Source organism: Pholcus phalangioides, unplaced genomic scaffold, assembly GCF_987345545.1.
Source record: "Pholcus phalangioides strain wild (caught in Gottingen) unplaced genomic scaffold, Ppha-v1.0 ptg000022l_1, whole genome shotgun sequence".
NCBI classification, from domain to species: Eukaryota; Metazoa; Arthropoda; class Arachnida; order Araneae; family Pholcidae; genus Pholcus; species Pholcus phalangioides.
This window is the reverse complement of record NW_028301615.1, coordinates 14,830,795-14,902,883: the sequence shown is the minus strand read 5'-3', so window position 1 is coordinate 14,902,883 and position 72,089 is coordinate 14,830,795. Positions and strand designations below refer to the sequence as shown.

Here is a 72,089-nt window from a genome sequence, read left to right as displayed (position 1 = left end):
AAAATTCAATTTTTGAAATGAAAAAAAAATAAATATATATATAAATATATATGTATATACAGTCAAAAAAACCTCGTTAATGAGTCACTCTTGGGAGAGCAAAAATATGACTTAATAAGGGGAGTGACTCGTTAAACGGAGTAAGCCATAGCTGTGCCAATTCCTGCCTGAGGACAATTGGGACTTACAAAAAGTGACTCGGTAAGCGGAGTGACGTGTTTACCGGGTGACGCACTAACGAGGTTTGACTGTATATATATATATGAAAAAAAAGATTAAAAATTTTTTTTTTTCGGGGGGGAGGCAACTTTTTTCACCCTCCTGGTTGGGCATTTTGTCTGTTGCGGCCTTTGTATTTAAAGAAAACGTTAAGCAAACGCCACGTCCGTCAAAAAATGAGAAATGCGCTACTGATAAACGTTAGGCGTCAGATTATCATTGAAATAAGCCTTGCATTGTAAATGATTCAAAAATGATGAATACGATAATGTACAACTCCCCTTTCTGATTTTATTCGAAGGCTGATCCTCAAATAACTCTTATTAGCAATAAACTTTTAATAACTCTCTTAATTAAAAAGTGAATGATGAAAATTGGATTGTTCCGAAAAAATTAAACTGCCTCTTCCTTCGATATTACATGGTACATTTTGAATTTTTCAAGTCATCACTCAAAGATAACCTCAAGTCGAACCCTTAATAAAATAAGATGATTAAAAGAAATATGTTGTAGTTTAAAAGAAAAGAAAGGTATATTTTTTCTCTTGTTTTTTTTCTTCAAATTCAAAAAATGTTCTTGAAACTTCCACCATCAATTTCCATTAGAAGTTAGATGTAAAAATTGTAAATTAAGAATTGCTTTAGAGCCATTCTTCAATCAAACGGGGAATATAATTTTTCTTAAGTTTATAAAAATATATGTAGGCTATATATGGAATTGATAGTGATATAATGTGGGGGGGGGGGGAGTCTCAAATAAGATCATTTATCAAATACAGCTTTGGAAAATCTGTTAATCGCACAAAAGCTAATGTCTAATCGATTGTGCGAATGATTAATGTTATATACCGGTAGTACAGAAGCATGTGCAATAATGAAGAGTAAAAAAGTCGTTCCTTTTTTCTTAATATAGATAACGCTCACGAACTTAACAATCCTTCAAGCGAAAAAATAAAACACATTTTTTGTCTTTCAGTATTCGTGTAAGCATGGTATTGATTGATTCCCATCAGTAATAGTACTCTCCTAAAAAAATTATTTGTTTCGATGACACACGTAGAAGTTAATATGTGAATCAGTTCTGCATACATGTCATCTACCACTACTAAACCAGACATGCACCTCGTCCATATTCCTCTGCGGAACCTCTAACGAATTGGTACATGTTGAAATGCGCGTGTACGTGTAGTGAAACCTGGCGTGAAGTTTGTTTCTGTGTAATGCTTATTATGTGTAGTGCTGCCGTCTTCCAACAGTTTTTCTAACTATGAGTGAAGTGTAATGATTGAATGATTTATCGTTGTAAGCCTGCTGCACTCTGTGGCGAGACTTTTAAATAGGAAGACCGGTATATACATTTCTGCAGGTTGTTTCTGGCTCAAAACATAAAACTTTGTTTTAATTTTGCTTTAACGAGTTGATGCAAACAGTGTCAGTTGCGATAGTAGCGAGAATGCGAACAGGTACCCAGTTTAGGTAAAATTATCTTTGCGGAGAGTAGACAGACCCTTTAACACGATAGTTACATATCATAAAAATCAGGTATGTGTCAATTTCACTTCAAAATATGCAAGACAGATTGCAGCACAACCAGAACACGAAGCAAGCATAGGTTCAGATATTGCAGCATGGACTATCAAGTAGAGCATGACCTTTAATGTTGATTAGTGTAGATTAGTGCTGATAAGCGCATGGTCGCTGATTGTTGTTCGAACAACCCACGTTTCATTTACGAGTTGATTGGTACAAGGGTTTACCTAAGGCATTTAACGCCGTTTTTTCTTAACTTTCTTCCATTTTTCGAATTCAAATATCTCAGTCAATATTGCACTTAGAAACGTGGAATTATTTTTGTTGGCATCAGGAGAGACCAGACAACAACAACTTCCAAATTATATTTCACATCCATATTTTTTATGGACATAACTTTTTCAGTCACCGCGGGGCAATTTGCTTATTGTGGCGTTTGTACCTTCAAACGGCAATTAGAAATCAATGAACTCCCTTTCAAAAAAGCCGTATGTTTTTTCAATTAAGTGAATTTTCCTCCGATTTTCAGCAGGTTGAAAGTAAGGGGTATAGGGAAAAGTTTTCCCATTGAGAAATAATTTTTACAAATGTCTGTGAGATCGTCAATACTAAAATAAGAGGCTTTTATAGAGGCGAGATATCTCGCCATTGCCGAGATATCTCTCTAAACGGGCTAAACAACAGTGGAGATAAATGCATTTATTACCAAACCAACGAAAATGTTGGGTTAACCCTTATTTTTCTATATTAAAATGATTTAAAAAATTTTCTCCTTCCCGTGTGAGGTTTGAAATTGCACAAGCTACTAGAACCTAAGTGTCCCCGTATCTTCAGGTTCGGGTTCAGTATCACGTGTAGAAAATACCAACCACTTTGCAAGCATGCAAATATCCCTCCGAACTATCACAAACATCAGTCATTCATCAATTTTTGACATAACATTGTCAATAGATGTGCATGTGCAAGAAAATTCTGAAACCGGATTAAGGTTAGATTTAGTACTGGTGTCTAATCTCTGTCTGGTCAGCGTATAGTTCTGTGGAAAGCTCTGCTATATCTGAATGAACTTTAACTTCAATCGCCTACTAAGAGTAATTTGAATGCAAACGTTTCTTTATAACGAGAATACAGAGCCGCCCTTGGGGTAGATGACGCCCTGGTCCCATCGTTTTGGGGGGGGGGGGAGGGGATCGCACTAACGGTAACATTATTTTCATAAATTCTGAATTTTATCAATTATCATATCTGGAGTTCTGCATTTTCATCTATAGAGAAATAATTCTAAAATTATTTCTTTATAGACTTATTAATTTAATATTTTAGAATTATTTCATTCATCCGGAGCTTCCATCAATTCTGGAGTTGCTTTTATAAATAAATTCCGAATTTTCATTAATATTGGAATTATGAATTTTCATTAATATTGAAATTATTAATCCCCCATTAATATTGACATTATGAAACCCCATTAATATTGGAATTATGAATCCTCATTAATATTGTAATTATGAATGTTCAGCATTTTCTGGAAAATTCCGAATTATTTAAATAACTTAAATTAATTAATACTGAAATTATTTCTTCAATTAATACTGAAATTATTTCTTTCATTTATTTTGAAATTATTTCTTTCATTTATTTTGAAATTATTTCTTTCATTTATTTTGAAATTATTTCTTTCATTTATTTTGAAATTATTATTTTTTTCATTTTCTGAATTTTTGATTCTCCTCTGATTGAGAATAAAAAAATCTGCGCTAACACCCCGAAATTATTGAGACGCCTCCAGTCCCTGCTATTACTTTCGCACCGGGCCCCCGAGTCCCATAAGGGTGGCCCTGCAATAGTATGAACCCCATCGGATCCTCTCATCCATATCAAAAATTTCAGAATTTATGTCACCTCTAGACAGACACTTTCAGACAGCAAGTTCTTCCATTAATCAACGCTTCAATCACAGTGCCTCGACATATAATTATACATAATTTACGTTCAATAAATATTTAAAACTAGTTAGAGAAGGGGGAGGAAAAAAACCTTGCTTTCAATCAATGACTCATTCTTTCGAAATTATGTTCTGTATACTTCCGTATCAAAGTATGAAGGCGACAAGGAGAGAAAAAAAAACCGTTCACATACATAAATATTCAGAGCAGAAAATAATTATTAAAGTCATTAGTGTTTGCGAAAAACTTCTTTCTTTTTTCAGTGTCTGAATATTAGTTTTTGAAGAAATTCGTATAAGAGAGAGAGAGAGAGAGAGAGAAAGAGTGAGAAGAGGAAAATGTCTTCACTTTTGTGAGCATTATTTGATTAGCCACTACTCGAAGGCACCCCCACAGTCTCTCACTCTCGTTCTTAATTAGTCTCAGCGCTCATCTTAAATGAGGCGATGGTTCAAAATTAATGGGTATTTCCTGTCACTTTATGGGGAAAGGACTCAGTTAAAGATAAAAGTAATTGAGTTAGAATAAAAGCCAAGGGGTTTTGAAGAGCAAACTCGAAACAAATTGGTGCAAGGAGATGTAAATTTCCACGCAAACCACGATTTGAAACAAATGCTTTCGCTGTTAATTTCGCGAGTACCAAAACGTAGAATTTCTATCAATCTCTCTCTCTCTCTTTTCCCCGCTTCTTTTTAAACTGTTTGTTAATAGCTGTTCGCCAAAAGCGCAATACCATTGAACACAGCAAATTGGAACGACTTTTGAAACTGAAGTAAAATTCTGAAGTATTTCATGCTCAGATATATGTGTATTGCTGTTTTGAAATCAAAGTTTGGATATTTATGAGAAGTGGCTCCTTAATATATATAAAAGATGAGCTGTTTCGTCTGTAATTTAATTCCTTTTCTGGATATGGATAACGTTAATTATGTATAAGATAACCAGAAAAGTTCATGTCTGCACAAGCTCTGAAAGAAATACAGAGTGGATGGGACGTCCTGGACACATTTTAAAAATTAATAACAAATCAACCAATTTCCGTAAAAATGTTCGAATTACACTAAAATACTTATCATGAGATGAAGTTTTTTTTAGTAAATTAAAAAATAAAGTTCAAATTTCACTCTAAGGTGGCACTTTACAACGGAAAACTCGGTATAACACATTAATTTTAGCTCGGGTGACATCTAGACGGGTGGAAGAGTGCTCATGATAGATTTATGTAACGCAAATTGTGCCATAAATGATGTTAATTATGAAATGTTTGTGCTGCATTTTATGAGTCATGTCGAGTTTTTCGCTTTACAACGCCACCTGTGACTGGAATTTGATTTTTTTTTGAATTTTTCAAGAAGAAGAACAAAACTTTAGGCGCTTGATAACTATTTTACAGGAAATAACACACCTATTTAAATCAAGAATTTCAAATTAATGTCTAATCTAGACCTCTTGGAAGGATTCTGTAAATTCCCTACGGGGGGGGGGGGTTATATAGTGTGAGTGCTTGTTTCTGTTTTCTCTTTTAATTTTTCTGTATAGTCTATATTGTTGGCTTTTATATGTATTACGTCACTCACTCATTCACTGTCCTGTTGGCTTGTTATGTGTGTATATCTTTGAAAAAACTAGAAAAATGATTGATTTGTGTTATGAAACTTTTTTTAAGCGACACAGCAGAAATCCCATATAATGCCATACTTTTTTAATTAACAAAACTTTCTTCCGATTTTCATCACGTGTCAAATAATAGGAAAAAGTGTTCCAGTGGAAAATGGATGGATTTTACTAATAGACAACTTTACAAAATATCTGGGCTTGTTAATGCTAAAATAAGTGACCTATAAGGAGGCCTGAAAAAAAAGTTCTATTAAAAAGAAAGTTTTCAATTTAAATTCAAGAACTTCAATTTTTCATGCAGTTAAACATTAAAATTTGGTTCATTTTCAATATAGAGCTTTATTTCCCGAGATATCTCGTATTCATTTTATGCTCTTGTATATCTATTGGAAACATCAGTGCTATAACCTAAAGATTGGAAAAGAATTTGGAGTTCCTCATATATCATTATTATATTGGTGGGGGTGGGCGTGTTTATTATAAAAGTATCATCGTAGATTTTCTTATTATAGAGCGCTAATAAGTACAATTCGTTCGTTATAGTACTGGGAAATTTTTATGATGGAGAGAATGGTGACCTGAAGCAAGCCGTATAGGTCGAAAAGACTTCCACTTTTTATAAATAAATCTAGACTATGTTATATTTTGTTTTGAGGATTGCCAAATCCTGTATTTAATTTTTTCCAGCAAGAATTAAATTAAATTGACCTTGCCTAAACGGCTCAAGATAAATGTTAGAAAGCCTACGTATTCGCAGTATATTATTGGGTTGGGTTACTTCCAAACCATTTTGCTGTGCGACTCATAACATAGCTCTGGGGAATTTCCTAACGAACTGGTGGATGGTGGAACTTTTTTTTTGGCCCTTATATTCTATGAGATGTCAGAGTTATGCGTGTTCCATATTAGAGAAGTGATGTCACCTGTCTTCCATATTGAAAGAAAAGGTATCTAATCCCTGTAGTTTCAAGTATCGTGTCGAAGATCCACCTGCTCTATGCAGACTTTCTTTCAAATGTGAGCCCGACTCGTATTTACCCTCAAAGATAGAAGTTGTGTGACTACACGAGATCGTTTTTTCCATTTCGTCATTAACTGGGGATTACATTAATGTGATTCGACTGTGTATTATTTTGATACAGTAGGATTTAAAAATCATTTCGAATGATATTTTCGTTATTGCAACTTTATGAATACAAAATTTAGAAGTTCATCATATACTTTATTTTGCCCAATTTATAATTTCAGTAAAATTTGTATCATAATTTCCTTAGTTTAGTCCACGACGGCGTATAATTCACACACATGTTCTTTTTATTTCATTTATCAATAATGAAAACTTTAAATGGAAAGGATTGGTTGTCACATTTTTTTAGATAAAAAATGTCGATCGTAAATATGCATCTGTAGGTCATCTATAAATCTTTAAATAAATTACTTTTTTACACACACACAAATTAATTTTCAAAACTCTCATCTCTGTTTCAGCCACTCAGAAAAAAAAAGAAGCCGCCAATAAAACGCAGTGGATGTAATCGGCAGCAAGAAATAACTCTTTTTTTTTAGTGCCACTAAAACATTTGCGGAATATTTAAAATTGAAGTATCGACTAAAATTGTTCCAATTATTATATTTCTTTATTTTATGAAGTTTTCAAGATTCGATTTCTGACTTCTTTTTTCTTTTTGCTGTTGCGTTCTACTTTATTATATAGGGTACATATAGCAAACAGGGTGGGTATTACATTTTATGGGTGAACCGTTGATCCTAGAGATATACTTCCAATTAGAAAAAAGTTCCACATAACGTGTAGAACTCACATTTGTAATTCGTGTTTCAAGGGGTTGTATAATTATTAAAATAAAAAATCAACTTTTCAATCCAGTCCCCCCTTGTGCTCTAACTTCTAATTAAGAAGTTGTTGCCCTGTCTCTTCTGATGCAAACAAACAAAAAAAAAATCCCACGTTTTTAAGCGCAGTATTCACTGAGATATTCAAATTGAAAAAAAAAACGGAGCAAAGTTCTGAAAAATAGCGTTAAAAATGCGGATAAAACTGTTTTTCCGCATTTAGACTTGTTTTTTTCCCGAACTTCCTTCGTTTTTAAAATTCGAATATCTCAGTGAATATTGCACTTAGAAACATGAAGTATTTTTTGGTGGCATACGGAAAGACAAGGCAACAACTTTCTAATTGGATTCTGGGGCACACGGGGAATGTATAAAAAGTTTTTTATTTTTATTTTAACAACTATTCAACCCCTTGAAACATAGGTAACATATCTCTACACGTTATTTGGGAACTTTTACTAATTAGAAGTATTCCTTTAGGATCAACGGTTCGACAGTAAAATGCCATACTCCATGCTTGCTATGCACCCTGTACACACAACTATTTTCATTTTTGAAGTGCAATAAAATATTATTATTTATCAAGGAACTGCAGTAATAAATATTTCCACGATGAAAGAATTTGCACACGAATCGAGGACTCTCAGTAAAATTTGACTTCATTACATTTCCGAATGCTTCAATTGGGTTTGAAACAGAATCTTAAGTTCAAGGTTTTTGAAAATATTTTTTCGCCATATCAAAAAAAATGAACAAAGAACCTGCACCCGAGATGCAGGAGTAAGTAACAAAATATTTCTAATTACGAAATTTGTTTTGATTCAATGCATTTCGGAGATGTCAATTACACTCTTGATACAGTCGAATCCCGTTTTAACGAATACCGTTATAGCGAAAATCTTGTTTTAACGAACACTTTGCTAATTCTCCAGAAAAGTTTACGTAGGAACAATGCAATAAGCTGGAATTCCTTTATAACGAAATTTTTCTATAGTGAAGCGATTTCGCCGGTCTGTTCGTTATAACGGGATTCGATTGTATATGAACACTTATTATATTGAACATAGGAACACTGAAATAAGCTGGAATTCCTTTATAACGAAATATCTTTATAGCGAAGTGATTTCTCCGGTCTGTTCGTTATAACGGGATTCGACTGTATATGAGCACTTATTATATTGAACGTAGGAACAACGCAATAAGCTCGAGTTCCTTTATAACGAAATTTCTTTATAGCGAAGTGATTTCTCCGGTCTATTCGTTATAACGGGATTTGACTGTATATGAGCACTTATTATACTTAACTAAATAGTTATGCGATAAATTAATCGAGTCTTTTTTTATGTTTGAAACTTTGATATTTCTATATTGAAAACAATTTAACTTTTTTTACATAACTTACCACTTCACCTTTGTAAATATGCTACGATATTATATAAGAAAGACCCTTTCATATACAGCGCATGTAAAACATATTTGCCTCTGAGTGTGTTACTCCCCACGAACAACATTAGCGACTCTCGTAAGTTTACTGAGAAAGAAGTACGACTTGATACTCGGGAAAATAATTTCGTAATAAAAATATATAACATTACGCCACCAAACGTATGAGGATAACTCTCCGGGGCATTAAAAAGAATTTCACGAACATCTACTCGAGATGCCATTCAACTGACTGCAAGAGCTGCTTTAATGTTTCAGAAGAATCCGATCCAAAAGCCATAAAATTCTCATTATGCGTCGGGGAATAGGTTTCTATCATTCGCCTATTCGAAACTGATTTCATGCAAGAAATGAAAAATAAAACTAATAATAATAACATGACTTCGCTCCTGATGTATTCACTTATTCTTCATTCATGGAAATTGCTTACGTTTCTATTTTAGTTCCGTACCAATCAAACGCAGAAGCCTGCCATTATAGAATGGTAGAAAAAAGCGGTTTGAATAAATAATGACTGGTCGCAATTAATTAATAATAATAATAAACAGAGGTCGGTGTATTGAAACTCTGACTATCACGAACATTATGATCTCGTTTTATGTGGTTCGTTATAGATACTGAATATTACGTGGTTTTTCGCAGACATGTCTAATTGGAAAAATATAATCATCAGATATTGTGAGATAATTCTTTTCTCGCTCAATCGATATTTCGTATCATTGAAAGAATGATGAAATTTTAAATTTAATTAGTACATAAAGACAAATGCAGAACAGAAATACACAAAAAAAACAACACATATTACATTCCAATATTAACCCAAGGGATCATATGATCCGTCCAGGGTTCATTAATTCATATTACTTGGCAACAGACCAACCAGGTAATAAACAGCACTAATATCTTGACTTGAGTACATAAGAAGATTGATGTTAATTATTGATATATAACTTTTCATGCTCATTGAAATTTAAAATTGATCGGATTAGAAAAAAAACCAAGATACCTAAAAAATAAGAATAAGAAAGACAGATTGTATTCTATTTGTTACTCAAGAGATTTGATTGATATCGTTAATTAGTAATTGTTTAAATTTTTCAATAAATTTTGCGGATTATATATCATGATTTAGATTATTATATTCTTAAGATGCGGTACATAAAAACTGTTTCTGTATTATGGTTTTATTTGGTTTTATCATTTCGTATTGATTCCTGTTCGTTTTGTTTGTCTCACTGTTTTATTTTGAATCATGCAGGGTTTTTCTGGGTAAATAATATTGTTTTATAAAGATGAAGTTTCTGAGTATTAAATCTCTCTATAGTCATTATTGCAGTCCTGGATCATGAATTTTTTTTGGGATACAGTGTTGATTACTTTTTGCAAAGAGTTTCTAACCATATTAACATTTGTCTCGTAGTCACGACCTCAAACTGTGATAGTATATTGTATAACTGGCTTTCCTAGCGAAATGAATTGATTGAAGAAAGGCTGGGGAGACAATATTTTTTAATGTATGAATTCTACTGTTGATAAATTTTAATTTATTACTTATCGCTACAGCTTAGGATTTCCATTTAAGGTTTTTATTGAAGATATATCCAGATATTTAAATTCATCCGCTCTTGAAATTTGTACCCGTGGGCAGTCATTTGCAATTACACCGGATTATGATAGATTTTCTGTTTTTAGTTGAAAATAATAAACAAAAAAATGAATTTTCGTTTTTTTTTTTTTAAATAAGAGTTAATTTATTGCATTTTAACCTGTTTTAAATCATTGAAATATCAGATTCCGCTTTAATTTTGAGAGTTGTTTGATCAGAGATAACTATTGCAGTATGATCCGTGAAACGTATAATATTGTCATTTAATTGCAAATGTTGAATATCATTAACATAAATAAAATCGATGATGACAAACAACGCAGTTCACAAAATTATATTATGTTATTCATATATTTTTTATTCTATAGTAAAGTGTGCATGAAAGTGGATTTACGCATGATTATACAGCCTGAAAAGTGTTTTTTTTTGTCAACAAGGAAAAATACATTTAGAATTTGAAAGAAAAGTGACATTTTTCTATCATTCATATTTTTAACCTTATTTAAAAGAAAATCTAAGGGTTGAATTTATGTCTGAAAGTAAATTTTTTGGCGTCTTTGTCGTGATAGCCTACGTAATGTTTTTTTCTTCTTTTTCAGAGATTAAAAAAAAATCTGTTTTTCACATTACACAGTGTTTTATCAAATTGTTTGTCGTGCTTACCAGTAAACAGTAGTGCTATAATGATTTCAGTTTTATCAATGAGATTAATAATTCTGTGGCGTTTGGTCAGAACATGATATCTCCAAAAAATGGCTTTTTGATCTGAAAGTAAGTCTTGCCAATTATAACTAATTAGAAGTGAGATAAACGCACAAATATGTGCGTACGGCTAAAAAACATGCTTAGATGTATGATATTTCCATTTTTATCTGTGTGTATGCTTTATTTTTTATTTTTGAATGGCAATGAAAATGCTTATATCTCAAAAATGTGATTTTGGAGTTGTCATCTTCTGACCAAACACCACAGAATTACGACACTTATATGCCAGCTCGAGTTGTCTTTTTGTTAATTGAATAACAGTTTTATTTTGGGCACAGGCGCGAAATCATCTTGTAGCAAAAAAAGAATAAAACGATTTGACCACATTGGCTAGTGTAAGTGGAAAAGGGCGCACAAACCACGTTGCAGTTTAAAAATGCAGAAAATTAGATTGGTGGATTGTGCCTCTACACACATTGCAAAACACTAATATCTCTCAACTGTGCTTATACGCTTTTTTACTGCAATTTAATCCGAATCTCATTGACTATACAGTGAATCTAAGTGCAGATATTTTTAAACACAGAATTTTTTAGTTGCCGTTTTGAAATGGCCGTCGAAATACAGTGAAACCTCGGTACAACGACACTCGATATAACGATAAATTCCACTACAACGATGCCTTGTTTTGAAATGTCTACACACTAAGAGAATAATGCCTCTTCAACGATATTTTTTCATGGTCAGCAGAGTATCGTTGTATCGGAATTCCACTGTACATACTTGAATACATGTATGATGCTATTACATTTCTAAAGATGTATTTTATTTGCTATTTAATTGCATTTGAAATGCGCTTTTAATGAGTCGCAAAAATGAAACGTTTGCTTTATACGGAAGGATTTTTCTGAACTAGTGAGTATAGATTTGTCATTTCCAATGTCAAGAAAATACGAGTACATTGGAATCGCCCATAACGGGCCCTCCTAGTAAGAGAACACCTCCCGTTAAAGGACATTTTTTAAAATTTATATAGACGAGCCTGAATGTATTTTACTATTATTTAACGAACTCTCCTCGTAGCGGAAACAATTTTCGATCTCGTTATCGAGAGATCCCACGATTCGTTGGGGGGTTCCGCGGGGGGGGGGGGGGTGCATGTGTGGTGTAGCAGTAGTAGGTAGGGGCTCGGGGATCCATGATGTTCTTAAGTCAGCCACCTCGTTGGGCAATTTGCCTGTTGTGGCGTTGTATTTGTATTTGTATAGTTGAATGCCTCAAATTGATCACTTCCAAGTCATGTTAAAATAATCATTCAACACGTATCAGACAATAAACAATGGGGTGTTCAGGTTGTAATGCCATTAATTTCGGCCTTTCTTTTTCTTGACATCTCATTTCACGACATATTATCCTTCTAGCCGTTAATTACAATTTATTGTTTATCCGGTAAGAAAGAACGAATACGGATTCGTATTCATGTTTCCCACGTCTTACACATTTGGTAATACACTACATATTCAGCAATTCGTATAGAAAAATTTTCAAATATTATACAAAGGTATTAGAATTGTCGCAGGTTACTATATAGCATTTTTAAAATACAGTGGAATCCCCTTTTTAACAAATATCGTTATAACGAAAATCTCGTTTTAACGAACACTTCTCCAATTCCCCCCAGATAATTTTACATAGGAACAATGCGAAATCCTGGAATTCCTATTCAACGAAATTTTGCTATAACGAAGTGATTTCTTCGGTCTCTTGGAGTTCGTTATAATGGAATTCCACTGCATGCCTGTCTGTTGCTACTCATCGTCAGCCGTAAATGAAACAGCAACGCTAACCAATCACAAAAAGGCTCTGCCACATTATACAGGGTGGGTAAAAAGTCCTGGACATATTTTAAAAACCAAAAAACAATAAACGAACCAATTGACATAAGAAGGTACCGTTTGCAATATCGGTAGTATTGTCGCTCGTCGTAATGACCCCACGTTCTATCACAGAGACCGGTACGATAAGTCCTAATGCTTTTCATAGAACGACTATCATATACGTTTTGCTTTCGATATAACGACCCTCCCAATGTAACGACCTTTTTCGAAGGGACGAAGGGGGTCGTCCGACTGCACTGTTTAAAAAAATTACCTCCTGGAAAATTAAATTGTGCGAATTCGAACAAAAATAATTATTCAAATTGCTTACCACTGACACAACCACTGATAAAAGTGATAGAAAAAAGTTGAATTACACGTTTCTTTTTAATTTCATTAACAAAACATATTTCAAGCTATTATTATTATTATTTTTACTCAGCATGGTATGATGATTTTTTTAATTGATGTCTGATATGTGTATACATAAAAGACGGCTCAACTGAAATTCCTCGTCCATCAAATAATAGTCTTTTCGTCCCACAAAAAAGAAAGCAGAACAAGAGGAGATTAAACAAAGTTTCTTATTTGAAGGGTAATATTTGTGAGAAAATTACCGTCTTTCGTAAACATAGGGTATTGTATGAAGAAGATGACGAAGCTTTACGGTACATTGTTTTCTTATGAGTTTAGTTCGCTTACGTTTAATTTAACTGCAGTCTAACGCTGATTAAAATCCTTATATTTTTTTTTCTTTTAATCATTATAATATATTTTTCTGTTTTTCCGTCCTTCTCACCGTTACGCGCTTCTTCTTCCACGAGTTTTAATTTTGAGCGTTTCAAAAGCATCTTCATCGATTTTTATAGGCGTTCGTTTTATTCATTTTACTCTCTTTTTTCGGATTTTATATCTGTGAAGTACTCAGTATAGGAAAAAAAAAGAGGTGTAAAGAATAAAAAATTTAAAAATATCAGACAAAAAAAAAAGAAATTCTGAAATTAACTTTGTGAAAAATAAAATGGAAGAGAGTTTTAATTACGTCTTCTCAATTTGAGACCATAAAAAGATTTAGGAGAGTTTATTGTATTTTTTTTTTGTGTCCGGGGGAAAAAAATGAGAATGAAAAAGTACATTCGCATTAGGTTCAGAAATTCCTTACGTTGTCGTTTAATATTTCATTTCTTTTATTTTCATGTTTCATGCGTTTTTTGTAATTATTTTTATACTTTTATGACCATTTTTTGTCGCTCAAGCTTACAGGAATGAACTAAAGTTTATAGTAGCTTCAGAATGGGTTTTCCTCTGTTATACTCCTCGAGAGAGATTGATGCTCTAACTAATTCGTACGGATCTTTTTTACCTCGGTAGCCTTATGGATGTGCCGTCGTTACTGGTGTCATCTCTGTTTCATAAGTGAGACTATAGTAGCACTGGTCAGGAGATATTCTGGGGGAAAATTCACGTCGTTTGGTATTTCGTAACGTCTTCTTGATGCTATAATGGGATGTGATGATTACTGACAAAAGCTACTACACACATTTTTTGGAGAGTTTTCAGAACTATATAACAACGATAAAGAAGAATTTACGGTTTTTTTTTTTTTAATATTTTTGAAATTCACGCAAGCCTACGAAATTTAAGTTTTAGCCTGGGTTTTACATAAATTTAGATAATTTAGATGAAATATGATATTACGATTTAAAATATAATATTTATTTTTCTGTATCTCATAACGATTTTTTTCACAACTGTGAAACTGAAAAAATCGAATTAGACATTTCCATAAATACGTACTCGTATATAAAATTACAAAACATGCATTTTTTACTTAAACAAATACTTTGAAAAAGTCAAATGAATAATAATGAAATCAGATATATATGCAAAAAGAAATTATATTAAATATATTTTACACAAAAAATCAATTATTAATTCTCTTTTCTCTCAAAGAAACTCTTGTGTCTTTTATTTGGAACTGGTGCCAATATATACCAAATGATATAGAGGACACTGGAATGTCAATCATTTTGATCAAATGATCAAAATGATTGACATTTCAGTGCCCTCTATATCATTTTTGTATGCGTTAGAAATCTCTCAACTTGTTCCTCGCTAAACCCACCAAGAGTTTCAAGAAAATATCTAAGATGGGTTCTGTGAAAAGTAAATATTTTCTTTAATAATAGATCTATTTCATCAGGTTATAATTATCTCGTAACATTCTTAGAAAACAGATAAAAATTATGCATTTCACATAAATTATATATTTTTCTCTGGATAATTCTTAGGAATTTACCTCTAAATCATTTCGCTCTTCAATTTGGGAGATAATTTTTTGGCAATACGTCATACCGAAAAATTTGGACTTCCTAACATTCCCCTAATGAAAGATACCAAACACTGGCACTAGCAATAAGAAAAAGTGTTCCCGAGTTACGATATATGTAATACCTTTTGCTTTATATAGAGTGTTTCATAAATTCGCAAATACATTTAAAATTCATACAAGTTGAAAGAATTTATGTTTCAAGCGGTTTGCGGAAAAATTATTCTCACCAAGGAGAATTTTCTCACCAAGTACAGAAAAAAATGTATTTAAAATTTTTGCCGATAGTTAGAGGGAGCATGTTTATCGGGGTAGAGGGAGCAAATCCCTATAAGTATGGAAAGCATTATCACATGAAATGCAGGGTATACGACTAACAGCTCATTTCTGAATTTTCTAGTTACTAGTGCTGACGTAAGGTTTTCATTGTGATATTTACATTGGTGAATAAAGCTGTATCGTTGAAGTTGCTTTACGTCAGCCACGAATCACCGGCTGAAGTTTTACGAACGTTCTGACACAGAAGAGATTAAAGAAACGTTCAAGTCCAATCAGTTTTGCTGGAATAGCTTTCAACGTCCTCCGTCGACAGAAAATTGAACAATTTTTACTGGACCGAAGAAAATTCTGCCCCGAAAGAAATTCCCCGTTCGCGAGAATAACCTTTTCGAAAACCGCGTACATTGGAACCTGGATAAAATGATACTCTGTAGAGAAAGAAAAAGTATCGTTGTGTGTGTAGAGAGTATCGTCATACCGAGAGTTAGCATTATAATAAGTCGCCACCAAATTTATACATTTGTTGGCATCTCTTCTGAATAGGCGTTATTAGTACCCACCAAAAACACATTTGTAAGTATTTGTTCAAAAAAATTACAATTTACCTGTTTATTAATAAAATTAATTCACTCTTGGTCGTTCCACATTGCAAAGTGGTGTACGGCACTTAATAGTTTTGTACTACAAAGAAAGCAGCTTTACAGAAATTTCACCAATACGTTCGGAGGGTGGATACTGCAAAATAGTGATGCTATTATACAACCTCGAAAAAACAACAACTTAACCGGTGAAGAATTCAAAAATATATTGAAGGTGATTCTGAACGAAATATAAAATACATCATTCTTATCGAGGGATTCCTAATAGCAAAGGATATTGTGTCGAGAAGAGTTTAACATTAGACTATAGGTAATTCCTAACAAGATTTGGAAAGATATCGTTGTAGAAGTATTTATCGTTTTATCGAGTCTCGTTGTAGCGAGTTTCACTGTATACAATTTTTATGAATTTTTAAACTATTTACGAAGTTATGGGAAACCCTGTAGATTAAAATGACATATTACTCCGAGCATTCCGAATGACACTTTTGATTTTATTTCACGTTGCTATATTGCATCGAATATATCTTATTTTTCCTTTCTATAAAACGTATCATATCACGATAGGATAAAATTCATGGAAAATCACTGTCATCGCATTTCGCGTTGACAGGTAAAGACGAGAGACAAAAGTTTACTTGTCGTCAGAGAGGGGGAGAGAAATAGTAGCGTTATCTTCGCATCGGAGAAAAGTATCCGGGATAACTGTTCCGGGTAAGGAATATATATATATATATATTATTTTTTCCCCTGTGTCTTTTTATTTTTTTCTTCCGTGCGACTTCCGGTGTACAGCGCCACCAGGCGACGCTATCGGTGTCTTTTAGTTTGGTAGTAGCGAGTGAGAAGAGGCAAAAGGTTTCCATCTCACTTAAACGCGCGCAGAACAATTGAGGTAGAAATGAGGAAAAGCCACCATCATCAACGTCGCTGCTGCCGCCACCACCGCCGTACACCGGAAGCAGAGATCTGCCGCCGACAAACTCTTGCGTGATTCTTTCTTCTCTCTCTCTCTCTTTCTTCCGCTTTTTCCGTGCTGGAATTTTTCTTCGCGCACTCACGAGCTCCCCCCTTTTTTTCTTTCGACACCTGAATCTCAAGCATCCCGATGGAATATATTTACACCAACACCACCGGCTTTCGAAATAATATTGTGAGAACTTATGGGATGTTTTTATGCAGACTCTTTTTTGTTGTTGCCATTTTGAAAGGTGAGACTTTTAACTTCTCCTCTTAGTTTCGATTTCGTAGTTTCAAACGACAAAATGCAAAAAATAAAAATATATACATTTACAATTGTGGAATAATTTTTTAAAACTTTAACAAAATATATTTCCTTATTTTCGGAGCGGTATGAAATCCATAACTGTTGAGACAAACATTTGAAACTCATGAAGATGCGTCATGATTTTTTTTTCAGGAAATTATTCTCATGAATTCAATTGATGCTTGAACCAAACATCAGTGAATCAAAATCAAGTGAAATAATCAAAAAGAAAATTTAATGAAATTATGGTTTGATTTTCCACGATTTTAATTTTATGAAAATTCAAAATTTGATTTTATACTCCTATAGTATAGACGACACTTCAAATTACCATTTTTTTTAACCCCGTAACATGTTTTAAATGCGTTTTTTGTGCTGGCATTTTTAAGTATAAATACTGTAAAACTACTTCACTATTACTATGTCCCAACACAAGTATGGGACATCTAGTTTTCCAAATATGTTGATTAATAAAATTCACTTAGTTGTTTCGCCCCTGCAAAAGTATTTACTGCATTGCTTTGTGCGATGCAGTAAACACATTGCACCCCCTAACAAAGTGTTCCTTAACAAATGCACAAGATAAATTAGGTTTTCATTGTGGTAAGACAAATACAGTAAAAGTAGTCACTCCGGTCGTCATTTTTATTTGGTCTCCCCCTGGCTTCCATAGATAACGATGATATTAAACACCCGGTTACTCGCCGCTAATTTCGGTTAACTCGTTACTATGGGAAAAGTTTAAGAGACAGGAATAACTATGGCTTCCTTCGACGAAAAAGCTTGATAACAAAGATGCTATAGTGACCATAAGAGCATCATATACCAAAACGGAGCAGCTGAAACAAAGTGACATCGAGGAAGTTGATTTTCCGACTAGAAAGACAGAAGTTTAATCATTTAATCACTTTAGTCGCACCACCGTCATTTTTTGCATACGAGGGCTAATTAGACCGGAACCTACAATTTATTGCCGATTCCAAACGGCAGCTTTTTTTATACTCATCGAAGGGTTCATGCACTAACCCGTCGATGTGGGACTCCTTGCTGTAGCAGGCTTTTCCTGTGGCCATGTCACAGTTTCTGTTGTACCCCTGTGTCAGGAAAGTTTCTGAGAAGGACGAACCGGGTATCGAAATCGCGACACCTCTAAACATCCTGAAAAGACAAGTTCTTGAAGCGTTAGACGCTGTTCGAGCTGGAAGTAATAGCTGCTCGGATCCCCATTGGGGCTTCAAATTTAAACAAAATATCTTTGTTGATAAACCAGACATTTTTTCCCCAGTTGAGAAATCTCTATAATCTCTGTTTTGCCCTTTCAAATATTGGCCCTGTGTTCGACATTGATTCATATTTTTATCATGAACAAATGAATAAAAATTCTAATCGCTGAATATTAAATGTGTCATGTACATATAAATTTAATGTGCATTAAATTGTGTTGTAGAGAAACTAACTTTTCCAGCATTTGCTTTGATTAGTGTTAATTAAAAAAAATACTCGTATAAATCCTTAAGTTTACCAGTGTATTTAACCACAATACAGCAAGTTGAATACTAAACGCTTAAAAAGTTCAAAAATAAATTTTTTCTTTTATTATCTATAATTTTTATTAATATTGTAGTTTCAAATCATATTTTGATAAATGGTGTATTATTATGTTTAATTTATATACATTGAAACTGACGGCACTTAGTTGAAGTAGTCATTCCGTATAAGCCGTCATAATTTCTCGATAACTTGAGTGACAATTTATGGAGCTTTTACTGCAAAGATTCATGCAACTGCATTATTCAACATATTTTGAATTTATCATTCTTATTTTTATCGCGATCGTATAGTGTCGACGGTACTTCAAAGTACCATGTTAATTAATTAGTTTTGCACTAAACAATTTTTTTAAATTGTTTCTTTTCTTTAATTAGAACTAAAATGACCTATCAAAAAATTTACACGATATTTTTCTTTTTTTCATAATCGGGAGGAAAAAATGTTTAAAAAAATTAAAAATGTATTAATTTTATTTTCGTAACTTTAAATTGTTTGAAATCCATAAATATCGAGTACAAAGAAGAAAAAAAAATGCAAATTCATGCCTGTTATTTCATTTATGATAATTGATATAAATATTTGATACGAAAATGCATAACAACTTTTTTCAGAATTTATTTTTTAAATCATATTTCACCAAATATTTAAAGAATCAAAATATGTTCTTGGAATTGTCACTTGAGTTCTCGCGAAATTTTTGTTTCATGAAAATTCAACCTGCTTTAAATTTAAAGAAATGGAAAAAATAATGAAGAACAGAAATAGGAAAAGAATAAAGGATAAGGAAAGGATTTTTTTCTTAAAATTCTAGTTAATAAATAGAAAATGCATAAAGTAAAAAATAGAAAAAAGAATTTGAATAAATTTGATAAAAATAAATGATTTTCAAGCGATATTGATAGTTTAGTATCTTTAGTCTTAATTTTGAAATATGACAAAGTGAGTGAAATAAGTGCGTTTAAATGCGCTGTAACGATTCAAAGCGGCTTTTTTATTACGAAGGTGAAATGTATTAACATCTCATTTCTGAAAATAACAACTTCATTGATAATGACTTGCTTGAATGTTAGCACTTTTTCACGAGAAGTTTTTTTTTATTATTCATTATTCATACATCATATACATTTCGAGGAACAAATAAAATCACCAGGTGATCATACGACCCATACTGGTGATCATAGATAAAAATGCATGACTCATTTTGTGTACATAATCACAAATATATAAATACAATTCATCACGTATCAATGAAACGGTTTCCATTAATACTGTTATAATTTATTAGATTTATGAAGATGACAATTTTTGAAAAGAAACACACAAATACATAAATAAATAAATTTGTTGTAGAGTGTTAGTATCATTATACGGCAAACAGGAATGTCAGTTTTAATTAAAATATTATATCAGTCGTTATAGTGTTATCTCAGAATTATAGTGAAAAAATATATGACAAATAAGCCCAAGACGTCAGATACGATATTTTAAAAATATTCTTCACTATTAATAATGGAAAGTACGAATTTTTTAAGCAATTTTTTGAATGAGTATTCATTCTTTTCATTTTGGATATCGATGGTAGTCTACTGTATTGTTTCGGAGCTAAGTAAATGAAGTTTTTGCATAAAATATTTTTATTCGGTTTAGGAATTACTAAAATTTGATTTGGTCTTCTGGGATTGATAACATTACGTCTATTGGATACCTATTGGTTTATTTATATAAAATTATATCGATATTTTAATTTAAAAAGATCTGATGTGTCTAATAAGACTAATGAAGGAAATGTAGAATGAAAATATATTAAAATAAAAACTGAATAAATAAAGAAACCATAACTATTTTCATGAAGAAGTAAATATTATGTATCGTCAAACATTTTTTTTTACGTTCACAGCTCTCTTCGGAATGAGATTAGAATTCTATTTACTTCGGGCACTCATGCCGATATCAACGTTGCTGGTGCCCATAAAAACTGTGACGCGCTGTCGGAAATCACTGTTCAATTACACTTTCAATAGAATTTTTTTCCCAAAGCTCCACATTTTTCGAAATCACTAAATTAAAAGTTTTCTGTGTATTTACAGTTTGTTGGAAACTCGCACACACGCCAAAAAAAAAAACTCTTCTATAAAAAAAATCAGTCGGCCATTCAAGTCACTAGAGGTTCTAAAGCAGAATTGTGTATCTTGGAATAAGCACCATGGTGGTTTGGTTTAATGCTTGCGGTGCTCAATACTACGCTAATGCGGCACAAGCGTTAGTATTATTTTTGTCTGAACAAAAAAGAAGAACAAAAGGCAATATCAAATAAATTAACAAAAAAAATCAGAATAGCATTATAACATAAAAAGAAAGAAAATTATCATTTGATAGGTAAATATAATATCAGTTACAGTTTCGGAGAATTTTTTCAATTTTTTTCCAGTAAATAAATAAGGAAACAATAAATTGCACAATTTTGTCAGAATTGTACGCTCCATATAGTTTTACTAAATTCTAAAAAAATTATAAAACTATTAGCTATAATACCCGGTGCTTCCCGGGATTACTTCAATTACTGGGAGGATTGAAAAGGGGCAAACCATTATACAAATACAACGCCACAACAGGCGAGATGCCCAACGACGTGGCTGAGAAAACGATGTCCATAGAAATATAATAAAAAAAGAATAAACTAGTATACATAATACTGGCAGCATTGAAGAAATGACAAGCCATTCTAAAGGCATATACACGTCTGAAACGCTTTACTAGGGAACCCCGGTAACCAAAGTAAACGTTCCGAAAGTGATTGTTGAGGCCCAAAAACCATTGTTGCCCGACAGCTTTTGCCCATTTGGGGCATTTGCCCTGCTCTGACGAAATTTTAAAGTAGCCTATCGTTAAAGTCGGGTCCCATTTGATATATATGCGAAATTTGACGACACACACACACACAGGTAGAAAATAAATTTTATATATATAAATTATACTATTGCGGGTTCTAGGCTCATTCGTGTTTCGAAAATCACAACATTGAAGATCTTCATTATGAACGTCGTGACCATTTAACAACCAAATATCAATCAATTAAATTGCGTTTCAGCTATTCAAAGTAAATATTCTGGAGCTTTAAGCAATTATTTCCCCACAGATATTTTTTACAGAATGCATGGAAACGTTCATTGCATCAGAATTGACCTTTATTCCAAAAAATAATGGCAATTATGTTTGGGAAAAAAAGGTTAACCGTTTCCATTTTGGACAACAGCGCACCAACGCTGCTAAAAGACAATGTACAAGTGATCTCTACTTGTCTAAATGTAAAGTACTTATCAAATGTAAAGCGGATCAGATTTTTGTACATTTCGGTATTACACCGAAATTCAGTCTCAAACAAGGCTTGATCATCTCTGCAACTGCTCTATTGCCCGAAATGCCCGGGTCATGCATTTTGTTTTTTCGACCACATGCTCAACGTAAAGCGTATATAAAATGTTTCTTCCCCATTGACGATGATGAAGGTGTTGTCATGCATGTTCCGTGAATTTCCCCAAAAATGTTTCGTTTGGCCACGCTGATCCAAATGTGTAGTCAACGTATTTCGACATATTTTCACTGGTCTAATAAGTGAATGAATGAACGCCAGAACTTTGTCACTGGATTTATCCCGTTACCGAGATCTCTTCCAGCCCAGCTTCGCGACAGAGTCCGGAACACTTTTTTTTGTGTCAAAAAAAAGCCACAAAATTTTTACAACATATTTCCTCGGAAAATTGGGTACTGTCGCGATTAACAGATTTTGTGGTGATTTCAGACGAGATGGGGTTGGAGAAATGTTTCGGGGTATGAAGTACACAAGTATAAGACGTATGAATGTACACACATATTAGGATTGAGGTATATTTTAAAAGCAAATGGAGAGGGCCGCCATGCCATGTCACCTGTTATTTTAAACTTGTCATATTATATACACAGGGTACAAAAAAAAAAAACTAAATTAGAATCTTATTGTGTGTGAAGTATAAAATATCCATCGGAGCGAGTCATCTCACTTAATACCTTATTGGTAAGCAAATGGGTTTGATAACTTGCGGACTAGAAGCCAGCCGATATATCTTCACAGGTCTAACAGCCCGCTACGGCCGTATACTACAACTGAGCTGTTCTGAAGAAAAAAAAACCTCACTTCCAGCATAATAGTATATCCTAATGGTATTCACGGAAGGAGGGACATTAGTTTACATAAAAAAGTAAAAACGTTTTTTAAGTATATATTATTTCTGGTCCTACTACACAGTATATAAAGTACCAAAAACGGATGAAAATTCTGTCATTGATTCTAAAATTGTAGAAAATATTTTAAGTAAAGTTCGATGTTGGTTTCAAACCATATGCAACATAAAAACGAATAAAATATTTTATGATATCATGTATTATTTATTTTTATGTTACGTACTGGTATAAATTTTATACGCCAAAATTTTGGTTAATACGTTTTTTTATGTTTATCACGTCAAAATATTTTCTTAACCTTAAATTATTAATATTTAGCATCAAACAGGGAAGTTTATGGCAGTCTGTAGGCTCGGTCGGTCAGTGAATACTAGTTTCTACTAATGACCAGTATTTCGGTGCATAAAATTTACACTGATATGCGAATAGAAATTTTAAAAAATTATGCTTCCATACCACATTTTGTTCAGTTTTATTCTGCACATTGTTTTAAGACTAACAATCATTTTATTTTAAGAATTAAAACAGAAAGTTTTGTTTCTATTGAATAGATGACAGCAGGGTCCTAGCTTAGCGCTCTTTTTCTTATTTATAATAGCAAAGTATAAATATGAAATGCGCATTCATATACGCTCGTCTAAATATAGTGATAAGGTTTTTTCAGGCATGTAAAATACTGATTCGGGCATCTATTATTTTAAAACTGCATGCCCTGTCGGGTACGTAAATTGTCAGAGGATTGTCCAGCCCTGCTTTGGAATATGTTCAATATACCTAACTATAGCTCTTGTTATCTTTTTTTTGTATAGGAATAATTACACGAATGTATGCTTAAACCAATCGAAATAGATAAATAGATAGAGATTCGCATTTGTGTGCTGACAATTAATTGCTTTGGGTTAACGGGAGCACTATTCGACACGGACATGCAAGCGTATGGTTCTACGAACACACACACACACACACACACACACACACACACACACACACACACACACACACACACACACACACACATACACTAGAAGCACGAACATTTCACGCTTTAGTTGGGACACGTCGCCTGACACTTGTGATTACATGCAGACGTCGGCAAAGAGCTTTCTAGACCATCGGTTTTGTCTTGCAAACACTTGACGGAGTGATAAATATTTATGATATCGTCTAGAAATAAGTTGTTCCCAGCATGTGCTAGACACACACACACACTCATAAGAATTATCTTCACTCTTTTCTATATATTTTACTATTTATCTTTACGTAATGAACATGGGAGCTATTAACGTAGTTTTATGTGTTTACGTTGGTATAAGAAAATGTCTACAATCCATTTTCATTATCTGATAAACTGGTTGGCATTTAGTCATTATATGATTGCTTTACCGCACACCAATGCCGGCAATATTGGCATACGTCTATTTTGTACAGATTGAGTTTGGTGAGAAATGAAAGCGCCTATCGGTGGTCACCGCAGGCTCGGTAGGTAAATAACGTGTTTTCTATGTTCTTCCTCCTGATAGAATCCCTGGTGTGAGTTCCTGTGTGGTATTTGTTCCAATATCTCAAGGAGGGGGGGGGGCGAAATAAAATTATGGTTCATCCAAGTAAAGGCATGATAATAGACTGGCACTCAGGCAGGTAACAATCGAATGTGAATTGAGAAATGCGTGTTTGCTTGTGTTATCTAATTTACTATTGAAATTGCCTATCAAATTCGATTTTTTTAACCAATGATTTGGATAATTCGAAGTTGGATTTAGAAATGACATTTGGAAAATGTCTCTTTTCTCTGAATTCCTGGATATTCTGAATGTGGAACATGCTTTGTTGCAGTAACAATTGTAAAATATGTCATTTCTTAACCGTTTAAAGGCCAATGTTCCATAAATAGAACATGGTTTTTATTTACAAAAATATCAGATAAAAATTGATTCAAACATTTCAGGTTTTTATCGTATATAGATGAGAGTTCTATATTTTTTGAAATAAATTCGGAAACTTCAGGTTGATATAAACATTTTTGACGGAATTTTGAAATTTGACATTTTTTGGGAATTTTTTCCCCATTTCGATTAAAATTTGCCAAAATTTCAATTTTGAAGTAAATTGGAAATTATTTTGTGTGTTTCTACCACTTAATGTATCAATCAAAGTAAATTAATTAGTTTCTTTGTACTGTTAAACGTTAAAGAGCTACGCGAGTTAAAAAATGCATCTTCCATTAATGGAACATTTGCCTTTCAAGAGAGCGGGATTCTAGGGACATCTAATGTGCAGTGCGCTGCTTCGATTTCCCCGTTCTAACCCCAGGGTGGTTGTCATCCTTCGACATGGTAATAGGGGCTAAATCTGGGTAATATGACACATAGGAATGTGCTTTCTGGGGTGGATTGCTGATATTGGGTGAATAATTTTTTATTCTTGCATTCTTAGAAATGTATGTTTTTTGCGAACTTCAGATTAATCAAATCGAGTTCGACAATCTTAGATAGTCTCGTTGTGTTCAGCTGAATGTAATCATATCAAAAAGGAATCTTACATTAGAAGAAGTTGTAGGATATTTAGAAACTCTTCCAGATTCCGAATTACAGGATGCAGATATATGCCAATTACGTGCTAATGAAAATAGGAACATCATGGATGAAGATGATATTGTTGAAAAAATGATCTACAGTAGTATCAACGGTTCCAACTGATGTATGTGAAATGCTAGGTAATTTTGCAACAACGAGGATGAGGTGTTAGAAAACTCCTGAAATGTGTCCTTCAAAATATGTAGGGCAGAAAAAAAGGAGCGAAACGCTAAGTGCAACACTCAAATTTCAAAAAAAGGCGAAACAGTTTTGAGCGATCAGAAAAAAAGTTATTGCATAAGATAAAAAAAATTCTTTCTAGAATCTGATCAAAACCTTGGCTCTGGATTCCATTGGAAAAAATTTGCCAAATGACCATTACAGCACGTTGGATAATTCATTCAGAGTTGTGAGAAGCGGATCTTATTTCGCATTTGGAATTCTGAAGAGAAATGACAATGGACCTTCTACGAACGAAGGAGGGGTTAATTATTTATCCAGGTCCACGGTGTCAACTGAAAAAAGATGTCAGGTCATCTGATGGCCATCTTATTGTCTGTGACGACAGGACAGTGTGCGGTTTGCCAAAAAAAAAAACACTATGTATAAATGCTACCAATGTGACAAACGGGTCCATTAAATATATGTTTTCTTTCTTTTATCACGGACATTGGAAAAAAAATTGAATTTTCAGCACTCATTTTTATGTTAAAACAACCAGAATGTGTTGCGAATTTGAATTTGTAGTAGAAAATTTCGAAAGGAAAATTTTCGAAAATAGAAAATTTCGTGTAATAACTGTACTCCAGAAGTAAATAATCGTTAGAATATAAGTGATACCAGTTTCCGCTTTCACCCCTCCCAAAGTGAAATTTTTTTTTTTTCTTCAAATTTCAAAGTTGATCTATGTATAGGCGGGGAAAAGGACCTCAAATTCCAAATTTCAAAACAATAAGTGCCTTTGTTCATAGTTCGGCCTTTAAACAGTTAATGAAACGCCCTCTGCTGGCGAGATCTGCAACTAATGGTTCTTCCCCCTGAAAAAAATTCCCATCACTTCATGAACTTCATGAAGCCCTCCACAAAATTTTACAATTTTCTGATGACTGGTTTCACCTGCAGGCTGCTTTAAAATAGGGTATTTTAATTATGGACGCCCTGTATATATATATATTTGATTTGGATTCGATATATATATGTATTGAATTTTCCCATGAATATGACGAAAACAAATCTAAGAAAGAAACAGAGGTGCCTATCCCAAAACTTGTCGAGGCTACGGACATATATGAAAAATTAAAGCTGTTGAAGTTAAAAACTCGCATGTTTTTTCCATTCCCTAAATCAACTTGAAGATTTTATACAATGTTTGACAGCATCCACCCATCCTTTATTTCTCACCATTGGTGAATTATCAGTGATAAATATCAGCACAACTAGCCTCTGATGACTTTTTCCGCGAGCACCTCAACTTATTTCTATCACCACTGTCACTACGGCCAATTACATCGGCCAGCAAATAAAAAAAAAAGAAATGGATGAATATTATAAGTTGTTTTATATATATTTTTCCTATAGCGGCTGTTCTAAGCTTCTAAAACTTGCACCAGCCTCCTATTGTCTGATTTCAAAAAAAAAAATCAAAGCATCACTTAGCAGCTTTACAAATTCAGGAATTCTCATGCCCAACCTTCACAAAAATTTGGTAGCTCCCCAAAGAGAGAGGCAGGCAGGCTACATGTTTTGAAAGCCCTCGGACTATATATTTGTCATTTTACATAATACACTACTTCTGTAAATGAATTATACATAAATAATGTATAATTATTCCCTAAGAATACCGAAGCAAATATTTCACTGTATAATGAGAGAGTATTGTCTTAAAACATAGACTGGATTTCAAAGACGTCGTACAATAAACACCGGTTCTAGAAGATAACAAATCCGTATCCTTCATCAAAATTCATGCGCATTTTGAATGAATCTTTTTTTTTCCTTCTATGCATCGTAGAAAACATGAACAAATACGAGTATGAGTCATTGCAAACTATGTAAATGTGAGTAAAATACATTCTTTTCTCTTTCGAACCCCCCCTCCCCGTCATTCATAACATGACAGAAATTAGAGTGAGTCTTAACAACAAACATAGAACAAATTTAAAATTAAAGAATAGAAAGTACAAGTAGGAAAGAACAAAGAAAAAAACTTTTCGTCCCAGTATATACAGAGTTTGCAGTTGTTTAACTTGTAAAAATATCATTGCACCGAGAGAGAGAGAGAGAGAGAAAGTCATTCTCTTAATTACGGAAAGGGCTCGTCGCAATGTTTACCTCATTTCTTTACTTTTTGAGAAATAAATGATGCCTCCTCCGCGTCCGTGTCGTTAGCTTTTACAATTACGCTGTAAGCATCCCTTGAGGGTACATTATCTTAGGTTTTAGCCAGATTTAATTAGCAAGAACTCTCGCATGTGTGTGTGTGTGTGCGTGCGTTGCTGTCTATAGCACTGTATGTGTATTGATTTAAGAGGGAAAAAATTAACAGGTCAACATGCATCACACTCGCATGTCTCTCTCATTTTAATAATATTTGTTCCTTTTTGGACGTCTGTGATTACGCAATATATACATGATGGGTTTTGAACCATCCCTGATAACTCCGACTGTTTGTTGCTGTTTCTCATTGGGGGAGATGATTTTTTTGCATGGATTAACAATAAGTGATGGTGAATTATACTATTAAAGAAATTCATTTATGGTAAGTCCCATAAATTCGTAAACGGATTATAAATTCATGAAAATTGAATGAAATGGTACACAGTGATAACTGACGAAGATGACTCGTTCCGTGAAGACGTTCGTTAGCCGAAACGTGATTTCTCATTGGTTAATATGGAAAATCGTTTGATTCGTTCCAGGTTCTGCCCCAAAAAGTAAAGATAAGTTTTTAAAACTTTAAAGAAACGCTATAAAAAAAGACAGAAAACTGACTGATGGCTGAAATGATGAGATTCAGAATTGGATAAACGGGAATCTACAAGAAGATGAGAGATTCTGAATATCTCTTTATTTTATACCAATGTATACAACCAACACCAGCTGTAGTCTACTAAGGATGGTGTTGACATAACCCACCAGTCGAGTGCAGTCGTATATGAACTCGTTCATTTGTGATTTGGCCAGTTCTATTCCATACATACAGATGGAAAAGAGCTTTTGGAATGGCCAGGTTGTTCGGCTTGATGTTAAAAGTCATGCACCGAAAGAACACGTGCTCTGACAAAATGGGTTATTTTCTTTCAATGCATTTCATACTACCTGAATCTTTCATTTTACACAAAAATGGTTCAAAAATTTTGAGAAAGCGAAGTGGAAGTACATCTAGGAAAAGAATCCGAGGTGAACATGAGTTAATTAAAGTTATTCCCATGGAGGGGGATTTGTTTTTTGCTAGAGAAAAAAAAATCAGTTTGAATCTCAGTCGACAGAGGGCAGTGCACGAGTGTGACAGTGTAATTATACAAATCTGAGTCATTTAAAATGGAAGGTATTCGATTAATACCTCATATTTCTGAATTTTCCTATTACTTGCGCTTGCTTACATGAGGTTTTGATTGAGATGGTGACATTGGCAGATAAAGCACTATATTGGTGATGTTGTTTCACGTCGGCCACGGATCACCGGCATTCGCCGTGCCGTAACCAGTGTGTAGACATCTGTATTTAATCTTTTACAGAATATTTGCTGATTTTCTCCAACCTGTCTTAATAAGTCTCGCCACAGAGAGCATTAGTCCTACAAACAGTACAAATATTCAGTCACTACACATCAGTCACTTCACTTCTGAGATATAGATGGCAGCACTGAAAAATCATACACAACACTAGACACGCACTCAAACTGTTAGGTACACACACTTAACTTCCGGCACAACTCACTAGGTAGTAAATTGCCTATGGCGATAGACCTGAGTTGTGCTCGGTTTGAAAAAAAAAAAACAAAAAAAAACCTGTCTTAACACCTGTGCATTTGACCTTTTCAATGTCCAGCTTATGCGCTCCATGTGCCTCCAGCACCACATAACCAATGCTCCCCATCATTTCGCGTCTCTCTTGTTTATGGTGCAGGAATGGACCAGCTAATGTTTCGGACACAGAAAAGACTAAACAAAGGTTCATGAACGAAATTCTTTTATTTGATTTTGCGCAGCATTCTCTATCGACGAAAATGTGAACTATATTTCCTGTTAAACCCACCCCTCCCGCCCCATTCGTGAGAATGACTTTTCTGCACACTGTATTGTACCTATTTTCAATTTTTGTGAATTTATAAACTATAAATAAATTTATGGGACACCCTGTGTATTACATGGTTTTACCATGTATGTAAAAAGCAGAAATGTACGAAATGTACATGCTTTAAAGTTTTTTCTTGAAATTATTTTCTTGGATTATCCAGACTACCCACACTAAAAACTGACTGCAAAATGGATGAAACTTTCACGCAAAGTACTGCTATCGACAACCAATATGGAGACGGCGGGATTCGAATACGGTTCCTCGCTACGAGAGTCCATCACTATGATCACTCGACCAACACAGCGGCTGAATCAATCTCCGGATCAACCGAGTTCTCCGCCTAAAGCATCTCGTGTGATAGAGCCCAGGAATCTCTCGGCACCTTCTCCTAACCAGAACATGGACACGCCGCTCTGTCACAACGAAGAGATATATGTAGTTCCGCTGGTGCCCAGACTATACTCATTAACCCTCCTCCCCTCCCCCAACTTCGGGCACGGGCATCACATGCCGCAGTCAACTGCATATCTTATAATTTTTTTTCTCTATTAAATTATTCCGCGATCTCTGCATGTTTGGTATCATTCGAAAGAGGAACAATGTGCCTTTGCAGAATCGTAACTATTGTATTATTTTCATTTATCATGTTTTATTTTGAATGATAAACGCTTGCTACTTAATACGTGGGGATCAAGTACGGGGTGATTATAAAAAAACTACCCCGACATATGGGCCCCTAACTATCATACCATTCACAGAAACTGAATGAAATTTTGGCATAAGGTATTTTGATGTATGCGCTCAAGAATGATATGGAAAACAACAGTGTCACTCTAACAGTTACGGTTACAGTGAGAAAATTTCGAAAATATCAAATGGCAACACCAAGTTTTTTGTATTGGAATGCGATCTCCATACTGAAAAACACTAAATAGCGTTGGAATGGCACCTGTAGCACGAAAATCCCCGGAGCTAGGCAAGGAAAAAGTAAAAAGGACTCTGCCGTGCACCAGAGCATTAATGTTCGTTTCATTCGTCACACCCTTTCTTCGGCTGAGATCCCAGCCTGATTAGTCCTCCACAAGGTCATGTGGAAAACACAATAAAATGCTTTATTTTATGCTGCTTCTCTGTCCTTATTGGTTGTCCTCACTTTTAGCCTATCTACCGCCGGTGATTTTCATGCTACAGTTGCCGTTCGAACGCTATTTAGGGTTTTTCACAATGGAGATCACATTCCAATACAAAAAACTTGGTGTTGCCATTTGATATTTTCGAAATTTTCTCACTGTAACCGTAACTGTTAGAGTGACACTGTTGTTTTGCATATCATTCTTGAGTGCATACATCAAAATACCTTATGCCAAAATTTCATTCAGTTTCTGTGAATGGTATGACAGTTAGGGGCCCATATGTCGGGATAGTTTTTTTATAATCACCCTGTATATAATTGTAAAAAACATGTTTGAGCCCCATTGAGCTAAAATGCCCTGTATAATTGAGTAAGAAGTTCTTTGTTACAGCAACGAGGCTGAATTATAAATCAGATATTTGGGCCGTGGTTAGAATAGGAAAAAAAAATTATTTTACCAAAAAGAAAAAAAAAATAATAATTCGTAATACAAGTGATAAAGTGATACTATACATTATTATGTTATACTTATCACTTGTATTACCAAGAGGTTGTTATTTTATTAACACAAAAAATTTCATATTGATTCAATGATTAGTTCAAAAGTTATAATTTTTTAACTAAACATCTGCAAAAACCGGCGATTCCATTTTAATCTCCTCCGACGTACTGAGATGAGATTCATTTAAATCTCTTCCAGGGTTGAGGGGTTAAAAGAAAAAAAACCGATTTGGAAAATCACGTCTGAACGTAAGATTTCACCTTTATGTATTTAAATACAACAGAATACAGCCGAGTCCCATTATAACGAAACCGGGGAAATTACTTCGTACTAACGAAATTTCGTTATAAAGGAATTCTAGATTTTTACATTGATCCTATGTAAACTTATGCCGGGGTTCAGAAAAGTTTTCATTGAAACGAGATTTTCTCTATAAGGAGTCATTCAAGTATTACGTCAGCATCGAGGGGGGGGGGGGGGTTCGGATTTGCTGACTTTTGATGACAAGGAAGGAGGAGGGGGGGTTAGAAGGTTGCTTACGTCATCAACTACCCTTTCTGAAGATATGAAATATTCTAAGCTGCTGACGAAATTTTGCTGACAAAGGCGGGAATCAAAAATGGCTAAAAATCTGCTTACGTAATACTTGAATGGCCCCTAACGGTATTCGTTCAAACGGGAATCGACTGTATAAAAATTTATGATTAAAAGAAACTTCCCTATTCGCTGCATGCGTTTCATAAAAAGTTCTGAACCCAATATACAACGCGCGTCGGCGTTAATACCACTGTGATTGGAAGGACTTTAGTGGATAAAGTTCGTGGATAGTTCAGCAGATCACCTGCTGTAATTATATATTCGTTAACAAAGTCTTATTATAATTTATAATACTTTTTTTTTTCCTCCCTCAGTAAATAGAGGATATTCGGTGCGTTGTTTCAGTCACGTGTAAAACGGTAGGAATTTCCTAATAAATGGTGAGACAGAGGGGAGAAAACACACAAAAGATAGAAAAAGGTATAGAGGTCGTGGGTTGGCCCAAAAGAGGATTCGGTTCCATTTCCCGATTGCTTCATTCTCTTCGGCATTCACGCGAATGAAGAGGCAGCAGCAGCAGAGAAAAAAACCCAAAAAAATAAAAATAAATAAATAAAAGAATAATAGCCATTGAGCTAAAAGAGGTTTTTGTGTGCGGAAAAGGAGGGAGTAGGGGGGGGGCAGGGGGGCGCTAAAGCATATAAATTATTCAAAACCGTCTTTGCGTGCTCTCTTGCCTTCCCACTTTTACGCTTAGCAATGTTTTATCGGTACTAACGAACCGAACCACCCCTAGTCCCGCTAAAACGATGATAATAAAATTGAAAAAAAAAAAATTCAGAAGAGTAAATAGTAGTCCATTGACTTTATTTTGTGCTGATACTGGTCAAGGGAAAATCCTGGAAAAATAATAATAAAATACCTAAAAAAGAAAAACCAAAATTTGCTTTCTTTTCTACTTTTTTTGTTTACACTAGCATTTACCTCTCAATGACAATTGTTATTACTAATAAATCCATAGCAACGCTGGTTTGAATGGTGCCAGTGAGTATATTTGGCAAATCATCAACCCTCTCTCTCCCCCCCCCCTCCCCCCTGCCAATGCACAACGAGGCACGATCCACTTATTTCTAGGAGTTCAGATGAAATATTATTACATAATATTTTACGAGTAATTTCCTATGTAACGATGCCGAAGGAAGCCGAGGCAATAAGTTGTGTGTGGCGTCGGTTCATTATCATTATCACAATGATTACACGGTTGCTAATTTCCGAGAGAAGTTTTAGCTTCCCCTCCCGCCTCATCTGAATATTTGTTGTTATTGGACTCGGAATATTCATTTTTTCGCCTATGATTTCGGTACTTTTTTTACTAAGAATTGCGCTAGCAGGGATAGACCAATTATTGAAGTGGAATGGGTGATGCATGTGATTGTCATTCGCGCCACAATTAGCCGTTTCCTTCCACTTTGTACCAAAAAAATATCCCAAAAATTCGGCTTGACTTTAACGGTTATTGCGTGTATAATAATCATTGAAGAAGAGAAATATCGAAGGGAATGAGTTCATTAAAATGATTTAAGTTTTAATTAGCGAGTTGAGGCGGAATTATTGCCGTATAAATTCGATGCTGGTAATAAATGTTGCGGAAGCCTGAGGGGGTGTTATAAATTCTGATGCCATCCATATTGACCAGGTGCAATCCATTGTATTTGCAGATTATGAACTGGATTTTATGAACTTAGAGGACGTTGAGAACTTTTATGTAATCTATATTATTCGCAAAATGTTCTCTATCAAAGTACAGTGAAACCCCTCTCGACGGTCATCCCTCTTTTATGGGAGAAATAATATTTCCCCTTGTGTAATAAAAGTATGCATCTCAAACCCCTGATTAACGGTCATCCCTCTTTTACAGACCAATTTCTTTTTGTTCCGCCGGTGTTCATAAAAGTGGGTTTTCACTGTACATTGAGATTTCTAACTTCTGTACCTAAGGGGCCATTCAAGTATTACGTAAGCAGATTTTCAGCCATTTTTGACCCCCCCCCCCCCCCCCGTCAGCAAAATTTCGTTCCCTCGATGCTGACGTAATAGTTAAATGACATTTAAGCCTTGGAGAACCTAGAAAAAAGTTCAACCGGATCCTTTCAGTAACTTCAACAAGAAAAAGTCTCGAATTTACCTTTGAAATTTCATAACTGATAAAGTATGCAAGATATTTACTTCCGGTTTATTGCGTATAATGCATAAACTCATAAAGTTATTTTCTGTATCACAATTCAACATGCATACCATGGTAGCATGTACTGATAGCACAATAAATATTCAGTCTGTATTGAATTTCCTTCCTGGTTTGTTGCAACATGTCATGTGCTCAGTAATCGTGCTGATAGCATTGAATATTTATTGTCATAAATCATTGTGCCAGATCTTATAGTGGAAGCCTCTATACAACGGTTTCCGCATGGCTCTCACAAGAAAAGGGGGGATCTGACAGCCGAAGCCATCTGAGGCCCGAGATGATTCTCTTTCGTCATTTTTTGTTTTTAACACTTCAAATGTGTAGCAGATGGGTCCATTAACAGTCTAACCTGGGGTCCCACTGAAAATCCCAGTCTAGGATCCCTAGTGCAGAATGTGGAGGTCATGGGTTTCCGTGTGTGTCCGGATGGGTCACGTGTTTAGATGAACCTGCGTGTCCCGTAAAGTACACGTAAATTTTGCAATCCAAAAAAAAGAGCAGCTTTGCGAGTACAATGGAATCCCGTAATAACGAACTCCAAGAGACCGGTGAAATCACTTTGTTATAACGAAATTTCGTTATAAAGAAATTCTAGGTTTTTTTCATTGTTCTTACATAAACTTATCTGGGGGATTAGAAAAGTGCTCGTTAAAACGAGATTTTCGCTATAACGGTATCCGTTAAAACGGGATTCGACTGTATTGCATAGTAACTTCTTTTCCTCAGCCACCTCGTTGGTCATTTTGCCTGTTGTGGCATTGTATTTGTATTGTATTGTATTGTAAGAAACTTTTCTTCTTTTCGAATGCCCTCCGGCTACCGAGATTTTTAAGGGCTCCGTGGCATTTGATCATGAGGAACTCCCAGAAAAAAAAAAAAGCATGCATGGAACCCCAAGGTTCCGCGGAACACCAGTTGGAAGCCCGTAGTGTAGAGGTGTAATATCCGGTGATTCACTTTGGTCACGAAATCGGCCCACCTTAACGAATCCAAATTTCTGGAAAGTCGTGAGGAAATTTCTTGACGAAGACACCCGTGCCATCTCGCTTAGCACTTTCCTTTCAGTGAACTACTACATGCAGGAAAGGAGACATATAATTATAGGAATTTTTTTCCCCATTCCAGCATCATATGTTTCAGCAAGTCATGTAATATTGCTGAAAATGACCTTCCCATCATGAATTTGGGTAATTTTAATGTCATAAACTGTATGCTCAATCACTACTACTACTACTAAACCACACATGCGCCTCGTACATATTCCTCTGCGGAACCTCTAACGAATTGGTACATGCGGGAAAGTGTGTGTACGTGTAGTGAAACCTGACGTAAAGTTTGTTTCTGTGTAATGCTTGTTATGTGTAGTGCTGCCATCTGCCACCAGTTTTTCTAAGTATGAGTGAAGTGTTATGATTGAATGATTTATCGTTGTAGGCCTGTTGCTCTATGTGGCGAGACTTTTTAATGGGGAGATCGGCTCGCATTTGCTCAATCACTGCCCATCATCCATACACACGTGGCGCGATACATTCTTTCAGTTGATTTCATGTTACTGGTATTGATCCACAATAAAACACAATTGTTCCCTGGTAAACTTATTTAAATCTCACGGGATCCTTTTGGTCAGAGAGAGAGAAAGAGAGAAACAACTTCAGGTTTGGTTAAAGTGAGAATTATACGGCTAATTATATTCAATCATTGATAAAACATTTATGCAAAATAATAATAATTAATATCAGGAGGAGAGAAACCCATCCCTAATAAAGGTATGGAATCGAGACACTTTCTTTGATATAATCAGAGGAAAATTTATAAGGGGCGGGATGGCTAAGTGGGCTACAGTTGAGAACAGAAATTTCGGATGAGTGGCAAATTAAGGCAATGGGTGGTGGGCGTGGTATCCTTGGGCGGTAAAATTCTCAGATACAGCACCATAGGATGTTCAGAGATGTCGTGAGTTCGATACTCAATTTCTGCTTGTCAGAATCTTTCTTAACGCTGAGGAACAACAGAAACAGGATGAGATACCCGCAGAACATGAGAGGTGTATGAGAAGGGAATGCTAACGTTTTCAGATTCGGCAATATACTGTAGGTTCCAGTCTAGTCGGTCCCCGTGTGTATAAAACGACCGTGGTGCTACAAAAATGATCAACGGATGGTCAAGAACAGTAGACAATGGGAGGATGGCAGTAAAATGTATATAGCACATAAAAATACAAATTAATTATTTGAGAAACAGTGATTTTTTAAATTTCTCTGTCTCTAATTAGAACTAAAATTACAAAGCAAATAATTTGCATGATAAGTATTTATTACTATCATTACCCCCTTTCAGTCCCGAGCATTCATTTTTTTTGAATTTTCAAAATGTTTTTGTGCAATTTTAATGCTCAAAAAGTACTAAAGAAATAAATGTCGGAAAATCTTTATATTTAATTATTTTTCTCAAATTATCAATTCATTTTGTATTTTCATAGAGAAATAATTGATTTCATTTAAATTTTTCATCCAAGATGATGCAGGGCGTATTTACATTGACATGCAATTTTTTTCAGAACTTTATTGCTGTATTTTATGTAATAAATCTCACTTTTCCCAGAGGCACTTTCCACTTGAAGCAATCTTAATAAGGCCCTCAAAATTCAACTTTAAGTGCTCCCGATCTGATGGAAACCCTCGCCCATCGAAGTTCCTATTCATCATATTTCCAACTCAAAATTTACAGAAAGGGATATGTTATATTTTCATTTACATGTATTATCATTTTCTCCCTATTCTGTTATCATAATGTGGTATTTGAATATTAAATATAGCATGTATCTACAAATTTGGCACCGATTCAACTATTTTGATTGCTTCATAATTCTTTATAAATAGTCCCACTCACGTCATACTATTTCCATAGTTAAGAGAAAAATCTTTAATATTTCAATAAGACTTTAAAGACTCTACAGAAACCAATTTGGGAACTAATTATGAAAAGGGTGATCAAAATCATAACTTTTTGTTTACTAATAAGAACGCACATTTATTTCTTGTTAGTATGACTTCAAATTACATCAGTTACGATCGAATATGTAATTTCCCCATGCAGCAAATTTACAAAAGTACAGTATAATGCGATAACGTCCCTACAAAGTCTGTAATTGACTGTGTATACTTCTAATAATATAGTCTACACTGAACGTATGAGACGACATTCATAGAAATGATTAATTAGTAGTTCATCCAATAGTATTGCCATCACCATTTATTCAGTTATATTTATCACAAGCGGGTGTCAATAAATAATTGTTGCCAAGTGTTATCACCGTTATTATTTCGCTAATAATAGTGATTGGCACGGAGATCATTTCTGGCAGCATAGTATCCATCCTTCTTCAGACGCGGCAATAAATTATCTCCTAATAACTACTACCATTACATATATTTCTAATATGAATTGCAGTCATCTAATATGTATATTATTGTGCATGTATTTTTTTTTTTCGATTCTGAAAATAAATGCGTGAATTTTCTTGATCTTGTTGCATTTTCAGTTATGTCCGCATCAAGCGAAATTAAGTTGAATTATTGCTGAGTTCATTCCATTTACGCAAATGATTGGTTTAACAAAGTGTCAGCTGCTCGTCAACTGCTTGGGATAGTAGTCATTAATTGAAACTTCAACAAACTGGAAGCATTTGAAAATGTCATTATACTCGTATATATATGTATGCACAGCATTAGAATCAGCCGGACAGTTTGGACATTATTCACAGTCAGGAGAACCTGGTTGAGTGATAAATTCTGGATCCTACGTAATTCATAAGCGTTGAAAGTGGTCGAGAACAACAATTTGCGTAGAAGTTTTACTTTTTTTTTTTAAATGGTAGCTCTCAAAATTCAACTGAACATTAATAAATTACACTTGATTGATCTGAGTTGTAGTTAAGATAATTTATCCTGTGATAGTGTGTTTATAGCTTGTTCAATCTCGTTATTATATTCAAATAATAACTAGCTTTTGGAAAAAGTCCTCCGGAATTCCGTTGTGAATAGATAACAAGTCCGCAGTTATGCACTGTTCTCACACTTCATGATGTTTCTGGTGTTTATCAGTACAGTAATACCTCTGATAGAGAAGTTTTCCGACTCGGCTAACGAGTACTGATTCGACTAACGAACATTTTCACTGATATGGATCACACGCTAATATAAAACAACTACGTCGTGAGCTGAATTTTAGCACCAATCATCATCATCAGAATTACTGTCACTCGAGCACGAGTAACTCATGTTCACCAGGGAATTTTTATCCTGATGTACCTCCATCTGTCTCTCTGAAAGCTTTCAATCATTTCATGAAAAATTAGAGATTCAGCAAAGAAAAAGGGGGGGGATTTTAACTAACACAATAAATTGTGTCTATGGCACTAAAATTCTAACACCAGTACGATCCGCCACTGAGCTTTTGAATAAAAAGTTTCTAAATAATCGGTCCTCCAGTGGACTTTAAAATCAGTATTCTCTCCAATTTAGCTTCTAAAATCAGCGCACCCCACCACCGAGCATCTAAAAACAGCGCACTCCTCCACTGTGAGCTTCAAAAATCAGTAATATCTTCCACTGCGTTTATAAAAAAAACATTTTTCTTCTCTACCTAGCCTCTAAAATCATTACGTGACTTCACTCAGCGTCTAAAATGATTTTTTCTCCTGTACTGAACTTCTAACTCTATTTCTCTTCTCCACTCAGTTTCCGAAATCATTCCGTGCCTTCACTAAACTGCTAATATCAGTGCGCTCCTCCACACATACACACACACTTAGCATCTAAAATCACTACCGTACGCATCTTCATTCCACCGCCCTTTCGTCAGTCTCCAACACCCATCGAAGTAGTGCTTAGAATAAGCCTATTCCTGAGAAGACTTTACATTTTATAGTCGTCACGAATCTCTAAGAAGGCGTCCCTCACAGATCAAAAAACGTTGCACTCACAGCATTTGAATCATGAAATGGATCAGAATATTTTTTTTTTCCTTGTACTTCACAAATATGACTTACATTTTCCTATTCCTTTTTAAGGAAAAGTATCGGATATTTTCCGCTGCCAGTTGTTCTCAATCAGCGATAAAATATGGATTTTCTCTAAAATCTTCAACGCTTATTCAATAATCCACGGAACTCATGCTCATTTCCAGTGATTACATTTTTACAGCAATTTAAAAATGCTGATTCGCGAATCATTTACCCTCGTCGTCGAGCGACTATCTACGCTGCAACACAAGCAGTCAAGTGTACATCAAAATTCAATTATGAACACTCATAATGGTTTCCTCCTCATACACAATGAACTCTTTTTCAAAGAAAAGAAAGAAGAAAAAAAAATAGCGCAGGCTTAAATATCTGTTTCCTTTTAAAATATCACAATACAACGTTAAAAACGTTACATTCATGATAAAAGCCGGAGCATATAACGCAGTCTTGAATCATCGGATAACGTTGTTATGTGAGTGATTTCATCGCTTTTCTCCACGAGTTCATGAAATCAGTTGAATGGGGCCAAACGATTCTTCATTCTGAGAATGTTGTTTTTTTCATTTTTGCAGAATTCTAGAAAATGTAGAAATAAATTCGTCGGTATTCATAACCATAGATACGATGACTGCTGGCAAAGGGTGTTCAAATGTTCAAAGCAAACATTTAAGTACCCTTTGAAATGGTCTCTTTTATGACATTGAAGTACTGTATTAATATGAAAAAAAAAAGAAGTTTTCTTGCCAACGCACGCGAAAACGGCGAAAAAACGTTCCGTAACGATGATGAATGATATGTTTTTGGATTCATATGCTTGTCAAACATGCTTGAAAATAAGAGGGGAAAAAGACCGCACTAAAAATAAATGTCTGGAACAATTTTTTATTCCATATAGAAAATGACTTTTAAGAGGAAAACTTAACATGGAAACCGGTACGGCAATTTATCCGGTAATTGTGGCGGAAATTATTATGCTTCTGGTCATATAAAGCCGAATTACGAAAAGGATAAATACTTTTTTCCTCGGTACATTCATCCTTAACATAATGAACATGAAAGAATTCCTTTTAAGCAACCCCCCCTGAATTCAAAGAAGTACGTTTATATTGTGAATAACACTAACCGGGTTATATCCCTGTTCATGATATTTTTATATCCCTTTTTTCCCATGCCTTTGTTTGCTACCATTAGCCGCGTTTATTCAGCGTATGCCTAATGTGTAATATGATTTGATTGTGACGTAATGGCTGGTCGTTTGTGCTGGAAACGGGACATTAATCAGCGTTGAGTTCAGAGATAGGAATGGCAGATGGAGAAAGAGGAGGGGGGGGGGGAGGGAAGCGTATAAATGTCATTGTTTATATTGAGTAATGTTGGTGTTGCTGTCGAAAGCTTTGGCGGGAGAACACGCACGTCCGGGCGCGTGTGGATTGGATTTATATTTTTGTTTATTTTTTTGTGGAACAAATCATGATCGCTATAAGAGAAGCGCTTCATTTCTCATCGATTTCGGCTTTTTATGATTTTTTTTTGTTGTTTAGTAAGGGAGTACTTTCTGTTTATGCACATGCGAAAAGTATGGACGAAAATATAAATAAATAAAATGTTTATTATTACATTTAAAGAATTCTAGTTGAGCTCTTCTGACTTCCTGCAGATTGACTGATGGTTTTACGCAAAGTACGAGAAATGTCAAGTTTACAAAGTTACGCTAAAAACTGGTCGACGTTTGCGTTTGGATCAATGAAGTATTAAATGTGCCTTCTAGGAACAATACGCCTACTTACGAATGGAACAAAACACATACGGAACAATACACATACTTACGATTGGAACAAAACACATACGGAACAATACACATACGGAACAATACACATACTTACGATTGGAACAAAACACATACGGAACAATACACATACGGAACAATACACATACTTACGATTGGAACAATACACATACTTACGAATGGAACAATACACATACTTACGAATGGAACAATACACATACTTACGAATGGAACAATACGACATACACATAACGTAAGAATTAATGTAAGTATATTATTAGGACATATGTTGCACGTTAATTATACAGGTTGTCAAGTTCTCGTGCACGCTTCAGTGAATCGATCTGGCGATCTGAAACGTCTCTCATTTGAAAAAGCCTCCGCGGAAAGCAGGCAGACTTTCAACAGGACGATATAATTTCTTGCCGTTAATTTTTCAATGTAGGTTTTTTGCTGCTGAATGGTCGTGTGGGTATCACAGGGTCCTGGGTCCAATCCCCGCAAGCTGTCACAGCGATGATCGGCTGAAGTTGGTATTTTGGGGGTTCCCAATGTCGAAGTGCACTTGCAAGATTCTTTTCCCTTTTAAAAAAAAATCTCGCCACAACAGCAAACAGATCTATTTCAATTTCACTCATAACGATATCCATTCACCACCAGTTTCGTTTTTAAAAGAGGGGATGGCAGCACCGAACACATGCATGCTTAAAACTTTCATAACTGATATTCAGCCACGGCCACGCAAATAGCAACAATGGCTGAGTACAAGCCCAAGGAAAGAAAGTGAGGTCTTGTTTCGGTCACATGACGTACTACGCTCGTATGCATAGATAAAAAAAAAAAAGTTTTACTCCAAAAATTTTTCTACTTCGAACTCGAATACATTGATTGACATACAAAGTCAAAAGCAATGGCAAGATCAGACAAAATGACCAACGATGTAGATGAAAAAGATTCCTGTAAAACAATATATATACTGGTCTGAAATACAGTAACCCGAAAAAATTGGGTTGATAATGACATTGAAACCTTTGCAGGTATCGCATTTCCTCATTCTTCAAGTCAACACATTTATTGTCCACGGCTCCTCAATTTATTCTAAGGGGGAAAAATATTTACTATAACCGTTGTATTAATATTAATTCCATCATGTTGCTTGATAGATAACCCAAACATTAAAAAAAAAGAAAACATATTGACTATTGTGAAAGCGAACTTTACCCGAAAACGATATCTCTCTTACTCTCAAAGGTATCTGCATCAAATAAATAGTCAATTTCCGAACAGAAATTAATGCATTTTATTACTTAAATATACTATATTTGATATACCTTCAAGAAGAGAATGATCTAATGCAGTGGTTCTCAACCTAGGGCCATATGGCCCCCTTGCGGCCCTGGGATATTCTAGGGGGGGGGGGGGCACGGGAGAAAATTAGAAGAAAGGTGATCCACGACAGGTGGTGAAGGAAGTCATAGAGAGCTGTGAAGAGAAAAGCTTTAAAAGTGAAACATGGTTGAAAAATATTACTACTTTCAGAATTCATCAGATCCGTCCATAGAACCAGGGGCATCTTAACCCTTGGGTCTATGTGGGCATGACCCGGGTCTTCGTGTCTATAATGGAGGGAAGGGGACTGCACTATATGGGATCTGGTACTATGATTTTCATATGTAAGCTGTTACTTGGAGCTAAGTATGGAGGACCGCCAGAGCAACGGTTATGTTGGGAGAGTCGTTTTATCGTGCACGTTCCTTAGATCGTCCCGTATTTTACACAGACTGTTTTTTTACAATATAATTTGACTCCCGGGAGAGATGATAATCCACCATTTGAATGCATGCCTAGCCAGAATTCCAGAGATTGATCTGATTTATTAAAATTTCATTCATAAAAAAAGAATAGAAAGTATCTCTCTTTGGGGGGCCCGGATAGGACAGGGGGACCACGAGAAAAAATCTGATCCATAGGGGGTCATGAGCTGAAAAAGGTTAAGAAACACTGATCCAATGAATGAATTCATGAACGAAGAAAAATTGACACGAAGAAGTAATAATTTTTTTCGAGGGTGATGGTCACCCTCCGCTATCCATACGAAGGTTTTTAACAGCTGGCTGGTGCGAAGATACATTTAGAATCACCCGGAAAGTAATAGGACGTGGCTTCGATTCCCAGGGGCAGAGTTTGAATTTTCCCTCTTTCTTAAATATATCTTCCCCTCAGCCAGTTACGTTGAAAACCTTCATATGGATAGCGGAGAGTGACACCATCCTCGAATAAGTCGCCATCTGGAGGCAGTGTCAGTAATTGTGAGGTTTGGCCTGAGTTAGGTCCGACCGTCCATGTACGGCCCCGTCCAGTGCACACAAGCTCCAAGGAAAGATTGCGATATTCGTTACCTTTGTATTCTAGTGGTCTAGGGCGTTCACCCGGAAAGTGAAAGGAAGTGGGTTTGATCAGCACCTCCTAGAGACAGAAGGTCTCTGCACTGTTTCCCATAAACGCCATTCAGACTAACTAGCAAGTTCGCCAGATTTTGAAACACGGCATCCTATTTCGTTTCTTCTTATTTCGGCAAAGAATCTTCCTGATTGGCTCACAAATACCGCATACTGATCGGATGTGGGGCATACAAATCGTCAATTTTGAGCCCGATCATTTCTTTTCCTCAGAACGATGTTACTGGCACGAGGAGGGAATTTTATCCCTGAATATTCTGAGGGAAAATGGACTACTTACTGACGTCACAAGCAGACTACGGAGACCTTCTATCTCTAGGAGGTGCTCTTTTGATTCCCCGCACAAAAAGGCAGTTAAATTTTCTCGATTTCCTAAATTTACTCAATCATTACACTTAACTCACAGTTAGAAAAATAGATGGCGACACCACACACACAACAAACTTTACACAAAATCAAACTCCACGTCAAGTTCATAACACGTACACGCCCATTCCCGCATGTACCAATTCGTTAGAGGTTTCACGCGCACGCACGCACACACACACATATTAAAAGTTTGGTTAAAAATTAGTATTCATCGCAATTACAAATCAACTTTTTATACGGACACCCTGTCCTTTCTAACCCAATAGAAAGTTTTTGCTCTGTCACTCCTGAGACCAACAGAGAAAAATTCTATGTTTATAAGTGCAACATTCACCGAGATATTTGAATTCAAGACACAGAAGAAAGTTTGCAAAGAACAACATAAAACGAGGGCAAGAAGCGTTGTCCGTTCGTTTATGATGTTCTTACCCTTCCTAATAAATACTTAAAGCAGTATCAATTTTTACCGGATATTTATCCATAATGTCGAAGTGTCGTTGGTAAGTTTGATATGTATTTTCAATTTACCGCCTTTATCTGGGATTATGCATAATACTCGTATATATAATTGAATTGATAAACACGGAAACAATTCCAAATGTGTCTAGTATGTGTGATGACCGCCCGAGTGGCGCCGTGGTACGATGCTCGTCTTCGAGTGTGAAGGTTACCATCAAGGTTCATGGGTTGGAATCCGGGCATAGAACTTTAGGAGCAAGTTCTTTACCTACTGAACCTGGGGCACCCACCGATTGATGGAGCCTTCATTTCCCACGCAATTTCTCTGGTGGGAAATAGCCGTATGGTGATATATGATTGGAGTTGGTAAGTATGTTTGATGAATATAGGTGGACCCCGATATGATTGTTACAAATTTTACGATCGTACCCTAATATAATGTACATGTATAAATTATAATATAATGAAAAAAAAAGATATGTATTAATATCATATTTATATATATAACAACGGTGCGACTCTTGACTAATATGCATAATCGCCGGTAAATGTAATTAATTTGGGGAAATTTATCAAATTTACCAATGACACTTGGGTACAACACGCAATCGCATGTAAAAGTGATGAATGTAGCGCAATTTTGTCAAACTTACCGTAAGTATGCATGGTAATCAGTTATTATGTATAAGAACTGGATTTATCACATTTACAGTAACACAACAATGAATTTTCTTTGGTATTCAAATTATGTAACACTCATACTGCTACCATATCAACAAACTACTACGTTAGTACAGGGTGGACAAAAGTCCGGGAAAATTTTGAAAATGCATAAAAACCGGAAAAATAACCGAAATAGGGTTAGCATCGGTAGGTCACGGGGATTTTTTCAAGACATGAAAAAAAAAATTCAGAAAACAGCCGATAGGTTGCGCTGGTACGTGCGACTTCGGTGGAAATATGCAAATGAGACGGCTATAAGAACTTGCGCTCCTAATCCACAATCACTTCACCGTTGTAAATCACGTATGTGGACCTGCTGCACTCTGCCGTTGCTGGATTTGTGACTCGCCTGCAATGTATTATCCCCTGAGGTGATGGTCATGTGGAACACATACTGCTGTAATAAACAATTTGGAGGCATTCTGTTCGTTATTTGAGTATCATTTCTTTCACATGTGTATGTCAGCACCACCTATCGGCTGTTTTTGCATTTTTTTTCTTGTCTTAAAAAAAACATTCCCGTGACCTAGCGATGCTAACTCTGCAAACCGTTATTTTTCTGATTTTTTATGAATTTAAAAATTTTTTACGGACTTTTTACCCACCCTGTATAAAAAAACAACAAGAGTATGTAGCACGTCCTAGACGATATAGATGTCCATATCGAAAACCAGAAACAATTAAATTACAAATGGGGAATTTCTATATGAAACTGAAAATATTATCAATATGTACGCCGTTATATCAAAATATTTATATACATATAATATTTTTTAATACAATAACCGTCAATGCATAATATAATATTTATTAATATTCACCACATACTAAAGCATAAGAAAGGGAGAGAGAGAAATATATTGAAATTTTATCCACAAAGTTCAGATTACTATTTATATATATGGTGCGTGGTAATATTTTATTTAAGGTTATTCAAATAGCGGCGAAGCATGTACTACTCTGAAACTAGGACTCTTCCTGATCTCGTGTATGTGCGTGTGTGTGTAAAGTCTGAAGGGGTGCTTATAAAGAATTCACTTTATGTGTGTAGAAAAATATTTTTCCCCCGCTAGATTTTTTTTCCCTAAAAAAAAAGGGAAGGAATGAAAATTTTCCCCGATTATGATTTTTTTTTTCTCCAACTTTTGCATCGTCCCTTTATACGGTGGAAAAAAAATTCAAACTAAAATATTTTTCTCCGCAGGAACGAAATCTTCCAAAAAAAGATGAAAAGGTTCAATGGCAAAATTTATGAAAATATAACGGTTTTAAAATGTATATAACGATTTTAGATGGGCATTGTGAATTATATATGATCAAGTATACATAGTCTTAAGTTTTTGTAATTGCGTTTTTATTTTAGAAATAGGCTATATGACATCAATATTTGTTATGGGGAGCTTTTTCTCAGCTACCTCGTTGGGAATTTTGCCTGCTGTGGCCTTGTATTTGTATTTATTTGAATAAGATAAGAATACAAATACACTATCGAGCCCTCTTATAACGAAATCGGATACTGCAAAGTATCGGTTATAATGGTTTAATTTTCGTCCGAATGAACCTGCGATGCCAAAAAATATCACTTTAATGAATTTCCATATTTATGGATATTAGATATGAAGTTATTGGCAAGAATTACATTTTTTCTCATAGGATTAAGTTTCATAAAATCGAATGTCCCATATGAAGTCTGAATGCTGTACATTTCCAGATCACTTGAAGGATCCGCGTAACATTTGGAGATCACGATAGTGGCTCAGTAGAGAACTTACCAATAGGGATAATTTAGAGATCTGTTGAGTGACACGTGGCACAATTCCAGAACATACTAGCTGCCCGCGGCACATTTTAGAGCATTTGAGCGGCCCAGACACATTTCCAGATCACTTGAAGGATCCGCGGAAGTTTCAAGTTGGAGATCAGTTAGTTCAGGTGCCTACAAACTAGGAAAATTGTTTTTCTTGTTTTTGAGCACAACGAGTAAGATGTCATTAGGAATGTTTCATATAAATATAAAGGGGTAGTTGATGACGTAAGCATCGTTTAGACACCCCCCTCTTCTCTTTTCATCAAAAGTCAGCCAACTTGAAACCCCTCCCTCACCGATACTGACATAATACTTGAATGACGCCTAACGAGACCAACCCGCAGACATTAAAAAAACACACTCTGAATATACATTCTGAATACTTCCCGAGATACGAGCATTTAAATTATCCTGTTGTGCAAATATTTACGAAAGCACCCCCTAGTATCGTCAAATGGTTTTAGAAGACGCAAGTCAAAAAAAAAAGGAGGAAAAAATCCAGAGGACTATTTTCCTATAACTTTTCCATCGTCTACTGGAAACATTTCAAAATTGAATATTTTTCCCATAGAAACAAAATCTTTAAAAAATACATACGAAAAAATATAAGAGAAGGTTTAAATGGCAAAACGTGTAAAAATATAACGGTTTTAAGATAAGAATAGATACAAAAAAATACGGACACACACGATATAACGACATAGAAGCAACGAAATAAATCGCAGATACTGTTTCGCATGGACCATTGATCTAAAGTTTTTATCGCGTCTAATGCTTTATGGATTATCAGCACGAGAGGAAAGAAGGATAATTCTGCTTTCGACACAAGGAACTAGGGATAATATATAGACAGTATAGGATCAGTATTCGTGTCATTGCGTATTTATATGGGAACTTGTTATGTATTCTCACTTGATATCTCGAAATATTGATTCACAAAAACGAGTTTGCTTTCCAGTTATTTACCATTCAGATTTTTTTTTTGCTGTAGACGTTTTCTGAGCGGCTCTTTTTGCTTACAATATTGCTTTTGGAATAAATTTAAATTGAAAAAAAATGCAGGAATTTGTTGGATATTGCTTCATTTGTTTTGCAAAATAGAGAAATTTGGAGACAAAAGAGGTAGAGTTTCAACGGTTTTTTTCTCGTTATCGATGGTAAAAGTGTTTGATGCTGAACACTTTTTAAATTTCAAATTAATTTAAGATAGAAATGAGGCGAATTATTAGCATCACGGATTTTTGTTTGAACGAGACTATTCCAATGTGACATATCATTTTCCTGAAGTAAATATTGTTACGAACTTTCGACGATAGATGGCGCGATTTGTTCGATAGAAATATCGATGATACCGGTTTCGGTCTAAGAGCAGACACATGCGATTGGCGGAGAACTGGCAGGGCGTGTAGAGAAAAATCTAGAAGGTCCCGCCCTTCTATATGGTAGCGCCGCCGACTAGGAAACTGTGAAATAGAATTTTGTGGAATGTTCTATTTCTCGAAGTTTCTGTCGGGGTTATAAATAGTGCGGCGCTCGCAAGATGGCAGGCTCAGAGAGACTCGAATGGAGACAAGGAGATTCAGTCAGTTGTGTTTAAACTTTGTGAGAAAGTTGTTAGCTCTCTGATTACGTTGTAAATACGTGTAAGTGGCTGTTCTGTAAATGAATCTGTGTTTGTCCGTCGAACTGCTTCTTGTTTTGCAACATCGAAGTCTTGTGGAAAATTATCCGGAACAATATGTAAAACTGAATTTCTGTGTATGCGTGTGTTCTCTATACAAAGGGGCCGTTCAAGTATTACGTAAGCAAATTTTTAGTCATTTTTGACCCCCTTCCCCTCTTGTCAGCAAAATTTCGTCATCAGCTCTGCCCCTCCGAATCCTAACTCATATTTTCATAAAGGGTGGTTGATGACGGAAAATTATCCAAACCCCCCTCCCCCCTTGTCATCAAAAGTCAGCAAATCGGAAACCCCCTCCCCCTCCCATCGATGATGACGTAATACTTGAACGACCCCAAAGCTACAATTTTAGATCGATTGTCACCAAATTTTGCATATACAAGGTGATTCAAAACTCAACGTACAAACTTTTAGAGGATGTAGAAAACACAAAAAAAAAAACAGATCACATAAAAATGTATGACCGAAACCCCCAATCTGATCAGTTGGAGGATAAACGAAGATGCAGAAATGACGAGCCAATTTGATCGCTTTTGTCGCACTACGGCCATTTTCTGCACACGATGGCTAATTTGGCCGGGACCTACAATTTATTGCCGCTTCCGAACGGCAGGCTTGTTTTTTATACTCATCGAGAGGTTGGTGCGTTAACATTTCGATGGGGGGACTCCTTGCGGTAGCAATTTTCTCTGCGGTCACGTCGCCGTTTTTTTTTTGTTGTACCCCTGTGTGAGGAAAGTTTTCTGACAAGGACGAACCGGGTATCGAACTCGCGACACCTCTAAACATCATTTGGTACTTTAGGCAAGTATCTTATCGACCTGGGCTACCGCGCCCCAAATGATAAGCCAACAATGGGTGGGAATACTTTAGTTAGCTATATTTTACTCGAGGACTACGTGTACACGCTATGTTTAACAAGTGCTCAAAGTGTTCTTACCGTCCACAGCTACGCACGGAAAGAAAAAAAAATCGTGATTCTGCTTTGGTTTTTGTGTTTTCTACCACCCCTAAAAGTCTGTACGTTGAGTTTTTAATTATCCTGTATACCAAACAGAGCTCGAACTGAATGATAGGCTACTTTAAAAGTTTGTCAGAACAGAGAAAATACCCAAAATGGGCCAAAAACAGTTGGGCAACAATGGTTTCTGAGCCTTAACAATTACTTTCGGAATGTTTACTTTGGTTACCGTGGTTCCCTAGCAATTAGTTTCAGACATGCATATGCCTTTACAATGGTTTATCACTTCTTTTATGCTGGAAGTATTACGAGTGATAGTTCATTCCTTTATAATGGTTCGAACACTTTTTCAGTCCTCCCAGTAACTGAAGAAAACCCGGGCAGCGCCGGGTATTCTATAGATAGTCAATTAAAAAAATTAATTAAAAAAATTCAGCGCTTCCACCGGGAACACGAAACGAACATGATTTTGTTAGGGCAACGCATATACACTCGCACTAAACACATTTTTGAATGCACCAATTCGTTAGAAATTCTTCAGGTGAATGTGTACGAGGTGCATGTTCGGTTGAAAGTAGAAGTAGCAATGTTTACCATCTAGCCACTCTGTGGTCATGGGCGCATCATGCTGCACTCTCATGGCTGGTCCTCGTTGTTGGAACAGAAGTGAATAGCTGGAGTTGGTTTTCTGGGATTTCCCTACTTTAGGTGAAGAGAACAGACAGACTTTTAACGCGATGTTTACGTTATATGAAAATCCGAGCATTTACCATTTACACTAAAGTAAATTTAAATTATGCTAGCTGGATGACAGCGCCAGCATAACACGAAACAAGAGCGTAATTCTGGCAACATAAATACCTTACGACCACTCACGTGCGCGTGAACACAACACGTTCTTGCACTAACCAATTTGTTAGAAATTGCGCAGAGGTGCATATACGGTGGAGTTGTGGTGATGCAGTTTATTCATTAATAAATAATACAGTCATCGCAGCTTATTAAAATCACGGATAAAGTTATCTTTTGGGCACTGTTATCACTTTCGCAAATTACGGAACGAACATACCCATAACATGAGACAAAAACTCCTTTACAGTTATCAGGACTTTGATTTATGTGTTGTCATTTTTCTTTGGTCCAAAGATTTCTTTTTGCATACTTTGAAGTTAAGATTGAACCAGACTAATTTTTTTCTGGTCAGTTTCTTTCAACTGACCACACTTATCGTTCCTCGGAAGGGAGACTTTCACAAGGGTAGAAGTCTTCTTCTACGGAACGTAGTTTACATTAAACAAATATATATGGAGGGTGCATAGGTAACGGGTGTAATCCATTTTACGGGCGAACCGTTGAGGCATACTTCCAATTTGAAAAAGGATCCAAATAACGAGTAGTAAGTACTCACATATGTCATTCATGTTAAGTTCTTGTCCTGTCACTCCTTAGGCGAACAAAGAAAATTCGACGTTTTTAAGTGCAATATTCAGTGAGATATTCGAATTCGAAAGACGGGGGAAAGTTGGGGAATAACAGCATTAAATGCACGTAAACCGTTTTACTACCGGGGATTTTCGGATATAGTTATCAACCGGTTTGTGTTATCAGAATCGCACAGAGTCCTGATTTGATCACATTAAGTGCCGTGCGCTGTAAAAACCAAATACTTTGCACTAGACGTAAAAATTTAAACTGTAAAATAATGTCTCAATAAAACGTATATTTTGTAATTATTTCCACCCGCTCCCCAGTATTCATTGTTTCATCCACAAGCGGTAACGAACTTCACATAAAGGACATGAAATTTTTCATTCATTAATTTAACCTCAGAGAAAATATTCGTAACTTCATTTGAACATGTTATCCGCTTGCAAGATTTTTATTTAGAAAATAGTACCACCGAGTTATGAGTGTCTCGAGTCGAGAGTAATTCAAGGTTACGAGCAAAAAATATATACTCATTAAAAACTCTTAGAAGACAAATACAGGCGTCCCTGGCTTACGCGATTAATTGGTTCCACAAAATAATTGCGTATGGCTAAATTGCGCAGAGTTCAATTTGACATTGGTAAAAGAGGGTGATATATGGGGGTTTCTTCAGAAGGATAAGAAAAAACTAAACCCAACTTCCAGCAACGAAATACATTTTTCTGAATGAAGTAAATATATTCAGACTTATAGATTTCGTCAATTCAGGTTTTAAGAATGAATTTAATTACTAATTTTTTTTCATGTGTGCGTGTCTTGGCTACTTCTGATTGTTTCTAGCGATTGCGGGTGCTTTCTTTGCTGAAGAGCCTGATATTGATCATTTGATCATTTTTGTCGCACCACGGTCATTTTCTGCACACGAGGGCTAATTAGACAGGGACGTACAATTTATTGCCGATTCCGAACGGCAGGCTTGTTTTTTTTTATACTCGTCGAGAGGTCGGTGCACTAACCCCTCGATGGGGGACTCCCTGTGGTAGCAATTTTTTGCTGCGGTCAAGTCGCCGTTTAAGAGCCAGATAGGATAGGCTGATGACTGTTTTAATTGAAGTAGTCGAGATTCAGCTGACAAGCAGCATTCGACGTCTCTTTATGGAATAATTTAGAAGCAAAGCTAGCGAGTTTTGAATATCTCTCGAAAATACGTATGATTCATTAATTCAAAAATTCTATATTCATTAATTCTTGGATTAAAACTCCTATGGCATTGTCTATATAATACCAAAAGGTGCTCATCGATGAAGTTCGATGTGAGATGGATTTGTGAGTCCCTTTATCCTATATTTGTGTAATCTACATCAACACATCCAACAGATTTTGTCATTTCAATTACGTCACACCTCTAATTTGCAAGTCTATTATTCAAGATTAAATTAAAACTGCAGACCATTTTGCCGTCACAACTTCTAAAACTAGCTTCTCAAAATCGTGTTATAGCGAAATCGCGTAAATGTATATGAAGATTACTTGTAATGGTATCAAAGTTCGAAAAAGGCAACTAACTACTCAGAAAACTCATTTCCGAGTTATGAGAACAGTGGTTCCTGTCAACAAGTTCCTGTATATCAGGGACTCTTAACCTATAGGTCGCGAGCCAAACTTGGGTCGCCGTGTTTTCCGAGATGGATCGTTTAGATGAACCAACATCTGTGGCTCTTAAGTTATGGGTCCCGATTCAAAACTTTACCCGGAAACTTGACAGCTTCCAAGGACGGTCGTACAAGTAAATTTACAGTCAGAGACTTTTAAGCTATCGGTCACGGCCCAAACTTGATTCGCAAGGGGATTCCAAGATGGGTCGTGCAAATTTACTTACAGCCAGAGATTATTGAACCACGGGTCACAACCTAGACTTGATTCGTAGGGGCTTCCTAGTGAGTCGTACACACCCATTTACAGTCCTGTTATTCCACTTATTGCATAACTGGTTTCACCACTTTCGCGAAACTTATCTTGTTGTTGATTTTGGGTCACGGCGCTGAAAAATGTTTAGAACTTCTGCTCTATGTATTGCAGAACAGCAACAACTCCCAAATCTGCTACGCCTCCTACTGTAATTAAATCCGAGTTGATACGCATTCAGTTCCATACAAAGTGAATCTAAAAAATGCAGATGTATCAAAACATACAATTTTGAGTTGACTTTTTGAACGCAGCGTCGATATGGAGATAAAATTTTCCTATCGATTGAACATTTACCTAGACCTAGACCCATCAGGGGCCATTCAAGTATTACGTAAGCATATTTTTAGCCATATTTGACCCCCTACCTCCCTCCCCTTGTCAGCAAAAGTCAGCAAAACACTGACCCCCCTTCCCCCCCTTGTCAGCAAAATTTCATCAGCAGTTTAGAATATTTCATATCTTCAAAAAGGGTGGTTGATGACGTAAGCAACCTTCAAACACCCCCCTCCCCCTTTGTCATCAAAAGTCAGCAAATCCGAAACCCCCTAGCCCCACCCCCCTCGATGCTGACGTAATACTTGAATGGCCCCTCATTCCTAACATGGGCCAATGTAATTTTTTAAGGGAGAAATCATGATTTATCAAAATTCATATTTGATGAAAAAATAATTTATATTTCTAAGAGTCCATGAAAAATTCATATTTAGCTGGAAAATAAGTTGATATTAATATTTTTATAAAAATATCAATAATTGATAAAGAAATAATTTCAAAATTAATGAAAATCTATATTTAATGAAAAATAATTTCTAAATTAAAGAAATATTCATGTCCAGTGGAAAAATAATTAACAATTTAATAAAATGTCATTTAATGAGGAAATAATTTAAGTATCAATGAAATTTAATATTTATATATAATGAAAAAATGATTTCAGAATAACTGAAACTTTTCGTTAATGTACGACCTACTTATTTGCTTCCAAGTCCTGAGCCCCGTTGGTTCTACCCCTTAAGACGCTACTGCGGGAATCAAGACACCATTGTATGACTTATTGGTCATTGGGATGCATGGAAATTTTTTCTTGTCCGCACTGTCTTAAAGGTTGAAAAAACTCATGATCTCTCTATCTTTAGACCAGGTTATAGGGTTTTGGGCATCAGGTTATACGTCTTTCCACGTTTTCGCTTCTACCACGTGGATTCTGGAGCGAGTTGGGGAGGGGGGGGGGAGTACACAGGCTAATTTAAGGTTCAGAAGAGCACATAGAGAAAAATGAAGAGTCTCTCCAAAGAAAATACGTGTTTTTAACTTTCCAAAAGCGTCACAAATTCGCTTTAAAGGAATTATTTTTTCAATATTTTAATTCTTTTTGCAATTTTTTTCTCAAATTTTCGATGATTTTGGGCCACATACACCCCCCGTGTGCGTGTCGTCATGGGGGGATTTTACAAGATGCTTTGGTGGGGCATGACAAAAAAAAAAAGAAAGTTGGAAACACTTATCTAGAGAAATTGTACCTAAATTTTAGATTTTTACTCAATGCAAACCAATTCCATCAACACATTATTTATGTTGTCGAAACTAATCACGATATTCATATTACAATGAGTATTTTTCTCAGGCTTATAAACGAAACAGGTACCGATTCTTCATTATATATTCATTTATATTAAGAAGAAACACTGTTCTTACACATTTACCAATTAATGCAGATGATAAAACTTCATTTTTAATGTCTTGTTTACGATCCATAAAGCAATCAAACGGCTTTAGTTTAAAGTAACAGAATATAAAATGCTTATAGGTGAGAAACAGAACAGCAAAAGAACACATTTACCCATCTACTTACATTTACTAATTAGTTTAGAAAATGAAGCTTTTTTTTTTCTTCAAATGAATAGGAAAATAATAGGAATGAGAACATTACATTTGAGAAAACACATGAAAACATCAGCGTAAACACGTACGTCAGTAGAAAATCTCGCAACTCCATTTAATGATTGAGTTTTCACCGTGAATAAAAAAAAAAACGCCAAAAGCATCCAATCAATAAGGCGTTTTTTGGGTTTTTCCTCGAGCATTTATTCACTGGCAAGAGGCTTTGCAAGTAAGCGAAGTAATATCTAAAAGGCGGGAAATAATATAAAACACGTGGTATAATCCCATCCGACGAGAGAGATATTCTTTTTTGCATCAATATCTTCTCTCGCATGATTCCTAACGTGGATCAAATGTTCATTAACTTATTTCTTTCTTATTTATTCGTCTCTTGCTTTTATTTTCTTATTTTCGCGGAGAAATTCTCGCGATTAAAGCGAAACGAGATACCATGAGAGCGAGAGGCGATTTTTCCTCAATGCTTTTCGAGGTTTTATTTTTCTTATTATTTTGCTCTTTCCTAAGGAACTGAGGCTCACAAAAGAACGCTATTGATCCTCTTTTAGCTATTATAGCCTTCCTGTTTCCTACTTTTTGAAGAGTTCATTGATTTGCATGGAGGGTTCTTATATATGTATATTTCATCCTGCTTTGAGATACATACATGGATATATTGTTTTCGCTTTGTTCATTTCCATGTCATTGGAGATCAGCATGTCTAAAATCTTAATATACCGACTTTATACTTCCATTTATTTTATTTTTTATTTATTTTTTTGTATGTTTTTGATGTTTTATCGCTAGATGTTAGCGATGAATAATTCCGAAGAGCATTTTTATTCAGTTTCTAAGATAGAAAAATGTTCAATCACATTTTTTTTAGTATAATGTAGGGATATATTTGCGGCAATAAATTTTGTAGATACATTTTGTAGCGTAAGTGCGAGAACGCATCCATCATTTAGACCAGAATTTTCACACCCCCAACTCTCAGAAATGTTCCCACCATTGCCTCCTTTGTTAATCCATCCTGTAAAAGCTTACGTTGTATCTGTAGCTTTTATCAGCCCCTTTGTGGTCCGTTACATTGAACCCCATAGGGTGATGTTACAATTGTCTTCAGGAACACTTTGGGAACCATGATTTAGATCATAGTCTCCCAAACTTTTTTGTCCCATCGCCCCCTTCTTCAGAAATTTTTTTTATCCCATCGCCCCCAACGCAATCTTACCAATAGGATCCTATGTTATACCCGTAGCTTCTGCCACCCCCTGGAACATTCCATCGTCCCCCAGGGGGTGCTAACGCCCACATTGGGGAAACCGATAGTTGGAAAAACCAAACTTGGTTTGGGGTGTGGATCCTGGTTCTTATATATGCTGCTCCACGTGATCAGAGAAAAGCAGTACCACGCAAAAAATGAGCAAATCAGAAAATACTGTTACCAAATGTCAGCAACTCTATACGGGAATTTGTATTGAGATGCAATTCAAACTTTGGACATGATTATTAAATTTCTGCCATTCGGTGCTAAGCAAACAAATGTGAAATTTATCTGAATAAAGAAAATCTTAAATCGACTAAAATTGGCGGAAACCTCTGAAGAAAATATTAGATTCTTTCGATGATAAGCTGTCATAAACAGACGTCGGCATTTGCTCAGCATTAAGTGATCATAAATTATTAATGGCTATTGTCTCAAGGATTTTTATATGTTGAATATATATACAGCTTGAATGTCTGGGTATATGACTCGCTTCAAAATTCCTTTTACTTCTTTTACCGAAGTTCAAGGAAACAAAACTTTTGAAACAAGGAAACAAGTATTTGAAAATTCCCAAAAATAATGCATGTTATTACTCAGAAGGCAAAGTGAACAGAATCTGTCTCTTTGAAGGATTACGAACTAATTTTCGTTTAAGGATAATGAAGTCTTACTTAGAAGCACTTACCTAATTGGAAAGTGGGAAAATGTACTTTTGATACATTAGGGATAAAATCCCACAATATCAAACGCGTGTTTAATGATTTCAACAATCGGAATTTGTTACAATTTTTTTTATTGATCAGATTAGACATAATGGATTGAACAACACATTCACACGTACTAAGTTATAAACTGAATGAATAAGATGAATGACGCAAATATTGGTTTGCTACTTTTCCCTTTTGTGATGGAATTTCATATATGTCTAAGGGGCGATCAAATGAAACACATTTAAATGGATTTATCAAGACGAGCGAAAACGTAATCTTACCCGATGGTGAAGTAGAATGAACCCTTTTCCGGCAAAGAATTTAGACGGTATATAGTTCACTATAAGTAATGCACCTTAGAAACTGGTATCTTTGCTCATATTTAGGAAATTTAGTTTTTTCTCGGAACCCCCCCCCCCACACTAGTCACCCTTCCCCTGTATATAGTATGCAATGCTATGTATGTATTGTTGGACCTCCTAAATGCAGACGCTACTATATAATTCTCCCTTCCCAACCCTTACTTATAGATAGACTTATGTGGTGTTTTTCTTCACCCAAATTCCGCGTTTTGGCTTTTACTATATATTACACCGAGCATTTTCTTTATTTTCTGTACCATTTATTGTTGGTGCCTGCCGCGGTGCTCGTTGTTCTGGAAAGTGGAAGCAATGATGGAACCTTCGCGTCTTAATGAATTTTATTATTCAGAAATTTCAGCTTCGATCTCAAAAAAACGTTTCTTACTTCATTTCATTTTTTCCGCGTTGAGCATTTAACTTTTGTGTTTAGAACTTTTTCAGCACTCTATCTTCTGTGTTTATCTAAGTTAATGCCCATACATGCCAAAAATGTCGTCATATGGCACAGGTATAAGCTGCAAAAGGAAACATAATTCTTGAAATACAGTCGAATCCCGTTTTAGCGAATACTGTTATAGCGAAAATCTTGTTTTAACGAACATTTTTTAATCCCTCAGATTAACGTAAATAGAAACAATGCAAAAACCTGAATTCCTTTATAACAAAATTTCGTTATAACGAAGTGATTTCTCCGGTCTATTGGAGTTCGTTATAACGGGATTCGACTGCATATATGAGAAAGTTGAACTTTAGAAAGAGGTATGACGCAGTGTGCGAAAAACACGGAACTGAAAAATCCAACTTTTACCTTTTTCTGAATTCTTTTACAGGGTACAAACCCTAGGTCACACTGTGCCGTCGAACCATTGATCCCAGAACCATAATTCTAATTAGAAATATTATCCAGATAGCGTGTAGAACTCAGATACGTCATTCATGTTACAAGGAGTTGCATAGTTATTAAAATACAGAAACTAACTATACGGACACATACGCTATCCTCGAAAATTCAATTACTCCTGTCTCTTGTAAGGACAACAACAATTTTTCACTTTTCCAATTGCAATATTCACTGAGATATTTGCATTCAAAAATTGGATAAGAACAGCAAAAAAAAAAAAAAAACAAATTGCAGACAACGCTTTTTTTCCTCGTTTTTATGATGTTCTTTCTCATCTTTTTCTCTAATATTTGAATTCAAACAATTTTGAATATTATCCTTGCAAACGTGAAATTTTTTTGTTGACCTCAGGAGAGACAGTGCAACAACTTTCTAATTGGGTTTTTGAGGACAGCTTCTCAGTATGAGAAGCTATTACTTTCAATTTCTTTTAATAACTATATATACAACCTCTCGCAGAATGAATGACGTATCTAAGGTCTACACGTTATTTGGATACTTTTTCTAATCGGATGTATGCCTCTAGGATCAACGGTTAGTAAAATGTGGCCCTAGGGACTTTCTGACTACCCTTTATAAGTACAGTAGAACCTCGATTATCCGAACACATCGGGACCGAAGGGTGTTCGGAAACGCGAAAAGTTCGGAAAGTCGATTTCGAAAATAATTCGATAACTCAAAGGAATAAATTGAAATTCAGCAGCAAATGGGGTACCCCCCTCTCCTCCCGGCACAACCGTGATAAGAACTATTTTGTTGTCAAGAAGACGCAACTCCTCACTCTCATTAAGGATTAAGATGAATTCATCAGACGAAAAAAAAAAAAAGATGGTAGCTGAATCTGCGCTCTCTTATTCACGCGTTTGCTTGCTTGTCAACCGTTTATAACTACATAAACTGTACCCGGACCCCCTTCCCCCTACATCTATAGCTCACAAATATGATATGTACAATTGTTTGGAAGGAGATTTTGTACCACAGAATGAAGCTATCGAGATGGGAGATAAGAGGATTCAAGTTCCGAGAAAATATCAACCGTTAAGCATCACTGACTATAGAAAACTGAAAGTGGTTAAGTTCATAAGTTGAAAAGGTGTTCTGTTGACCGAGTTGTTCGGAAAATTGACGTTCGGATAAACGAAGTTCTATATATATATACATATATAATTATATATTGCTTTATTAATTTTCTTTTAAAGAGAAATATGAATAAAAATTTCGAAGAGGAATATTACTGCTTTTAATGTGAAAACTTTTAAGAAATAAACATAAATGAATCCACACATAATCCGGAAGATTCCCTAATCCAGAATCACCTAGGTCCCGAGGAATCCGGATTTGAGAGAGGTCCTATTGTATATTACTTGTCAATCTTAGTGAGGAAAAAGGGGGGGGTGGTAAGTTACTGCCAATCTTGAGGTAGTGGCATATTGACATATTTTATTGGGAAACATAAAACACCGTTTTAAAACCATTGACTTTTAAAATGGATATTTTACAATGGGCTTTTTTGAATGGATTTTCATATATTTTCGTTCATTTCCCCATCTGATCCATTAGTCTGGAGATACCAATTGAAATATTCATTGAAAAAATTACTGTATGTTTTCTGTACTTGTTTATGCCTACTCAAAAGAGCTTCACTTATTCGTCACCCCTACCCCATATATTCATAACATCAGTAATAATGCACATAATCTTCTAACTTTCAGAAAGCTTAGCTGTGAGATTCGTTTATCTTGGTGTTCCTGGTTCAACTCTCATCGGAGAACCAGTTTGGTTAGACTGTGGGTACGACTTAGAAGATGACGAACTTTATTCGGTGAAGTGGTACAAAGACAATTATGAATTTTATAGGTACTTACCAGGAGACCGCCCTCCATCACAGATGCTGAATTTGAAAGGCGTTTATTTGGACGTGAGTTGCATTTTTGTTCTGCAGTAATTGAGAATTCACAATTTTCCACTACGTATAATATTCAGTAATATTAGTGACTGTGGTCTAATATAAATGGATGGACGTATGAGGTATGAGTGCCAAAATGATTAATACTCAAACTGTTTTCAGTATTATTTTCCCGAGCAACTTCCTTCAGATTTAAATTTATCGCACGTTGTTATTACAGATAAAAAAGTCAAATGCTACGCATGTGTTTCTGAAAACGATCGATTTAGAGACCGAAGGATCATTTGCTTGTGAGGTATCGACGGACGCCCCATCGTTTCGCACAGTCAGAGCTGAGAAAGATCTTAGAGTATACGGTGAGTCAACATTCAAAACTAAAATTATACTTACAATCATCAATACATTGTGGTAAAATATCACTTTATTTACGCTGGCTCAAAAAGTTATTGCACGCGACAGTTTATATATAACATAACGGCACCACTTAAATCTTGCCCCTCCGGATTGGACTGTTATTGGAACACAAGATCGTGGTTCCCGGGCGTATTTTGCCTTTCAGTACTGGCTTCAGTACTGGCAGATATTGTCTTACCAAGTGACGCTATAACCATGGATGCAACAGATGTAGAGATCACTTGTCGGTTCCGCTTGACTACCATAGCGATATACAGATTATGGAAAAAAAGTCAAACAGTTGTCCGGACAGAGACCTGTGCCCGGTCAACCAAGGGTTCCCACCCCCGCTGATGATCAGTATATTGATGCAGTAGATAAGCGGAATTGACGAGCGACCTCAACAACTGTTACTTACATCTATGGTTGTAGCGTCACTTGGTAAGACAATATCTGCCAGTACTGTGCGCCGAAGACATCATGAAGGGACTGTACGCCCCAGTGACACGTGTTTATGTTCCACTAACCGTTCGATCCAGAGGGGCAAGATTAAAGTGGAGTCGTTGTTATATAAGCCGTCACGTGCATTAACTTTTGGAAGTCAGTGCATAATTTGTCAAAAATGAAGCAAGTTATTTCAATATGATCATTTTTGTAGTCATGCCAAATGCAGACCCGAAGATCACAGGCGTGTCGAATTATCATCCCATAGGAAAAGAACTAAACGCTTCTTGTTTCTATGGACCATCAAAACCAATAGCTGAATTAACGTGGTACATTAATGGAGAAAAGGTACTTATTGATTTTTTACGCACGTTTTTTTTTTTTTTGTTTTTTTTTCCTTTTTAAGGCCATTACAAAGATGAAGAACAGGGTTATTCACAAGGGTGGTAGCGAGCATATGAGGTGATTATTCGGTCAAGTTGGGAAGACAGGCGATGTGCGGGCGTGTGGGCATCGTGCTAGTCTCTCGTCGTGAGGATCCGGGTTGTTTAGGTACCTTATATTACCTCTTAAAGTCTGTCCCATGAATTTAGGATCACCCTGCATATGAATAGCGCGTTTGTCCGGTTCGCTGTAGGAAAGGACCAGTAGTCTTTTAATAGTCACTTTCCAGTCTATTTTCTTTATTTCAATTTACTGGAAGAATGATTTCTATACACCTCTACATGAAATAAAATGCACTAGCAACAAAGCAGGGTTATCGTCGTCCAGCTTGTAGCGGCAAAACCTGTACCAACTATTGGCTATATCGATATTACTGACGTCACACTTCCCTCAAAGATAGATAACTCAGCCTGGGTTTCAAGGAGCTGTACTTATAACGGTCTCCTACTCGAATCTCCCGTAGTTTCGTGAAGGAATATATGCATTAAAAGCAGTAGTGTGTGGATTCACTTTTAATACGCGTTACATTTCATGGAATGTTCGGTTAAATCACGAGCTGTCTCTAAAGGTAGATCCCCATCCGCAGCGCTGCGCAGTTTCAACATAACTCAAAAACCGGTTTTGAGTTGTGGTTAACACAGTGCTGGATATTTTAATGGTCGATTTGACCTAGCAATCCCTCCAAAGCCGGGTTTTCGCAGCTCAGAAGCGCGTAGCGTGGTGGGCGTGGACCTAGGTTAAGATTTCTAAGACATCTGTATATATATTGCTGAAAGCTTTCCTTTTTTCATTTCTTTTTTTTAAGAGATTAATTTCTTCGTCTCGGTCTTTTTCATCTGGATGTTTCTTTCAGGCTACATCTTCGTACGTCACGGAGCACGTTTTGTATGACTCGGATCAAGATGTCGGCAGTGTAGAATCCCAGCTGAAATTCGTCGTTCACCCAAGCCATTTAGAGCAGGGATACCTAAGCCTAGACTGCAAGTCATCAGTGTCACAAGTGTACTCGACGAGCAGCGAAGAACTCGTTGTCGGAGACAGCAGCTCGGCCACGGAATTTCAACGACGTACGTTATTACTGCCATTAATCACGGATCTTTTTTTTCCCCTCACATTTTTCACTAATAATCCATTTCGTGATTCTTTTGGGGGAAAAAGTAGCATAGCTCCAATCCTGCAATAATCCATCTCTTGCCGCCATTATTAATTATCGTATTTTTTTTTAAATTTATTGTCTGGTAATGCGTATTTACATGTTTCGTACTAGTGACACAGGTGGCACCAGGCCAAGAGGGACCAAGCATAACTGGTGGCATGTCCAAGTATGACATTGGAGACATGGTCAACGTTAATTGCACATCCGCGAGGTCAAGGAAAGCTGCTGATCTGAAATGGTTCATCAATGATCGAGAGGTGAGTAGAAATTTTCTCCCCATATAAATGCCTTACTTTATTATAAATTGGGCAGTGCTAGCTGGCGACAGACTGTGTGTGTGTGTATGTGCGTGTGTGAGGCCGAGATTGCACTACAAAAGTTATTTCATAAAACTTGAAAAATGCAACCAATAAGCTTATCGGTTACATTTACTAGAATATAACCGAAAAGCTTATTGGGTGCATTTGTCAAGTTTTATAAAATAATTTTTATAACTCTTTTACAGTGTAATCCTGGTCTAAAGCCGGTATTATAATATAAAAGTTTTATAAAACTTCACAAATGAAACGAACAAGAATATGTAGTGAAACACGCATCGCTAAGTTCAGTAAGCACTGGGAAATGAATGAATTTCGCAGAATTTCTAACGACCCGGAAAATCAGGGAAATGAAAGATAATTTGTCAGAAATGACAGGAAACAGAGTTGGCAAGATTTTGGACAGGAAGATAATAAGAAAAAGAATAAGATAAATCTAATATTTTACCTCCTAAGACAGTTCAGTTTTCAAATGCAATCCCCCAGCTTGATAACCTGATATCAATCACACAGCCATACATCCTATTTTGAAATTAAAAACAAAAAAATCTATAGGTTTCCATATAAAATTTTGATACTTGGGGGTTTTGAACAGTTTCGGACAATTTTTGAACAGTTTTAGATAGCATTGGAAAGTTTATCCCACGTGTTCTGTCCAAAACCCCAACCCTGGATAGAAATGAAAATATTTCGCAGAAGTCAGAGAAATAGAAAATATTTGACAAGTCAGGGAAACGAAAAATATTTGAGAAGTCAGGGAAAAATATTTGACAAAAGTCAATTTGACACAAGTCTAAGCAATGAAAAATGTCAGGGGAAATGATCTTTTTTCAGCCACCTCGTTGGGAAATTTGCCTGTTGTGGCCTTTGCGTTTGTATTTGCATGTACCAGTTACGTTCGAGCAAATGCAACCGATAAGTTTATTAGTTTTTTTTTCAAGTTTTGTAAAACCTCTTACCAAACTTTAATAGCGTAATTGGTCAGTCGGTGTTGGTCAGTCGTAAGCGAACATCACGGTTCTCATCAACAACAATCCAAGATCGCTCGATTGTTGCGCCTAAGTTCTTCCTTTTGAGTCATTCATATCGTCAACTCAATTAAACTCTTTATTCAAGGATTAGAATTATTATTTGGATTCATATGTACATGTAAGAATTTCCACATATACAGGGGGGTCTTCTTCTGGTAATGTTCGTCAACGGTGATCGTGAATTTAAAAAAAGTTGAACACTATTGATATAACATGAAATATGTAATTGAGACATAGGATGGTTTAAGCCAGTGGTTCCTACCCTATATTTACCAAAACATCTTGTAAAATCCCGATGCCCCCCTTCCAGAGATACGCGGAGTGAGGATATGGAGGCCAATGTAGTCCCATTATTTCTCCCTAGACGATCATAAAATAAAACAAATTATAAAAAAAGAAAGAAGCTTTTTCATTTGAATTTTGCGAATTTAAAATGTGCCTTTTGTAAGGTTGAGATCTTAAAATTCGGTATTGGAGAATTATATTTATTCTGAGATAAATTACACATAAAAAAACTGATTTAATGAAAAGGACCATCATAAAATATTCTGTATTAATAACGCATTCTTAAATTGCTCTCAATACCCTTGAAAAGGGTAAAAGAATATACCCTTTGAAAATCATAAGTCCTCTCGCCTCCCTTCCTGTGCGACGTGCTCCCAACGTTGGGAAACACAATGACGTGACCACGTTGTAATGCGTAATTTCATATTATTTTATCCATACAATTATGCGCTACAAGTTGTGTATTTATGTATATTTTTCCTCTTCTTTCATGGTAGATCACTGGTGATTACGTCACCCAACACGAATCCCTTATTTACGCAGATGGTCATGTATCTACCAGGTTAGGCCTGAAATTCCAAGTTGGACAAGAGCATTTCCGTCGAGAGGAAATGCGATTGAAGTGCACGGCAACGCTGTCGAACATAATAGAGCTGACGGCGACGGAAAACGTTTTTGGAGACCACAGAGAGAGTTCGGGTCATTTACAAGCTTCCGTAAGCAGAGCCTCAGGTACTCCCATGATTGATTTCATTCATTTCTGAACAAACATTCAATATTTCGAAACACTTTCGTATAAAAAAAGCAGAAATATTTTCCACTTCACGTCATGTTACTCTCCCATCCATTCTCCCATCTGCATTCGTATGTATTCGAAAGACTGATCCCATTGCACAGATAGTAAGAGAAAGCCATCCACTCCAACGATCTTAAGTGAGTGACTGCAGCAGATGAGCGACGAATCCCGCTGTATGGGAATTTTACGCCTCTTGCCGTTTCTGCGCAGGTGCAGTGCGGTTGTGAGTTTACTTTTTTCCCCGCCACTCACACTGTTTTTCTCTCTGTCCTTTCCCGCGGGAGTATGGAAGCTGGATATTGACTAATGTCGTTCATGGGTTTCATAGTGGGAAAAAAACGATTAAATATTATTATTTTTTTATTCACAACACGAACGCCTTCTCCGAGTTTGTGTTGGTTTGATTGAGTATCGATTTCATAAATACAGGTTCTCAGGATACATTTCTCAAAAAAGTCATTTTTCGAATGAGTTTCTATCGTTTAAAATTTATAATTTGTTGCAACTGTTTTGTCGGACAACAAATGCGAATCGCAAGTGTTTTGGAGTCCTTCGTCACATTTAAGGGTTGTACAACTTCTTGAAAAATAAAAATTTTATCCAGTTTTTTCTATATTATCCCTACCTCTATTTCTAGTTGTCCCAACTGCATACTCACAATAGTTCTTGTTCTTACCGATATTTCGCATGCGCATGCAGCAAGAAAGGGAAGTTCATTTGTTCTGAGTTAGGATAAGTATCCAAATAACCTATGGTATCGGAAATATCACTTTCCTTTGAAAACATTCCTTTAGAAGTGTTACAACTACAGTATTTAAAAAAAAAGGTCTTGTAAAACTTCTTTTAATATCTATTTTTTACAGGTTTGATGACCGATTACAATGTGAGCGTCACACTCGTCATAATACACAGCATTACAATGTTATTCTGCAGGTGATACAGGACTGTACCGTCGGATATATAGGTGATATTCTAATTTTGCTGATGGAAAGCCCCTAATTTGCTGCTCGTCATCGTGAAGATATACCCATAATAAATAAAGTGAAGAGCGTATATATAAAAAAAAGGCGAACTACTCTGGGACGTTATCCCAAAGGGAAAAAAATGGTGAAGAAATGAATATTTTTGCACAGTTTCAAGACAGTTCAATGTACAAAAAAGTGTGCTATCAGTATTTCATAATGAGCTTGCTGATTTTGGAAAACAAAAATTGGAACCAAGATTTTATGTTATCGCATTTTCCCTCCCATAAAACCTTGATATAAAACAAAGAAAAAAAAATCACTTCAAAAATTATTTAGACTTCCTCTTGGAAATTCATTTATGCTTTCATGTGTTCATTGATTTTTTTTTCTTTCATTAATAAATCCAATCACACACTAAAATGTATAGTGTATAAAATATATAATAAGAGCACGTGTGTCAAATATATATATAAATATATGATTATAACATCTCACGTTTGAGTGTTTCCGAGTCTATGGATATTTAATTAAGACTGAATGTGTGAAGTGCAGTTTGAATTGATTCATATGTTCTATGACACTGTAATCCAGTCTCATTGCAATTTGGAATTCAATAAAGAAATTAACTTATATCTCGATTATTATGAAACATTCGTCTATTTTTCTTGGGAGGGGGGGGGGTTATTAAACTTTTTTGGTGCAGCGCCTTACCTGAGTTTCAAAGATCTACACGCGCGCTCATCTCTCGTGCTCCATAGCGATGTTCTTCAAGCCGGTGTCCCTGTTGATTGAAGAACATAGCGTTCTCTTAAATCAACAGATGTGGTCGCACCGGGCCCCGCATTTTGTGCCCCCCCCTCCCGGCATTCACGGTAGCAATAATTTCTTTCATAAATTCTGGATTTTCATCAATTTTAAAATTATTTCATTTATTATAAATTTTCAGCAATTCTAAATGTATTTCATTTATTCTGAGTATTCATCAATTCTGAGTATTCATCAATTCTGAGTATTCATCAATTCTGAGTATTCATCAATTCTGAGTATTCATCAATTCTGAAACTATTCCTTCCATTAGTTCTAAATTTTTATCAATTCTGGAAGCGTTTCTTCCATTTATTCTGAATTTTCATCAATTCTGGAAGCGATTCTTCCATTTATTCTGAATTTTCATCAATTCTGTAATTATATATATATCTTTCATTTTTTTCTAAATTTCCACCAATTCTGAAATTGTTTCTTGCTTTTATCCCGAATATTCATGATTTATTTTCTGAATATTCGATTCCCCCACCTCTCGCAGGAGAAAAAAATCGGGACTAAGGGGTCCTTCTATTATTTTCGCACCAGGCCCCGCGTCTATTAAGGGTGACACTGCACAGGGGCTGGTCCACGAAACAAATTCACCAAAATCATGTAGCCGCTATACATAGTTTTAATTTTAATTTAAAAAATTACGGTTAATATTTACTGGTAAGGAATTTTGTGCTGGTTCACAAACAATTGTATTTATACATATTTGTCGATCCCTGAACTTACAAACATGCATTACATAACATACCATTTCTCTTATTTATGTATTTTTTGGTCTGTGTGTTTGAGTCTGCAATTTTTTTATATTAATTACCTATCCATTGTTGGTCCGCTAATTATTCCTCTTGTTTAGTTGTTTGTTGTCAGTCAACAAAAAAGTTTTTTTTTCTGTTTATGTACTTTTTTCAAGTCTGCAATTTATATCATTTGTTTATGATTTTTACGAATTTTTTTTGCTGATCCGCAAATTATTTCTTCGGTTTATGTATTTTTTCTCCATCTGAAATTTATTTCTTTTGCTGGTCCGTAAATTTTCTTTTCTTCTATTTATAATTTTTTCCCAAATTATGTGTCTCTTATTCATTTATTTTTTCCCGCTCTGAACGTGTTTGCCAATTTACTCTTCTTTTTTTTTTTTTTGCTGGTCCACAAATTATCTCACCCATTTATGTTTTTTTTTCCGGAATGAAAATTATTTCTCCTATTTTTTTTGCCGGCTAGAAATTTCTTTTTCATATGCATTTTTTTTTCCTGTCCGCAAATAATTATATTATTATGCAGATTTTTGTCGGTTCTCAAATTTATTCTCCTATTTATTTATTTTTGGTCGGTCCGCATCTTCCATTTCCGCCGGTCTGCAAATTTTTTAAACTATTTTTACCAGTCCGCAGTTGAAAATTAGGTTAAATAACACTGCCCTGCAATTTATTGAGAAGTAGAGAGTAAAAAAGCAAAAAAACAAACAAACAAAAAAGCATTGCCGAGTCATTTTAACATTTCTAGAGCTACTAGATATGCCTAAAATTTAGAAAATTTTTGCACTATTGGAACTTTTGTAGGCATTTTCCGAACAGGAAAGGTTCAATTTTTTTGTCATCGTGGATTCTTTAGTCTCCCAAACACTTCACGAGCCTCGTCCTTCCCCCCGAGTTTCCAAAATTATCTAGTGCTAGAGAGAGTAAGCTAAAAAAGAACTAATCAAAATTGTGGACTTTGTCAGGAAGGTAAGCCTAACAGTTTGATTACCCCCGACCTATTGTTGATACGCTATTATGACTATCATGATACGTCGATATAACGATATTCTGCGGGCCAAGAAAAAATATCGTTGCTGAGGGATTATCATGATATCGAGATGCAACATTGTCATCACGTGCCACCAAATTTATGCTGTGTCGGCATCTTCTCTAAATCTGCGTTGCTAGTATCATCAGAAAACGCGATCTAAAGTATTTAGCCATCGCGAAATACTTCAATTAATCATTTGATTAATGAAATTAATTCCACATGCATTACCCTCGCAAAGAAATTTACCGTATTGCGCAGTTGCGTCTTACAGAGAAAGCGACAGTTCCAACAGCTTTATCAACATTTTCAGTGAACATGCGTTGCAAAACACCGATCATATTGGCCGCTTTTGGAAGAATTCAAACAAGAGACGAAGTAAAAATTAAATTCAAGACGATTTTGACTGAAATATAAAATGAAATAGTGTTGTGATTTCAAAATATCTTTAAAAATATCGTTATAAAGGGATTTATCGTAATAGAGGATATCGTTATATTGAGAGGTGTTTAGCATTAGATTACAGGAAATTCTAAACAGGATTTGAAAAAAATATCATTGTAGAGGAATTTATCGTAATGTCGAGCTGTCGTTGTAGCGAGGTTTGATTGTATAATAATGTTGTATGCTACATAGAGAAACAATGAAATTTTATAATACTATCATACTGATGGTATGAAATTCGGTTCGATTTGCTATTGGCGCTATAAATCATGATCATATTACAACCAATGACCATAGAGATGTCTGTCCCACTTGCCGCTCTACGTCAATGCTCTCGTGTGGTTATATTTAATGTGCATGCTTACACGCCACCAGATCTCTGACAGCATGACATTGATCATTATGCCTGCGTGAGTTTCTCTGTCTCGTCCGATTATTATTTGATTGAAAACAAGGGTTATATTTCCCCATAGAAATCATGCTGATGAATCAATTGGCCACGTGAGCAGAGATTCGAATGCACGTTACGGAACATATTTCTATTCAAATCAGATTGCGTAGATTCTGACCTTTTCTGAATTATGGTGTACGCTTGCAAATTTCAACTTTTTATGAAGAAGCGTGTGAAAATAATTTAATTTGAATCCAATAAATTCAAACTGTCAATGTTATAAGATGACTGAACGTAGTTGTAAGACCTAAGTGGAACTCATCTCACATATAGATTCTAAAATTTGAACGATTATATGTTATGACCGACAACAACCCGGGAATATCACCTTGGGACAATTAACGGCCTGCAACGAGTCGTTCCTGAACTATGATATATTTGGCTGATCTTTGTTGATAGAAAAGAAATGCAATTTCTCCTCCATGTTTTGCAACAAAATTATTTAACACGAACGAAAAAGAGTTATTTGAATCAGTGTACGCTCAGAGATTAAATTTTTAGAATTTAGTTCGAGGCTAAATCCAAGATTCATAATATGCATCGATGCATATTTAGGATTAATAGGCGACAGAAAAAGTAGTGAAGATAGAGAACAGGGGATACACACGCGAACGAATTACCTGTCAAGCTGATTCATGTAATCGTAATAATCTTGTAATAAGATGACTCCGCAGTCGTTTTACTAGATACTTTCGCTTCATCTAAAAAATAAAATTGTAATCAATTTTTCAAACTGGTGTATTTATAATTAAAGTTCTTCTGTCCATTACATGAACTTCATGTTTCATCCTTCCATCTACCACTGCTTTCAAGCTATGCGCTTCAGGGAGTGTTTTCTGAAACACCCCGTACATAGATTGTTGGCTGCTTTGTCATCATGCGTGGCTCTTGATTTTCGAGTGTTACTCTCAAACACTTTTTCCGTTCGAATACTTCCAATTAAAAAATATACGGACAAGAGAACATTTATGCCTTTTAAACAGAAGTACAGTATACGGGGTGATTATAAAAAAACTATCCCGACATATGGGCCCCTAACTATCATACCATTCACAGAAACTGAATGAAATTTTGGCATAAGGTATTTTGAGGTATGCGCTCAAGAATGATATGGAAAATAACAGTTACGGTTACAGTGAGAAAATTTCGAAAATATCAAATGGCAACACCAAGTTTTTTGTATTGGAATGCGATCTCCATACTGAAAAACACTAAATAGCGTTGGAATGGCACCTGTAGCACGAAAATCCCCGGAGCTAGGCAAGGAAAAAGTAAAAAGGACTTTGCCGTGCACCAGAGCATTAATGTTCGTTTCATTCGTCACACCGTTTCTTCGGCTGAGGTCCCAGCCTGATTAGTCCTCCACAAGGTCATGTGGAAAATTTGTGAAACACAATAAAATGCTTTATTTTATGCTGCTTCTCTGTCCTTATTGGTTGTCCTCACTTTTAGCCTATCTACCGCCGGTGATTTTCATGCTACAGTTGCCGTTCGAACGCTATTTAGGGTTTTTCACAATGGAGATCACATTCCAATACAAAAAACTTGGTGTTGCCATTTGATATTTTCGAAATTTTCTCGCTGTAACCGTAACTGTTATTTTCCATATCATTCTTGAGCGCATACATCAAAATACCTTATGCCAAAATTTCATTCAGTTTCTGTGAATGGTATGATAGTTAGGGGCCCATATGTCGGGATAGTTTTTTTATAATCACCCTGTATATAATACAAATACAACGCCACAACAGGCAAATTGCCCAACGAGGTGGCTGACTTAAGAACATCATGGATCCCCGAGCCATTTTTTGGAGGCCCTACCTACTGCTGCTTACACCCCCACTTTCACTTCTAAAAATTCACTTTTTTTTAATCGAAAATTATGAAATATGCTCTATTAAGTAAAAAATAGCGAAATATGTAAAGACATAGAAATCCGAGCCCCCCTAGTGCTTAGTATTGTCCGATTCCTATACATATTCAGTACACAGAAAACAGTGACAGTGTTACTGGAAAGCCGTATGTTGTGGCTACCCTTTTAGCTTCATCCTTTGATATCTCCTACTATCGACATAAACAACTTGTTCCGATTAATATCAACGGAGCAAATAAGAGGTTTTTAAGCTGCTGATGAGTCTATACAATATTGTAATGAAGTTTTTTTACATAATTAATCAACTTAGCCATACATTCAACCGATAAATATGTTAGTAAATAATTCAAAATTAAAAATAAATAAATAAAAGAGTTAAAAATTTAAATTCATTTTTTGGAAAAAAAATTACAATTTTTGTTTTTTTTTATGCAGGAAACAAAATAGTTCAAATTTTGATCAATAGAGGACAATACATCAAAGCAAATCACTAAAAATGCAAATCTGTCCTATAAAATACAGGGTGTAAGATTAACAGCTCATTTCTGACTTATCCTGTTACTGGTGCTTGGATTGCGATTTTCATCGTGATGTTCACTAGATGGAAAAAACACAAGCAGTGGACTAGTGGGCCCAAACGGACACTCCCTGTTAATGGACACCTCCTATTAACGAACACTTTTCTGATCCCAAGGCCCGTGGAATAGGGCTTCAATGTATTTCACTCGCCCCCGTTAGCGGACAGTAAAATCAGGAAAATTTTAATTTTTTTCTTCAAACTGTAATTTATTGTATTTTTGACATAAACCGATAATTTATCATATTCAACTAAGATTACGTTTAATCCCAAACTCGTGTTGGTAAATGTAACCAATCA

The 72,089-nt window shown here is 35.5% G+C and overlaps 1 protein-coding gene across 1 annotated transcript; it reads left to right on the top strand.

The window, feature by feature from the left end:
* Positions 1–16,819: 16,819 nt before the first annotated feature.
* On the top strand, positions 16,820–66,478 carry LOC149069511 (uncharacterized). The gene is made up of 8 exons (XM_089249991.1): positions 16,820–17,211; positions 59,822–60,027; positions 60,236–60,371; positions 61,067–61,200; positions 62,150–62,363; positions 62,564–62,709; positions 64,583–64,817; positions 65,745–66,478. The coding sequence occupies exons 1-8, from the start codon at positions 17,109–17,111 to the stop codon at positions 65,816–65,818; spliced, it is 1,248 nt and encodes a 415-aa protein (XP_089106117.1). The 5' UTR covers positions 16,820–17,108; the 3' UTR covers positions 65,819–66,478.
* The last annotated feature ends 5,611 nt before the right edge of the window (positions 66,479–72,089 follow it).

Bases quoted from the DNA above. Each gene is read 5' to 3' on its own strand.
- LOC149069511 (XM_089249991.1), top strand. From the start codon at position 17,109: ATGGAATATATTTACACCAACACCACCGGCTTTCGAAATAATATTGTG. The intron at 61,201-62,149 runs GTACTTATTGAT...TGTTTCTTTCAG, and splicing joins GGTACATTAATGGAGAAAAG to GCTACATCTTCGTACGTCAC. The intron at 62,364-62,563 runs GTACGTTATTAC...GTTTCGTACTAG, and splicing joins GGCCACGGAATTTCAACGAC to TGACACAGGTGGCACCAGGC.